General features: G+C 39.2%; 1 protein-coding gene, 3 long non-coding RNA genes and 2 pseudogenes across 5 annotated transcripts; 4 read left to right on the top strand and 2 right to left on the bottom strand.

Annotated features, from left to right (window-relative positions):
* The first annotated feature begins 2,724 nt into the window (after nucleotides 1-2,724).
* On the top strand, nucleotides 2,725-3,293 carry LOC123470572. The gene is made up of 3 exons (XR_006644306.1): nucleotides 2,725-2,869; nucleotides 2,953-3,111; nucleotides 3,176-3,293. It is a non-coding gene; the product is annotated as an uncharacterized LOC123470572 (long non-coding RNA).
* Nucleotides 3,294-15,084: 11,791 nt separating this feature from the next.
* On the bottom strand, nucleotides 15,085-17,748 carry LOC123470636. Its single transcript, XM_045171179.1, has 6 exons — nucleotides 17,346-17,748; nucleotides 16,842-17,285; nucleotides 16,723-16,776; nucleotides 16,044-16,139; nucleotides 15,907-15,965; nucleotides 15,085-15,508 (listed from the first exon to the last, which is right to left on the bottom strand). Exons 1-6 carry the CDS (start codon nucleotides 17,527-17,529, stop codon nucleotides 15,221-15,223), a joined length of 1,125 nt encoding a protein of 374 aa, XP_045027114.1. The 5' UTR covers nucleotides 17,530-17,748; the 3' UTR covers nucleotides 15,085-15,220.
* An 18,418-nt stretch (nucleotides 17,749-36,166) lies between these two features.
* Nucleotides 36,167-37,358, top strand: LOC123470451. The gene is made up of 5 exons (XR_006644093.1): nucleotides 36,167-36,434; nucleotides 36,515-36,665; nucleotides 36,742-36,909; nucleotides 36,976-37,134; nucleotides 37,192-37,358. It is a non-coding gene; the product is annotated as an uncharacterized LOC123470451 (long non-coding RNA).
* A 5,039-nt stretch (nucleotides 37,359-42,397) lies between these two features.
* LOC116919573 lies at nucleotides 42,398-45,040 on the top strand. Of its 2 annotated transcripts, XR_006643983.1 has the most exons (6): nucleotides 42,398-43,455; nucleotides 43,513-43,659; nucleotides 43,738-44,079; nucleotides 44,142-44,291; nucleotides 44,380-44,552; nucleotides 44,625-45,040. It is a non-coding gene; the product is annotated as an uncharacterized LOC116919573 (long non-coding RNA). The 2 variants fall into 2 exon arrangements; XR_006643982.1 differs by having other exon boundaries at nucleotides 44,142-44,552.
* A 187-nt stretch (nucleotides 45,041-45,227) lies between these two features.
* Nucleotides 45,228-46,440, top strand: LOC116918504 (annotated as a pseudogene).
* Nucleotides 46,441-49,628: 3,188 nt separating this feature from the next.
* On the bottom strand, nucleotides 49,629-52,051 carry LOC123470637 (annotated as a pseudogene).
* Nucleotides 52,052-69,231: the final 17,180 nt, after the last annotated feature.

A 69,231-nucleotide genomic window follows, 5' to 3' on the forward strand; every position in this document is an offset into this window, starting at 1 on the left:
AAAGTTCCAACACTGCACACGAAATGAGGAACAGGCTGATCCTCCAATATGCCGAAACATCTGCTGCTAACGCCTCACTACTGTTAGGAAAATTCCACCAATGCAAAATGGACCCCGATTACTCAATTTTGGCCCACATGAACAGACTGAGAATGATGGCGGACGAACTCAAAAGTGTTGGGACCGCAATAGACGACCTTACAATAATGGTGAGAATTATACAAACACTACCACCAAGCTAACGATATTTCATTTTAGCCTGGGAAAGTGTTCCACGGTCCGAACAAACACTTGCCAGCCTCACTGCCAAACTGATTACGGAAGAACTCAGAGGTAAAACCTATGGAGTCGATCCTGCATACACTGCTTTCTTCGCATCACATCCTTCAAGGGTTCAACATTAATCAGAAGCCAATGCAGCCCAGTCCAAGGAAGTTGACAACAACCACCCTGGTAGCACACTCCCATCCATCGGTCATCCTATGGACGTCGAGATATCCTATTTAGTTCCGTCCCGTCTATGACGTAGAAAAGACTTCCTTTGGATGACCCTTTTACGATGGCTTTAGGCTATCTTCTTTTGGATGTCCTCTGGATGTACGGATTCGATCCGCTGCTACATACATTTTGAGATCCCAAATCTGACCTTTATCGTCCATCCTATGGATAGACAAAATTTACGTCTGTTAGACGTCCCTATAAATGTATCCATTGGATGAACAATGACGACGAGAACTTATGAAATTTAACCTCTGCTTTTGGCTTTAAATAATCACGCAGTACATAATAATTGACGTCTTCAACAGACGACGTTGCAAAGTCATGTATTATTTTCGAGTAGGCTATATGATTTAATGATTATGTAATTTAAATTTTGGAATCAAAGCTGTAATATAAAAAATATTTGATTAATTTCATTGTTTAATTATCGTATTTCTCGTATAATATTTGAGATAATTACATAAATTGGGGATATGTTTGAATTTTAAAATTAATCTGGCAACATGAAAATGACAATCGATCTTTGGGGCAGATTCAACGTCAACGCCATTTTACAGTCGTCATTGACCACGTCGTTGGATTTTAGTTTTATTGGTCTCCGATTCTTTATTTGATTTCCTTATTTATTAGGCAAAATGGCTTCTAATACTATTGTAAGTAATTATAATAATGTTTATCTTAATTTTTGTGTACTATTCATATTCTTCTCCCTTTATCAGAATAATGGGAAATTTACATTGTCAATTTAATTACCCAAGAGGGTCAATATGTTGCCATCATACCAGACTTTTGGTTCTTCGATGACTCTTGCTACTACCCTAATACGGGTGGAGATATTGCTGCGTCCAAACGTAAGCAACCAGAACGTTCTTGGACTCATTACAAGTCTAGTTACAGAGGAGAATTTGGTAAAGTAATGTTTATTTTCATGTGAAGTCAGATTTGTTAACAAATCTTTTTTCAGAATCCTTCAAAGAAGCTAGGAGACGTTTACCAAGAGCAATAGAGTTTTTTTACCTGAATACTGCCTCTGAGGCTGATGACAATATGAATGGAAGGGGTAAAAGGAACTCACACGTCAAGTCTACTCACAGCTGAAGATTCAGCGAGTGAAGAAGATAACATCAGTGACACCGAGAACAACACTGTAACTCTTCCACCTGTCCCTAGAAATTTTGCTGCGAGCTTCACTAAGTCATGTAAGAAACTTTTTCTCTATTGAGCTACAACATTGTTACATTATTTTTTCTTATTTCTAGTGTTACAGTCTAACATCAACTTGCAAGATTCACAAAGCCAATTTGCTACCAGTGGCTTTCTCACATCTACACAATATCCAGACGAGCAAGAAAGTCAAGTTATTAATTCATTGAATGGATCTCCAACCCAAGGCCAAATGGAAGCTGATGACAGCAATACCTTAAATCTGTCAAGCTACAATAACACTGCCGCTGCTCCTCCCTCTGTACCTGATAGATCAATCATACCATTGCTTCCGGTAAACAGTAATGTTGCTGATGCTGCCCGTGTACTCGCTACGTCATATACGCAATTGCTTCCGGATAACCGAAATGCCTTACCAACGGGCGTGTTGTCTCATTCACCATCATTGTCACCTGCTCATCGTACATCTCCACTAGCACATGTTAACCGGCGATTACCTACAAATATGGAGCATCTATCACTTCCATTGAGACAATCTCAGCAGATTCAATTGCCATCTCAGCCACAGTCTAATGATTCAAACGACAAGGAGGCAACGTTCAAACATAGAGTATTGCGTTTCCTGTGTCAAAACTTGGAAAAAACGGCTCAGTTGGAAGCAAAAATGGATATGCTGATTGCCAAATCCAATAATAATTTATCGCAATCAGTTATGGAAAATGATCAGTCTACTTTAGTGGATATGTCTGAATTGCCATTAAAGACCCGCGATGACCTTGTTGCCTATAAAAAACTTTCGGAGACAAATGCTGATCAATATTTTAAATTGGTAAAAAAACTTCTACATATTTATTTACTTTTCTTTAGTTATCTTAAGATTTTTAGATTGGTCTATGCAATTTTATTCTTATTTCAAAATTAATTCAACATTACTTAATAGTGTTTACCTATACGACTTGCGTTGTATATTTGTATTTAAATTTTTTTGTGGTAAATATGACACAAATTTATGTTTTTGTTTAAACTTAAGGTAAGGATGGTTAAACAAATTGGTGGCGAAACCCTTGCTGATGCTGTAAAACGTGCCTGGGAGAGGTTCCTTTCACTTGAAGTTCGAGCCGTCGTAAACTGGAGTGGAAAAAAAGAAAGGACAAACCCCAAAAGCATAAGTTACAGGGAATGAAAGTTACTGAAGCAATTTTTAGTATGTATTTAAACAAGTTATGTTTGCTTTTAGAACTCGTTATTAACTTATTGATTTTACAAGGAATTGGAAATTTTACCCAGGAATTCGCCATGCGAAAGAGTTTGCTCAAGTTACAGACAATGCACTTATGAAGGAGACCCGTAATGCTGTGAAGCATGCTGCAGAAACTGTACGGAATAAGACGGGAATTGTCCCACAGGAGCCTGGTTCTGACAGCAATGATGAGTAACGCGACCCAAGTAAGTTTTTGTTCACTTCTATTTATGGTTAATTAATAATTATTTAAATTTTTTCTTTTCAAAGGGTCATTGGTGTATAAGAGAATCAGCTTGTACACCTTTCCAAATTAACTGTCCATCAAAACAATCAACCAAGAAAAGTTCAAGTACCTGGCCTTGCTCAAGTTGCATTTAATGCCTCCTTCCGGGTGTCTTTTTTGTTCTCGAGTAATTATCTTAAATAATTTGTATCTAAAATTTTACTGTTTATTTAATTTACTTTTATTTTACTTTGATTTATTCAGTCTCGGATTCCATATCCAAGAGGAATATGATGTTCAACGTCTATGTCGTATTGAATTGCGCAACAACGTTGATACCGAAGAAACTGAAGGATTAGAAGAGGTAGTCGAGTTTTTCATCAAAGAGGAGGCGACATTCATCGAGAAGTAGTTGCCAATACTATCAACGATCAACACAAAATCTTCTTACGTCATACATCTGCAATTTAAGGAAACGCTTCTTGAGTTTAAGTCCATGCGCGTATTCTACCGATTTATTGTGGATTTGTTGCGTATAATTGAAATACAAACATTTAATCGAGGGTATATGGTTTCGTGAATTTTATTTGAAGGGCTACGCAAGTACAAATTATGTCCAATTGCGACGGGATAGGGATCAAAACAAGAAGTCCAGACGACGTCTATTTGGTGATGGCTATTGGTTGTCGATGTTTGGATGTCCTATGGACAATTTTTCATGACGTCCAAAGGATGTCCCAATTCCGACGTCGTACGGCGCGACATTAGGATGTCCAGCGCCCATCCTATAGCAGTCGGCTCGGACGTCCGAGTCGGACGAGTCGGATGGGTGACGGACATCCTATGGATATCAGTGTGCTACCAGGGCACCTTTTCAATCATTCTGATGGCCAACAACACAATCGCCGTGGTCAACCAAGTCACAGAAGAGAACGAGCAAATCATCACCATGGCAACTTCAATTTCAACCCCAGTGACAACGGGCAAAGATGGTAACAGAGGCTGCTGAATCTGTGGTAGAACAAACCATAAGTCCTACAACTGCTACTACAGGAAAGACAGCGATAGAAAAGAAGCCAGAAGCAACCAATATGACAAACGTCGAGAACATGATGAGACAAACGACAACAATTCTTTTGTGGCTTTGTCTTCACTATGCTTCATACCACGAAAATCCTCCGACTGGTATGCAGACTCCGGGGCGACACACCACATGTCCGACCAACGATCCAACTTCAGTTCATTCAAAGAAATCAACTCTCGTACCTGGAAGGTTAATGGCATCGGCGGCACAGAACTATTTGTCTTAGGAATTGTTACTGTTTCTATAGTCTCTCATCTACATGGCAAGACAAAACTTGGAGAATTTAAAGACGTGCTCTATGTTCCGAAACTCGGGATAAACCTCATCTCAATTAGAGCCACGACAGATTCCGGAATTGATGCCAACTTTAGCAAAGATACGTCTTTTTGAAAAACAATCAGGAAATCATGCATGGCCAAGGGATCGGAAAGTCACTCTACCATCTAAAAGGGATTGTCAAAAACTCAAACCCTGAATCAACTTCAACCTGTATTGCCACATCCGTGAAGTCGCCATTTCAAACCTGACACCAATGACTTGCCCATGTCAACAGGAAAGCCTTTTTAAAGATTATAAAACTCAATGCCGTAACTGGTCTTGACCTGGACTTCAACAATGCAGTGCACTCCATCTGTGAAGGATGCATATTTGGTAAGATGACTAGATCTCCATTTTACTCTAGCTCAACCAAATCCGATAGTGTCGGCTACATAATTCACTCGGACATTGGAACTGTGCCCATCCCATCTCCCTCGGGTGAACACTACTACTCAATCTCCAAAGACAACTATAGTAACTAGACATAACTTACACTCATGAAAAAGAAATCTGTTGCAGCAAAACACCTCATCAATCAATTTCCTTCGAACTACTTCCGGTAACACGGTGAGAATTGTCAGACCTGATGGAAATAAAGAGTACGATACCATCTTCAATAATGATTTCTTTGCCGCAAACGGAATCACTCATAAGATCTCTAAATCTCACACCCCTCAGCAAAATGGTGTCGCTGAAAGAATGAATAGAACGGCCATGGAATCCGCTCGCAGCAGTCTACACATGAGAAGCAGCAAACTCGCCAACCTCTTCAAGAAAGGCGACCGCTCAATCCTTGAACTCTGGGGTGAATTAAAAAAACGCCACCTACGTACTGAACTGCACTCTGTCGTGCATCCCATCATATAATTCAGCCACAAAAACACCTCACGAGCTACTATTGAATGAAAAACCTAATATCAGCCATCTACGAATAATTGGGTGCAGAGCCTATGTACACGTCCCAGATGCCAATCATAGAAAATGGAGGAATTGGAGGAATTCATGGAGCCCAAAGGAATTCCCTGCTGGCTTGTGGACTGTGGCGACTACACCAAAGGATGGAAAATGTAAGACCCAGCAACGCGTAAATTCATTGTCAGCCGTCACGTGACGTTCGACGAGAACCTACTGATCAGCGACTTTAATATGATTCTCTGATTGAAAATCAGACTTGGCAACTGTTTCTCCCTCCTCCAGGCTGCTCTTTAATCAACTGCAAATGGATAGGTAAAGTGAAACCTGCCTACGACACTGTTCCTGAACGCTACAAAGGACGTCTAGTAGCTATCGGCACAAAACAAAGATTCGGTATAGACTACGATGGAGTTTTCTCCCCAGTGCCACATCAAGAAGCTGTGAATGCCGCATTCTGTGAGATAGCATCCCGGGATCTAGAAGTAATTCAGTTTGACATCAAGACTGCGTTCCTTTACGCCACTCTAGACAAACTCATCTTCATGAGACAGACCGAAGGTTTCGTCATCGATGGCAAATAAAATCATGTCTGTACTCGTTAAATCACTTTACGGGCTCAAACAAGCACCCAGACTGTGGTACAACAAATTCGACAGTGTTCTCTGCAAATTTGGCCAGGAAAACTGCGCAGCTGACAGATGCATATACATCCGCCATACCCATGAGAAATTCACCATAGTCATCGCTTATGTCGATGACAGCTTCGCAGCAAACAACAACAAGACCGTACTACAAGAAATTGGAACCCATCTAGGAAAAAACTTCAAGATTAACTCAGTTCCCCTGACTCGCTACATTGGTCTAAACATCCTTCAAGATCACACTACCAACAAAAATTTCTTGTCTTAATCTCATAGAGAAAATATCCCAACGGTTCGGGATGTCTAACCTTTTTTTCAAAAACTGTTCCAGCAGATCCAACAATCCATCGCACTGCAAATTCACAAGCAAAGAGCGAGGGAGAGAAGACTGCTTCCCCCTACCTTTTTAAAGAAGCTGTCGGTGCTCTTTTGTATCTCGCACTGATGACCCGCCAAGATATTTCGTACGCTGTTGGGCAAGTGTAAAGATACTGTCAAAAACCCGAACCAACACCACTGGAACGCAGTAACACAGATCTTCGCCTACCTCAAGGGGACTATTGACTACGGCAGTTGGCTATGCGGCAACTGGAATAGACTAACTGGTTACACGGATACTGACTTCGCAAGTGACAGAAACGACTACCGTTCCACCTCCGGCGGGATTTTCTTCTTCAATGGAGGACCTGTATCCTGGTTCAGCAAAAAACAGCCCAGCACCGCACTATCAACAACGGAATCAAAATAAATTGCCGTGTGTGAAGCAACCAACATGATTGTGTGGCTCAGCTGCCTCCTAGAGATTTTTTAAAATTTAACAACAAAAGATACCTCTATACTGTGATAACCAAGGCGTAGTGCGACTAGCCTACAATGCTGAATTCCATCAACGAACCGAGCACGTCCTGGTGAAATACCATTACATCAGACAAAAAATCTCTGAAAGGAAAACCAATCCAATGTACAGTACCCACCAAACGATTAGGTACACACCCGTTTTTTAGTGCATTCTTATGGCGCTATGGGTCTCAGGAAAACTTAAATAACTTTTTACTGGGAAGGACTCATTTTTTCAGAAGAGAAAGTGCTCTAAAAGTTATCTTAACATGAAAAAATTGTAGGAGTTACACTCAGGGTGCTAAAGTATCGTTCACATGATTAGGTACACTACTTTTCTCCCACAAACGCCATGTTAATACTGGCGTTTCCAAAAATATTTATAAAATACTTCAAAACATCCTTAAATTAATTTTTTTATGCCGAACGACGTGTTTCCCTTTACTCTATTAGAATATAGTGCATGTTTTTGAATTATTTTAACTAAAAAAATTCTTCCTATACCCCAAAGTTGTTACACTCAAATGTTTTACAGAGAAAATTAAGATTTGTACTCGCGCCACCAGGGGCACTGGGATCAATTTCTAGTGCTCAGATTTTTTTCTTTAAACACAGCTAGATTTTTCGTGTAAAAAAGCATATACTATCCAGGGAAGGTTGATAACCGTGATTGATCACGCGGGAGTAGAAAATCCCGAAGAGGGATTTTTGCGTACTTTCAAGCCAGAAGATCTTTGAACCCAATAATGATGTCCCACAACGCATTCACGCTAAGTCACGCAGACTCCCGCCCACTCCCGAAGACCCAAAACTGTGAGAAAAGACCGTCTTACCCATTTCGCTTCGTTGCCGCGTGCATAACATCCGTGTAAAACAGTAATGGTTAAGGATGAGAGCAGCGCGGGAAAGAAGATTCCGCTTCTTAAGCGTTGGGGAAGGTCCTTCCGTCAATCATTTTCATCATTCAAGACGGGCCAAGGACCAAACCAAACAGCAGCAAACCAAAAATACATCGACGAACAATTAGAGAAGTTTGTAGACAGCTGTAAGGATAGCCAAGGGTCAGGAGAAGGATATTTCACGCCACAGGAAGTACGAGAACACGCAAACGAAGACGAGTGGGCACACCTGGGGACCCGACCAAAAAAACACATACCCCCAACCAACAGCCCCCCTAGTAAATTTCGATATTTTTAAAAACACAGACCAAAGAGAAGCACAATTCGCCCAGTAAAACAAAGTACTGCGGAACCACGCACAGTCCTTATTTAAAGAATACAGTGACACAGAGGAGGAGAGAAGAGAGCTGTTACGCCAAGCAAGAACTCTCCTACACGAAGCAGACCCCTCCCTCACGCCTAGTAACCAGAAAAACACCTCCTCCTACAGCCAAAATTGGCACTCCCACATCCACGATATTCTGGAAGACGAGCTTATCTTCGAGCTCCAGTATCATCTGGAAGCTAACGGCAGAACCCGCCTAAGTGACGAGCACACCAGGGTCTCGTTGCTATCCCTTCTAGCACTATACCCCTCCCTCGATACTCCAGCCAGTAGTGATGTGACGTTATTCGTTTTTTTAACGTTTACGTTATCCGTTAAATTAACGTAGCTGTGAATTTTTTACGTTAAATTAATACGTTAATAAACGCGTTGTTTGAAAAGCAAGTTAACGTAAATTCTACGCTATTTTTTCGTTACGTTATAAACAAAAAGTTCTTGATTAGTACATTTATTGTTTTTTTTAACAATAAAGCACCATTTTGAAACAATGGCAAACATAAATATAATAATACCGTCTTGATTTTGACTATACATAGTATAGTATACGTTTTCACGACTTATATGAAAAAAGAAACAACAGTGGAACACTCGTGACTGCCTTACTTCTTGGTAAATGATATTAAAGGAGAAGTAGGTGTAGGTAAATAAAAATGAAAAGAGAGAAAGCTAAAAAACCCTTGGTCTCAAGATATCTTTGTTACATGTGAAAAATAATTTTGAAACCAAAGCATCTTGAGTGGTTCTGTTCTTGCGCCCTAGAGAATGACATCCGGCAGCTGAAAATTCGCGTTCTGCTGACGCAAAAGAAGCTGGAATAGCGAAAAGATTGAATGCCAGCTTTGACAAATTTGGAAAACGAGCAACATTATCTTTCCAATAAAGGATCGCATCTTTCATGGGGGTACCTAAATCACTTGACTGCTGATCCTTGTCCAACTCATTGGTAGCGCGTTTTAAATAATCCAGTAGTTCAGATTCAATAATCGCAAGTAGATGATGTGTATAAGTTTCATCGACGTCAGACGTTCTTGAGAGTGAAGATGAATAACGGCTCAACGAACGGGGAGTTTTAGTGGATAGTCTTTGTGCCAAATTCTTAGATAGATAACGAAAAGAAGACATATTTACATTTTTCCGGGTATCATCTTCTGGTGGTGATTCCGCTTCAATCCGAGCGTCACGATCTAGAATTCAGTCGTCTGGAATTGAATTATACTCTAGCCCCATTTGTTGTGCAACTTTAACGGCATTCCTCATAAGTAAATCATGCACAGATGGATCGCGAAGAAGAAAAATTCTGTAGTTGATGTCGAAAGAAGTCGCCAACAAATAGATGCTGTCAAAGTCGGGGTGATTCTTGTCAGTGATGAAATCAAGTCTTTTTCTTTAAATCATCAAGCATCGCCATTGACACCACATTCAATCAAGTGACTTTAGCACTTTCTTCAAGATGTAGTTTTAGTTCCTCAATGCAAGGAACAACTGATGAAAACGTAACATACTTATCACCGCTCACCAGTTGCGTGTACGAGGCGAATGGTTCTAGGAGATCAACAATCTGCTTTAGTAAAGTCCAGTCGGTATGTGAAAGCGCATTCCATCCCAATTCTTCACACACATCGTTAATGGGCTTTCGTAGAGTGTACATAATATCCATCACTAGATAATTTGATGACAAACGAGTACTCACGTCACTTAGTAGTTTTTTTCCAAACAGGTTGATAAGAAGAGGCGTGGCAATGGAAGATGTGTTAATTTTCGATGCAAATTTTCTTGCTTTAGCTATAACTTTAACAAAAGCTGGAATGTTTCGCCTTGACGCTGCGGTTTCATCAGAGTTCGAACTTGTGTCACTTGGAGCCGTGATTTTGATTTTATCAAAAACAGACATAACTAACTGTAGACGGTGGGATAGAAATGAATAGAAACCCTTCAAGCCTCCTAAGCTTGAATTGTTCTTCATCTTCATTTTGACGTCTGACGCAACATTGAATTTGAATGAGACTCTCATTAATTTGAGTTTCAAAAACATCATATTCGACTTCTTCGTTCTCGATTTGAATCGTTGTGTTTTCGGTTTCACTGTTGGGATCTGGATCAGTCGAAAATACACCCTCGAATAGAACCATTGCCCAAGCAGAGCAGAACCAACCCACGGCAACCACAGACATCCTACAAGGAACCACAAACCCGTACCCGCCTTCAACACTACAGGGAGTCACCCAATTACCAGTCCCACAGTGGGGCTATAACACACCCCCACCAACCCGTTTGCCCCATCTGGACAACCCTCCCAAAGCATTGCCCACCCAGGTTTCGTAGCTTCGACACCAGTCAACCCGCCATCCAGTGGGCAGCAAAATCCTCATTGGCTAAACACACAACTCTGTGTTCTCAACAAGGACTTCATGCAATGGAATCAAGTGTCTTACGGCCGCAAACCCATCGAAGTGGATGCAGCCACGTGCCGAAGGATGAGAGACTCACGACAATGTCGAGGAAAGGCGAAGGATATAACAGGTCCCAACTCGTTCGCCCTGGAAGGCCACCCATTCATGGAAACCAGTTGGCTTCGGACGGCGACAGAAAAGATGACCAACTGTCGCCTCGAAGAAGTGACCTTACAGAGCGAATGCCCGAACTCTACCATCACCTCTCCACTTGACGACATCCCTGGAGCGATAAACGGCTCTTTCAAACACAACCTCGTTACCCTCATCTGGGACGATTCCTGGAAGGAAGCGAAGCCGTGTGAGTTAAGGGTTATCGAAAAGGGAATGGGCGTCAAGTACTCGACCGAAAACGACACTACCTTCCGTATTCGGGACCCAATTAAGCAGCTGGATTTTATATAATCAATGATAAACAGTTCCGTCTGCGGCGGAGGAAACCTCACTACCTACCATCCGGTCCTAGGGATGGACAGAGTCGTCGTCGCGGTACGAGAAGTCGCCAAGGGAACCGATCTCGTCGAGATAAGGCCCCATAACGCGGGCGCCGTGACCAAGATGACACTGTCCGAACTGACAAGGGCGGAGATCACCAGTCATACACAATACATCAGAGACTTTGCAATGGACATTTCAAACCACCTAGCCCGGGTAATTCGTACACCCCACCAACCCTTCAATACCAAGCCCTCCTAATCCTTACCGGACTCTATTCCTAGGCTCCAACCCTCCCTCCTCCCATCCACGGATGATCGGGAAGACCAGAAAGGTGGACAAGCGGCATGGATCCCCGACCCGGACGAAGAAGACATCCTCTACTGCACAGACTACTCGTCTACCATGGAGGAATTCGGATACGTAGCGGCCTTCCCAGATGACGAAGAGGACCTCTTGAACTGCGCAGACAACCCCGACGACGACGAGGTTATGTACGACGCAGACGCCTAAGGTGACATCGATGACGTCTCCCTACTCTCGGTAGACGACCCCTGGGAAGAAGACTCCTTTTCCTCAGGCACCTCCACCCTCCCCCTAGATCCGGTTGCACTACTCGAAGACAGGCCCTAACCATACTGTATGTCACTGGCCAGTGACGTCCAGGAGAGGAGCATAGACATTGCAGCGCTAAACGACAGCATCGCGAGGCTTCGTGTCGAAAAATGCAATGTCAGCTTCGTCAGCAGTCATTACTCCCTGGACTCCGACGAAGAGGACCTGGCAGCAGAGCGGTATGTCTAACGCATCTCACAAAAGGAGCCGGAGTACGAATTGGAGATCAGTGAGCCGGATGTGTCCAGGAATCATTCGTGGACCAGCAAAGACGAGCCCTGGCCGAGGACATCCACCCCTGGTGACGGAGGAAGAACCACCGAGGAATATCTGACCCCCTTACGACCCAACCGCCCGACGCAATGCTGATTGCGTGACGGGCAATTATTGCATTATCATGTCAAGGGTTATACGTTTGAGGGAGAGTATTGACTATAAAGTATGCTTGGCAAACCTATACCCTCCAGGCAAAGTGTACGAGACACTGATTAGGGCCGAGAGCCTCGAGTCCTTCGGCGTTTTTGAGGGACAAGGAGACAGAGCCTGGATTCTTGTCTGTGCTGTTCGACTGTAAAAAGGTATTATCTAGGACTTAACAATTAGCATATCTATGTGAACTTCTAGTCTAAGAGAGCTGTGAATAATGTGTTGTACCTGATGAACATTACCAATACAGTAATGTTATGCATACATTATTGAAGCTTAATAAATAATTCGGAATTATAATTTCTACTTTGCATGAAAGGTAGAAATTAAGACTTATGTAGCAGCAATGTCCACAGCAAACTATCAAGTCTTCATTGAATTTGAATTCGTAATCAGGATTATCAATATTGGTACAGTAGTACTATTCCAGTGAATGCATGTATAATGTAAAAGAACATCGCTGTTAAATAATTACATATATTTAATAATCTAGGAAGAAAAGGTAAGCTATGGATCAATTTAACAACAGGAATACAAACATTTATTTTTTTTCAAAACAGTAATTGAAACTTTAGATTTCTTAACTTAAGGCCAAACAAAAAACATTCAGTAAAGTAAATTTATTAATAAGGCAGGGGTTTTAACCCAGTGGTAGACTGTTCGCTTTGCATGCGATAATCGGGCTTGCAACGAAAATCTCGGCCATCTTCTTGAAAAATGCGTGTTATTTCGCAAAATATTACCATTCCAGCGAGCTGCTCTGTGTGGACAAAATAATCACTGCTTCAAATGCTTATGTTCCGGACAGTACGGGCGCTCCTGCAGGAACACCTACATCACGTGTAATGCCTGTCCCGGCAAGCACCCCACTCTTATTCATGGAGCAAAGCGTGTTTTCCCTGGCACGCCTCAGCTGAAAGGTAAGGAGACTGTTCAAATATTTCTAGTGCACGCACCGAAAACGTCGTTGAAACCCGTACTACTCGTCATCGCCCCAATAGTCGTGCGCAACGCAAGCGAAACAATCTTGACGTTTGGTGTTCTTGACCCTGGTAGCGAAGCCACCTTAATAAAATCAAGTCTTGAAAAACGACTTTGCCTTAAGGGAGTTAACCAGAGAATTCGAATCTTTCATCCCATAACACCATTTTACTCAACTCCAGCATTTTCAGTTTCGTCATTTAATTCACCAATGGAGCTAGAGTGTTCCAAGTAAACGATGCATTCACTGTCCGGGACATTCAACTGTCACCGAGTAAAATTAACTGGTATACGGCAAAATTTGAGTGGCCTCATTTTTCCGATCTAGACTTACATTCCGTCGATTCATCTAAAGTAGAGCTACATATCGGGATGGACATTGTGGACGCGCACGAAGTTTTAGATACTAAAATATCCTGCCACGACAATAACGAACCACGCGCTAATTTGACAGTATTCGGATGGGCAGTAGTAGGCAAAATCCCACCCTATCTTATACATGGACCAAACGAAGTATAAGCCTTAGCGGAATATCTCCCGAATTTACATGGCTGACACCATGCAAAAATTCTACAGCACAGAGGCGTTTGGTGTAGAAATACAAGGGACGAAACCCATCTCCACAGGAGACACGTTGGCAATCGACATTCTCAAATCATCAATCGCAAACATTCGTTGTGGATGGCAGGTCGATCTTCTATTCAAGTTGTCAAGTCCAAAAAGGCCAAACAACAGCACGCAAGCAGAGTTGCACTTTTTCACTGTCGAGCGTCGCCTAATGTCCAAGGAAAACAAGGTCAACGCAATTCGCTACCGTGAAATCATTGAAAGTCACCTCGAGAACGGTTACGCCATCGAAGTCCCGTACAACCAATTAAACCTACCAATCGGAAAGGTCTGGTACCTTCCACGCCATTTCGTCACCAATCCCAATAAACCGAACAAGATACGCGTGGATTTTTATTGCTCTGCAAAATTCAACAACGTTTGTCTGAACGACTTCTTTTTACGTGGTCCAGTGCATTTATCGAACTTAACCGGTGTGTTGCTACGATCACGCCAATAATTATTCACCGTATCCGCAGATATGGAGGGTATGTCCCACACAGCACCGGGCTGTCTTAAAGACATCCAAAGGATGTCAAGTAGTCCTTTATGGGGACGTCCAGAAGATGTCTTTAAGCAATCTTTAAGACTTCTTACTTTTGTCCTAATTGACCGGGACTAAGAGGTCTTAAAGACATCTTTTGGCTCAGCTTAGAGACATCCTGAAGATATCCTAAAGGATATCTCAGGTAAATCTTTTATGATATGTAAAGGAAATTTCAAAGGATATTTTTCTGATATTTAAAAAATCCTTTTTGACTTCCTAAAGCTATCCTTTTGAGATGTCTAAAGCTATATCATTTAGACATCTGTAACATATCCTTAAGATATCCTTTGATATCTTTCGGATTGCTTAAACATATGCTTTTTGTATCTGAATGAATTCATTGCGATATCCATATAATGTATCTTTCCGGCTTGTTACAGATATCCCAATATCATGTTGCGGATTTCTTAAAGATATACTTTTTGCGTCTGAAAGATTTTCTTCAGATATCCCCATGATATCTTTAGTATTTATTTGCGACATCAACGTGATTTCATAAAAATATCTGTATGTCATCTTAAAGCCTTCTTAAAGATATCCCCGTGATATCCCTTCCAAAGATTTTAAGCTGTCCTAACATGAACTGTATGATTCTTTTAATACATCTTCATGACATCAAAAAGATTTTCAAAAGATATCCCCAAGATATCCTTCGGAATACTTTAATCCAGTCTTATAACGTCCTGTCGAACCTCCGAAAGAATGCTTATGGACGCCTTGAAGAAGTCTTACAGATTCCCCACGAGACTTTTATACGACCCAGCCAAGCTTTTTATTTTGACACATAAAAGACAATAAAAAGTATTAATTTTGGCATGTTTATTAAACCAGCGAGACCAAAAATACAAATATTAAAGTTAGCCATGGTCATGGTCAAGAGGGTATCCCTTTCCCGAGAGGAAAAATAGCCATAATGAGGGAACCATGGGTCTTTGATCATGAGTTAGCTATTATCGCTTAGTTTTTAGTCGGTCGACAGCTTTCCTTATGAAAATTTGGGTAATATTTTCAATTTTTGGAATTGTTGTTCTCTCGAATTCGCCGTGTTTCACAGCTTCAATTACCGCTAGTAATAATCTTGAGCCTTTTACGGCCAGTCCTTTTTCTTTCCCGCTGTTGGGTTTCGGCGTGCCGCTCCACGTGTAAAGCTTCATTAAGTCATCAGACATGACTTCTCTCCATATTCGTCTCACTGTGTCATCCAAGTTTCTTTCGAAAAAGCTTCTTAGCATGTACACCTATGAGCAAAAAAAATTTTTGATTATTAGCCACGATATGACATGTAGTAAGGTACACACGATCGCCGTATGCTTCTCTGCATGGTCATAGACCCCTGGTTCCTTCACTATGGCTATTTTTCAATCTCGGAAAAGGGATACCCTCTTGTGGGGTTTACTATGGAAAAAATTAGTGTTGTGGGTCGGGGCAAAGTCGGGGCAAAAGAGAGATTTTCCACCCGGTGGGACTGCCCTCTAGCGATAAAGGATTTTTGACCCGATCACCCCGACCTAAAACCCACGTTTTTTTTGCATAGTAAACCCCGTAAGAGGGTATCTCTTTTCCGAGAGGAAAAATAGCCATATTGAAGGAACAAGGGGTGTATTACCATATTCTCTGCAGGAAGAATTTCTCTTACTAGGTTTTTTCTGACGTCCTCCTTCAATAGTTCTTCTTCAAAATATTTAAAATCTTCTACAGATTGTAGAGGAAGTGCGACATGTTTCTGAAAGGCCGGTAGTTCAAAGTCTTCGGTGTTGTTATTAACTTCGGCCAAAGACTTCCGACGAAGCAAAAGCTTCCGCAGTTCTTTTTGCTCACTTTTTACTTCGGCAACTTCTCTAGCCATAACACGTAAGTATCGGTTCTGATCTAGAAGATATTAAGTTCATTAAGATAATTCTTTTTTTGATAAAGGTAGGTAAACTAGTAGTAAACTGTTATTTATCTTTCGCTAGAAAAGGCATTTTTGTATGACAGATCCGTTACTTTTTGTGTTATAGTTTGTCGTACTGAAACCATGAAAACGTTTGTGAAGACTTTGCCCTTTAATAATTTACACATAAATTACCTGATTTGTTGAAAAAGATTTCCACCTATTCTCTGTAGTCTGAACTGGAAAGTTCATACTATACCGAATAGGTTGACATTAAAAAAATCAGCTAATTTTCGTATAAATCATTAGATGGCAAAGTCTTCAGAAATTTAATTACGCATGGTTTCAGCTACGGCAAGACTATAACACATAGGCGACGGATCTCTTCATGAACACCACAATGCCTTCTCTGTTGAAGCAGAAAATATGGAAATATGCACTTTTATTTTGAATGTTTGACAACTATAAATAACCAGAAAATACAAGTCCAATGCTACATAGGACAACTTCTAATACTTAAAAAAGCTTGCCAATATAGTCCGGCCCAATTTCACTATTACTTATTATGTTGAGTCTTACTTTTTAGCATTCTGATGACATATTTTTCGAAAGACGTACGTCGCTCAGGCGAAACTAAAAAAAAAATGTTAGCAATGCAAAACGAATTATTATTTTTCTTATATTTTTTTATTTGCTACCCCTTGGCGGTGTTCTGGTCCTAGGCTGGTACATCTCTTGTGACGTACGAGGGAAAATTATTGCTTGACAGGGGGAATGAGCGACTTTTGGGCGTGTAACGGGACCGTCGTTGAATGTTTTGGTAATTGCAATGTCCTCCAGCATACTGTCATCAGATTCACCAGCAAACGAAACATTTGCTATCAAACCCTTGGTTAATACAGGACAACTTAGCTCGAGAGTTTCGACCACGTCCTGTTCAATATCATCTTCATTTGGAGAAACAAAGTGCAAAGCCGGCAGCGATGACTGTATACTTGGTCGTTGAGCAATAGCATCCTTTTGACGCTGAATCCTTTTGGATCCTTCCGATCTTAGATTTTTCCCACAACTGCTAATAAATGCTTCAGCGGATTCTGAGGTATCCATTTCTTCTTTTCTTTTTAAGGCTTTTTGATAAGAATCTATTGTAAAATGACATTTATAAATTAGTTGAGCCTTATATTAAGTAGAAATACAATTACCGTGAGTTGATACAATAGTACAAGCATGGCGCCTCCATGCCGTTTTGAGAACTGTGCACTCTTCAGCGGCACGGCGAATATTTTTTAGAGGCAAAGCACACTCTCCATTACGAAACCATGAGCCTGGAACTACTTCATTTGCTCTAGTGGAGTCGCGGAATTTCACAACTAAATACGTAGTCATTATCACTTGATGTATAGGATTCACAAAAACTAAGATGTTGGTTCACCGAACTTAAATTTCACCTTATTCCAAGAGAAGTCAACGGACAGTGGGACAGCTGAGAGCGAAGGGATTTTTTTTTCAACCAGCGTGGTTCGGTATTGCCATATTGTTTGCGATTCGTCTTTTTTTTTTTCGTACTTTTTTTTACTAAAAAAGTCCACCAAAAGTAGGAAGAAATATTTACGTATTTTACAATCTACCAATTCGGTGATTACGATTACAAAATGTTATAAAATATTATAAAGCAATTTTCCCTTGAATTTTCTTTTTCTCTGCTTTCCTTAAAAACTTCCTAAAAAGCAACAATTCAACTGTTTGATGGAATCGAACCATGGATCTTTGTTATCGTGGACTAATATTTACCCGCTGTGCCACTCTAGTATCAATTTATCGATGTGAAAGCCTATATTTAAGCAGCGACACATGGTTTTGGTACTTTTTATTCTAACTTTATCAGATGATTGTACCAATAATATAATTTTTACATAAAGTAGGCAAATGCTACCCAATTTTTTTTCCAAAATTAGTCTTTAATTTGCCTTTAAGCGGCAATCATTTTAAACATTACTGTGACAATGTCGTTTGCAGTCGTCTGCTTTGTTGTTTATCGGTGACTGCTTTATTATTCCTATTAGTGTTAAATAGCCCGTTAGTCAAAAATTCCTTTTTTTCCAGTTTGATCATTTTGGTTTCAAATTTTGGGTACCGGTAATGACGGACAGAAGACATAGAAGAGAATATCAGAACCGTTCGTCATACTTAAATTTCATGTATGGTATTGAAACCACGGACGAATCGTCAGATTCAGTTAACGAAATAGACGTGATTTCCAACCATTCAGTTGATGAATCCGGTATCTTAGCTGTAACTCAAATCCCTAGTTCCCAATCATTACAGGTATATACATACATATTAGCCCAAGCATACCATTTGCACCTAATTGCATAACTTATATAATTGCTGCCTGAAAATGGTGTAATTGTAAAAGGGGATGATATAGGGCCATGATCAAGTAAAAAGTTATTGAATTTTGTTTTGGAACAACTTTTTTTTAAAGTTTTTTAGATTGTTTGTATTAAAATATAATCAAATCCCCCAATTTCTCTATTTTAGTTTGAAACCCTATTGTAGTCTGAACTGTAAACAAACTACAGATCGCAACAGCTGATCGGGTTGGTTGTTTACATTCCAGTGTTCAACTACTGCAACTAGTTACAGACGACGAATAATAAACGCAGCTGATCGGGATGCTGGGTCAATCCATGCGAAATCGACCAAAGCGTGTGGCGACCAAGTCGCCGATTTTTTTCAAACTTTTACCAGTTATAGGTCTATATGTGAAGTTTAATATGTGTAAAGGATTTTATTTTTTCATGAAATGCAACAAAAGTTATGGAATATTTAATTTTTAATGTTTTTATTTTTCCGCGTTTTGCGCGTTTTCTGTTTTTCAGTTAAATTTCTTCAATTATCGTTATATATTCTTAAAAATTAGTTGAAAGTGAAATTGTAATGTAAGAAACAAAGTTCACTTTTTAAAACTAAAAATTTAATTACAATTAAGTTTTTTTTTAAGATTTAAGTGTAAAATGGGCCCTTAAGTGTCATTCAGATTGCTAGAAACCTCCCTGGAATTAAAGAGATCCGATTATACGGTATGAAATTTGATATCGTCAACTATATTACTTGAAAGAATCGCCGAGGTTTTTTTTAAATTGATCATGCTGTGTCCATTCAAAGATTAGCCATTTTTAGGATTGTTTCGTCTTTTCTCGGCCATTTTTCCTCACCCCTTCTATCACTTTCCCCCTTTTATGCTAGAGTGACGCGTCGTCAAATACCGCCAAGGGCATAAAAGAGGGAAAGTGATATCATGATCAATTTAAAAAAAACCTCGGCGATTCTTTCAAGTAATATAGTTGACGATATCAACTTTCATACCGCATAATCGGATCTCTTTAATTCCAGGGAGGTTTCTAGCAATCTGAATGACACTTAAGGGCCCATTTTACACTTAAATCTTAAAAAAAAACTTAATTGTAATTAAATTTTTAGTTTTAAAAAGTGAACTTTGTTTCTTACACTACAATTTCACTTTCAACTAATTTTTAAGAATATATAACGATAATTGAGGAAATTAAACTGAAAAACAGAAAACGCGCAAAACGCGGAAAAATAAAAACATTAAAAATTAAATATTCCATAACTTTTGTTGTATTTCATAAAAAAAAAATCGTTTACACATATTAAACTTCACATATAGACCTATAACTGGTAAAAGTTTGAACAAAATCGGCGACTTGGTCGCCACACGCTTTGGTCGATTGTGCATGGATTGACCCAGCTGTAAATGTGATTTTTCCTTTTCAAACTGAAATAGGGAAATTTGGGGGATTTTGAAAATATTTTGATAGACACAACCTATACAACTTTACAAAACTGTTGTCCCAAAACGGAATTGAATCATTTTTTAGTTGACTGTGGGCCTATTTCATCCAATTTAACAATTCCAACATTTTCAGGCAGCAATTATAATGTAAATCAAATGAAGGGAAATTTATTCGGTATTAATTTGGTAAAGGAACCTCCAGTACCTATCACGGGGTTGCAGTTCTTTGATGGCCATTCTAGCGAAACACAAGAAAGTGAGACAGATGTTGAAATTCCTCCATCAACAACCCAAGAATCAAATAACGAACTGTCACAAAGTGATTTATCTGGCAAACATTCACTTTGGTCACAGCTAGCTGCATGGAAAATTGAAAACCACGTAGAATTCTCCGTGTGTGATCAACTGTTGAAAATTTTGAATCAATACCACCCTGAACTTCCACTGTCGACTCGGACTCTTGTGAAAACTCAGAGGAAGGCGGTGATGCTAAAACCAATTCTACCTGGTAAATATTACCACTTTGGTATCGAAAAAGGAATATTAAATACCCTCTCGTTACTGAATGTACGCAAATTACCTGTTGATCCCATACTTTTAAATGTCGGAGTTGATGGTGTCCATCTCGCCAATAGTTCCGGTAGTCAGTTTTGGCCAATCGTTGGCTATTTGCCATTTCTTAAAGATTCACCTCCTTTCCCCATTGGTGTGTTTCACGGTTTTTCCAAACCAACAAATTCAAATGATTTCTTATTGGATTTCATTACGGAAGCAGAGACCCTATACGAAATTGGTTTTTTTTTGGGCGAAAAACGCCATTCCGTTAAAATTAATTCATTCATTTGCGATGCGCCTGCAAGGGCAATGATTTTGTGCATCAAAGGGCATTCTTCCGAACGTTATGGTTGTGCCAGGTGCACAGGATTTGGTTCGTTCGTTGGGGATTTGCGCACAAATCATTCTTTTAGGGAGAAGCAGTGTGTTCCTCATCACCATTGCCAATCAATTCTTGAAAATCTCCATTATTTAGATATGGTTAAAGATGTCCCATTAGATCCAATGCACCTCCTTGATCTTGGGGTCATGAAAAAAATCATGGTTTTCATTTTTGGAACAGATCGAAAGAAAAGAAACATTCCAAACGTTACGTTACACCATCAAACTGTTGATCTCATCGATTCCTATATAATTCAACAATTAAGGAAGTTTATTTCCAGAACAGAATTCGCTCGACAGCCTCGTTCAACTAAAGAACTTTCTCGTTGGAAATCATCTGAATTTAGAACTTTTCTGCATTATCTTGGAGTAGTAGTTTTCAAGCGGTTTCTTTCTCCTCCATTTTACAGTCATTTTCTTTTGCTCCATGTTGCTGTAAAGTTGTTGTCGTATGAACCTTGGTCAATCACTGACAACGCGTTTGCTGACGCGTTACTGTCCCGTTTCATTGTCCAAGCCACAGCTCTTTATTCGGATTTGTTTATGTCTTACAACATTCATGCGCTCTTTCATTTGGCTTCCGACGTGTTAAGGTTTGGACCGCTGGATGATTTCAGCGCCTATCGTTTTGAAAATTATTACGGCCAAATGAAAAGATACCTTAAAAAAAATGGCCAACCCCTCCAACAGCTTGTCAATCGGCTATTAGAAGAAATGCAAAATCATACCGTTTTAACCCAAACCTTAGGAGCAACAAACCAAATCGAATTCTTTGGTAGTCACAGCAGTGAACCAATCGTGGCAAATTGTATTGGATCTCAATTTAAATCCATTAAACTTTCAGGAGTGGGGCTGTTAAAATGTGATCATGACGCCGATAATTGTGTGTTTCTTAAAGACATGTCTGTTGTTGTCATAGCGGATTTTGTAAAATGCACAAATTTCGTGGTAGCAGTTGGTAAGAAATATGAATGCCAACGCGATGTCTATTCTTATCCTTGTCAGTCATCCGTAATTGGAGAGTTTCTAGTGTCATCCCCCTCTGGCTTTCTATGTTGGAACATAAATGATATTTTGTATAAGGCAGTAAGATTGCCTACCTCTCCGACGTTGGATTCATTTGTAGTTTTCCCATTAAAAAGAAAATAAAGAAATCCACAAGACAACTTAAAGTAGTCTCTAAATGTACTAGTAAAATTGTTACAAATTTATCCTGTCTAGACGTCTTAAGGTATCTTTAGCCGGTATCATAGCCAATTCTCAAGATTGGTTTATTCGTGGACATCTTAAAGACATCTTTCTATAGTCCAGGAATGCTATGCAAAATAGTACCCTCGACCGGACCTCTTAAAGACATCTTTTTATAGTCCAGAAATGCCAATGAACAAAAGTATTCTCGACCGGACATCTAAAAAACATCTTTTTATCGTCCAGGAATGCTATGTCCAAAAGTATTCCAGACAAGACCTCTTTTACTGGTCTGGTATGTCCTTGTCATAAAGTAACCCCGAAAGGACGTCTTTAAGACATCCTTTTCTAGTCTTAAAGAAATCTTTTTTTAGTCTGAAATGGCCTTATCTAAAAGTATCCCTGACAGGACATCTTAAAGACATCTTTCCATAGCCTGAAACTGCCTTGTCCAAAAGAATCATCGACAGGACATCTTTAAGACATCTGTTTGTAGTCCGAAAAGGCCTTGTCCAAAAGTATTCTTGACAGGACTTCTTAAAGACATCTTTTTTTGGTCAGGCAGGCCCATGTCCTAAAGTATCCCCGGCAGGACATCTTAAAGACATCCTTTTCTAGTCTTTTTTTGTCTTGTCCCAATAGTAGGCCTGACCGGACATCTTAAAGACATCTTTTTTTGTCAGTCATGTCCCTGTCCCAAAGTATCCCCGACAAGACATCCAAAAGACATCTTTTTTTGGTCTGGCATGCCCTTGTCCTAAAGTATCCCCGGCAGGACGTCTTCAAGACATCCTTTTTTAGTCTTCTTTTGTCTTGTCCCAAAAGTAGGCCTGACGGGACATCTTAAAGACATCTTTTTTTTGTCAGGCATGTCCTTGTACCAAAATATCCCTAACAAGACATCCTAAGGACATCTTTTTTTAGTCCGGGATGTCTTTTGGACTACCGGATATCCTTCGGATGTCTTAAAGATTACCCGTTGCTATGTGGGGTACGATAGGGTCAGGGTAACCCCCAAAGATCAATCCACATTACGTTTTGTTTGGCGTACCCTAGGCAGTGACGACCCCCTTCGTTCATTACAAATGACCACGCAAGTTTTTGGGACCGTTTCCTCACCCACCTCCCCCTTTTGGGTTCTGCAACATGCCGTAAATAGCAATGCGCAATTCCCAGCCGTAACTGAAAAACTCGTCGATAATTTCTACGCCGACAACCTAAGTGACTCCTTCGAAACCGAAAACGAAGCAATCCTCTTTTCAGAGCAAACTGTCAAGTCCCTCGCAATCGGCGGATTCCGCCTATCAGCGTTTGCATCTTCATCACAGCGCCTTCTAACTTCGATTCCAGCCGCAGAACGATCGAACAAAACGCTCAATATAGATTTTGACAAATTACCCATCGAATACTTACTTGGCCTCGTGTGGGTTTGTGATATCGATGGCTACCAAATTCGGATAAGGCAAATATAAGTAGTCACATCAAAGCGTCAAATGCTATCGGCAATGTCCCTTTCTTTCGACCCGTTAGGTATTTTTCTCCCCGTTATAACCCAAGCAAAAATATAATTTCAGCTAACATGTCGAACAACTGAAAAGCGACCATTAAAGCGAACCTCAGACCCCAACTCAGAACCGTTAGGATGGGATGAAACGTTGCCATCTCAAATCTTGTTAAAATGGAATTCCTGGCTAAGGAACTACAAGCGCTTGAACAAATCTATATTCCTCGATGTTTCCGAACCTCAAATTTTACCCTTAAAGACAGTCAGTTCGAATTAAACATATGCTCTGATGCCTCGTCCAACGCGTTTGGAGCAATAGCATATCTACAAATCATCGCCAAAGAAAAATTCCGATTGAGTTTTGTTGTAGCCAAGAAAGAATTAAGGATGCCTATAAAGGGATACCATTTTTGGACAGACTCGAAGGTAGTTCTACGTTGGATACACTCCTCCCACTGCAACTATTCCAGCTTTGTTTCAAACCGCATTGGTGAAATCCTCCGGAATTCAGAGCCAGACCAGTGGAGGTTCATATACGGGTCACAAAATCCTGCAAATGACTGCACGAGAAAAATGCCCCACTCCAAACTAGACTCCTCGTCTCGGTGGTTATGCGTTTTTAAAGGAATCTTTATACGAAACAGTGTAAGTCGAGCTGCTACCACTCGGAACCAACGACATAGAATAATGCTCAAAAAGGACAATCGGCCATATAAGTGTGGAGTCCATCTCTTCCTTACCATCAACAGCCATATCGGAAATGATAAGCAATCACGATAATCTAAACTATGATGTATGATATATATGATGTTCTATGTCCCGTACGAAACGACAAGCTTGGGGTTTTGGCGTACCCAAACTGTTAGCATCACCAAAGCTTCCACCGCGCTAGCCTACCGATATCAAGCTTGCCGTATGTAACGGTATGCTTGAGTTAGGAAACCTAACAAAGCTCTTGCCTCTTCAAGCTGCACCCGCACTTGCTTGCAGTTGTCAAGCTTATCGTTTACAGGGTAACTCTTCAGCTAGTTTTTTAGGAAATCAATCATCTGTTAAAATATTACTTTCCTTAACGATCCGTAATAAGAAAACAAATAATTTATTTAAATAAGACAAGTTTTTTCAATTAAAAAAAAAAAACGAAGATAGCTCTTTGGTATTCCCATTAATTATAGCTTGTAAGTTATAACAATAAAAAGTTTAAAGTAAGATATTGATGCGGAATGTTTTATTGTGAAAATGAGATAAGTTTTGTATAGGATAGACTACTGCTGATTAGTAGTTTAACATTCTTATATATTGTAGATGCCAAATGGGTGATTGGAAGAAGCCGCGACTGCGACGCGGGAGACTTGGTTCGGATCCAGTTCCAGGAATTTGTTTTTTCAAGTTGACAGATACAAGCTCGCTTGGCGCTGGCTGACTTAGCTTGAATAACCCAAGTCTGATGCTAGATGAAAAATCTTACATTGGATCGGAGCAAATCTAGCTTGTCTCGTGGAAGCTAACACTATTATGGAAGCCTGTCGTACGAAGCTTGCGTCCAGCTTCTATCTAGCTAACCGTCACGTACGGGGTAGATGTTGTAACTCAGTGGTAGAGTGTTCGCATGGCATGAATTTAGCTGAATTTTTTTTGTACAATAATCATGCCCGTAAAATGATCGGGTTTTTTAAAGATAAAATAATGTTCTTGATCTATCTGATTTTTAATTTAAAAATTCTTTGTGGGTACTTTTAAATAGTTGACAATTTTTAAATATTGGACAACCCCAAGACAGCCCACTTTAGCTGTTCCTACCCTTGGCATAGCCTTAGAATATGGGGGTGGCAATGGTGGGAGGAATCATACGCTAAAAAAGAGTTGAATTTTGTCACAAAATTCCGATAGAACCTCTGAAGTATGCACATTATGTTCCTTGGTTGAGAACAAAACATTTTTCGACCTAAAAACTTATTTACTTCACCTCATTAGCATAGGATTCTCAAGCCAAGCAAGAAAACTAATGAAATTATGTAGTGTATCGTTGACTGTTGATAAAACAACATCACGGTTACTAAAAAAACATTCATGTGTGGAGGAAAGAGGGAAAATTAATTCGTTCATTCATTTAAAATTTTGGGGTCTACCAGGAAAGTGTGTAAAAAATTTAATCTTACATATAGCAACGTTCGGTACACCATCATTAACGAAACTAAATCTTATATGGACAGACCTGGACGTGGCCGTTATGAAATCTCTTCTTCTTCATCGGACAAGCGCTTCATTAAACTCATTTGTAAGAGGGATCGAACAAAAACTGTGTCTCTTATAACGAGGAGTTCAACTGTAGCAGGGGAGGAGGGGGGATTTATTCCGAAACAGCTATTCACCGTTGTCTACTGAATTGCGGTCTTAGAGGTCAGGTAGCGCCTTTATATAAGAAGCCTTTATTGCGAAAGCAAAATATTGTCAAACAGTTGACACTAAATTAAGAGCATGTAAATTGGACAAATGATCAGTGGTTTGAATTTTTTTCTGACGAAGGCAAATTTGGAATATTTGGTAACAAGTGCCGTTTATTCGTCCGGCGATTTGAAGGTGAAAGGTATAAAAAATATTGCTTACAGCCTACGGTAAAACCTGGTGGAGTTTAAGTTAAGGTGACATATTCACTGGGTTAAGGAATATTCGATTATAGGCAGCACCAAAACACACAGCATACATAGTATACAGCACTATCAGCAGTAATAGAAGTAACATCTAGTGTGAATCATTACACTGGACTGTCCCTCTAGTCGATCATAGACAGGATTTTGAGTCTTCTGACTTCCGGTCAGAGAGGCAAAGTCTATTGACACCGCACATTTTCCTCACTTAGCATCCCGCGTTAAGCAAAAAAGTACAGTATTCAGCAAAAAAGGTGAAAAAAGATTTATTTTGAAAATATTAATAGTTTGCCTTTTTAAGGAGAGTTAGGGTGGTTTTGGCGCAAAATCATCATAAGGGGGCTTGGGTAATGTCAGTCCAGACATCTTTTTTTTTGCCTTAGCTATTAAATGTCTTGAAAAAGTGTAGACTGTATTACCGGTAGACTCCCCCAGACCTGCCGCAATCGCGATTGAAGAATAATCGCGATTGAAATTTCTTATCATAGATGGATACTGTACATTGGCGCTATATTGTGATATGGAGAGTAATTTCCGTCAAAGGTGCAATTCCTCCGAAGAAAATTTAGAGTATCATGGACATGAAGGTAATTTAGTGTCATTCACACCCGTAAATATAACATTAATTAGATTTTTAATTAGGTTTATTACCAAATTTTGATTCGTCTTGGCTTTTCTGGTAGAAAGCGGCTTTTAGGAAGTATCTTTCAAGAAGACAATGACCCTCAACATGGATCTAAATTTAGTAGAGGATATTTAAATGAAAAAAACAAAACAGGATGGTGTGTCTCATTCAACCAAGTTATTGGTTCGAATTAACGGAGAGAGTCTTGTTTACTTTTTAGGTGAAATTTTCCTTATGGTGTAACTCGTTTAGAGCCTGGACCTCAATCCCACCGAGCTAATTTGGGATCATCTTGACACCAAACTACGTAAAATGTGTAACACCTCAAACAATGTTCTATGGCAAAATTCGCAAAGGGCTTGGTAAGAAATTTCAAATGAAAATTTTCGAAATATATTTTTACTTTGAGATCCCGCTGTGAAGCAGTGATCCAGGCAAGTGGTGGCCAAATGAGGTTATGATAAAGACATTTGTAATATCTGTGATCTCGGTTTTGTCCCATAGTCTCTTCCACTGATACTGTAAATTAAACAATAAAGAAACAGTAAAGAGAATAACAGTAGCATGTTGCCATAAACATTAGAAATAGTCGGTGAAAAGAGACAGAAACACAGGTAATGACAACTACATTTCCTCCAACAAGTTCAACACACGTTTATTTTTGGGCATTTTTAGTGGTATGAGACGTTTCAGAGTTTTTTTTTCAGAAAATTTTTCCTGCCTAACCCCTTAGTCGCTAGCTTTTTTTGATACTTCTATATTTATAAAAGATCCAACTTTTTAGCTATGATTCAGGTTCAGTTATTATGAACTCTATAATGTGAAAGAATGGTTTTTTAATAGTCTTGCTTTTCCTTAGGCATTTTTTTTCTTTGAAATATTTTCTGTAATAAAACCCGCGACGGGATGTTGGTGTACTGTGAGCATCAAAAAATTCCACAGTAGGCCTTTTACCTTAAACCACGATATAATAGGAAAGGTACACTCTCGCGCTATCCCAGTCTCTTGGAAGAAACGGCGGGTGTTCAGTAAAGGGTCCCAAGATTCCCCGCCAGGTTCGCTAGTATAGGAGGTCCCTCGCCTCTCGGGGGTATAGTAAAAATTGGGGTTTTTCGTTCGTTATCTATATAATTACCAATCAATGTGTCCAGAAATTGATTTCATTTAAGCTTAATTTAATTCCCTATCCTTAAATACCTAATTCATCTAGATTAGGCAATTATTTATATGTTAAATTTGTGATTGAAATTCACAATTTTTTGAAATTTGCGCCTTTCGCAACATTGCCTATTTCATTATATTAAACACGTTTGTCTTCTCTCTAGTGCAGCAACTTTTACACCTTTTTTTAAAATTGATATATTTAATAAATATTGACGAATTCTGTTTATAATGAATTCTGCACTAGAGAGAAGACAAACGTTTTCAGTGATTTAAGTTTAAGAATTCGGGTTCTTCTGCTAGCCGGGTCGATCACAAAAAAGGACTCTTAAACAAAAATTAACTACAAATAAATTAGACTTAAAAGGAGATGGAGGGAAAGATTTGGTTATCACCAAATGAATAGCGAATCCACTGTTAGGTACAACAGTGAGGTAAAACATAGTTATAGAGAAGAAAACAATATTTTTAAAGTGAAATGGTTGGTTTTCTCATAAGACGCTGTAGACAACGTACCACAGATTGGACACAAATTTGATTTTCGCATTTGCGGAGAATGCGCAACGTAGGATGTCCAACTGCTCCATTCTTATTTGCCTCTTACTCCTTTATTTTTAACTGTCTGTCCAAGGTTTTGTCTTGCCGACATTCTTGTCACTGAATCAGAGGATATGCCAAGTTATTAGTTTATGCCATTACGTATTTTAAGAATGTTCAATAACTTAAACACTTGGGGTTACCGTGGGTATTATACAAGTTCTTCAGAACGCACAGTAATAAGAAATCATCCGATTTGTAGAGAACTAGAGATATACGTTAAAGAAATTTGTGGTTTAATGAAAACACACACGAGACAAACAGACGACGAAAAATGCAATTGAAAGTTTTGAAACTAGAAAAAGCTATTGCAAAACGTTTTGCAGGTGCAATAACGCTGTCAAAATGAAGTTATTTTCGATTCATACACTGTTGCCAATTTACAAACTTCAAATCTTAGAAAAAAAAGTATTTTGTATTTGTATTTGTATTTTATTCACTTTCAGCGTAAACGACCAATACAAATACAAATACTTTAAATAAGAAACAGCCCAAATACAAATACCGAATAAAATACGTATTTTAAGTATTTTATTTTAAAATAATTTTATTTTAATACCCAAATACGATATACTGATCGGTACTTAATTCAATCTATTATATAAAATGAAAAAAACTATTAAGATAAGTAAAAATATTGTATTTGTAAAACTTAACAAACAGTAAACAATAAATGTAAATAATATAAATACACAAAGAAACAAACAAATCGAAGCGCAAACCCCCACGGAACACCACGCTGTGTGTATTAGGAAAATGTGGGAGTGGAAAGCAGAAATACATGGAAGGGTTTAAGGGTTGAGAGAGCCAATCAGAGGGCCGGGATAGTCCCACTGGGATGTAGCGGTTACGGTCTTGACCCTTCGAGACCGTCTCGCGAAGATCAAGTTGGGGAAAAACGAATATTTTAGGGCGGAGATTTTTCGCCTGTTGCGAGCGCCATCTGCCTCTAAATTAGTCTCTGCGTCGAACAAACAACAGCACACCTGCAAGACACGCTCTTGTCGGGTAGAAAACATGTTCCCAGCAAAGAGCTACCCCATATGTGAGAGGGAAAAAACAAAATAGCCATAGTGGCCTATCGCAAAAACCCTAGATTCCCAATAAAGACGATATCCCTAGAAAGTACCTAGCACCCTAGATGGCAATTTCCAACTTTCAATTACCCTAGAAAAGGGTAATTACTCTAGAAGTGGAAGCGCTGTTAGTATTCGAGAATAAAACGTCATTTTTATTCGTTATTCATTATTCGTATTCGTTTGTACTGCTTCTTCGTATTATTTTACAAAACGAAGATAGTTTTCTCTTATTCGACAGAACACGCTACACACCCGGTCAGGATTGTCAATAGCAGACCGTCCCACTTGCGCATTCTGCGGGTCTCCCGCGGGTCTCCCGCTTGACAGTCGAGTATTCTACCACATTCGTTACATTCACACGTTAAGATTTTTTTGGCTGACAAATATTACAGTGAAATACTTTTAGCTTCCATCATTTTGAAATGAATTTTTGAATAACATTTAGCATTTTAAAAAATCCAAACTTTGCGCTCTTTGACCAAAATACCAGAATAGAACATAATTGTTATGAGTTTTGATCATATGACTCCCGCATTATAGACTGATTTTCTTCTTCTTAACCAATCACTACGTATTGAAAAAAGCAATTATAGACTATTATCGGATGTGGTATACGTAATTCTTACAAAGTTGTTTCTTTAAGACAAACTCTTGGCTTTTTATGAAAATTTTGAAAAAAAAACTATAACGAGAAAATAGGTCTTACGATTTCATTAACATTTTTTTACATCAGTTTGTTCGATAATTTGTATGAGCGATTCGTATTGTAACAGTCCATGGAAAGTCCATGGAAGTTTTAAATTATTTTAAAATTGTACTAAGCTGATAATTATATAAGACAGCTGTTGGGCATCCTCAGCAGCAAACATTCCACAAGTATTTCACCATATTTTGATTCAGTAACAAAATATAGTTGACACGATTGTGAAAGGGATGGCAGAATGGTCAGAGACTCCAACTACGACTACTACAACTACGAGTCCTGACTTGGCTATGTTCATTCTGTTTATAATGTCTTATTTATAGCCAAAAGAAGTCCTGTCGGATGTTCTTAGAATGTCCAACAGCATCTTCCCGGCAGGTCTTGTAATATTCAGTCGATACCCAAGGTCCATCTAGTTCGAATATCAGGCAATTCCACGGATGTCGGTAGGATATCACCCTTATCCGTGTTGGATAAACTGTGGATGTCCGTGGGACTGACCTGATGATGTCCGACGTTTCCCAAGATTGGGATGGCAGTCCTCCGTCATATCGATCACTTTCAGCATGTCTTCAAGTACAGATTTGTTTTCTTCTTATCACCTTTCCGTTCATTTCGACTAAAATATTCAGTTCCTGTCATTGACTGATTCGCCCATGCAACGCCCATTAATTATATCGAATATGTCGTTAAGGAGATTTTCCTTACATTTTAATCAAAATTTTAAGAAATTAATGGGATATTGAAATGTAAAAAATTCCACATTGTATTCCTTTGAATCGATGCGATTTTGTTTCCTCGAGGAATTTGAAAGCCACGACGATTTGTTCTGAATAAAGCTATATGGCAATGCTCATAGACATCCTCTGCGAGGATTAGGGCAAAATGTAAGGAAGTTTTAGTCTGGGTACTAATTTTAATCTAAGCAACCTTTAATGGTCATACATTCTATGATAGAACATATGGCAGATATTTTCTCTTGCAAACTAGAAAATATAATAGAAAACTATTTATATATACATTATATTTTCTTTTAAAGTAATTGAAGCACGTTTAGAATCTGGGATATTTTGTGATTAAAGGAGATGTTTTCTGATTGAAATTTGATAAGGTGTTAGACATCTATGAATGCGTAAATCTTAAGGTTTTCATTCAGGGGATGAACAAAATAGTTGCTGGATCCTTTTTCCCACTAGTATTTTTCTTTTTACGAACTGCTACATTGTAGGAATATCCATCACCAACGACACACTTTACCAATGCAAGAAAGTTATGAAGCATTATAATGGACTTTAAGATGATTTCGGTGAGGATCTTGTGGTTGGCCGCGTCCTTTAAATTTGAACTACGCAATGGGTTGCACCCAAAAATCTATAAAAAGACAATATAACAGGACAAGGACGTGATCACCAATTCCTTTTTGTGCAGTCTTGTATCACAGATTAGGTTGTTTAAAAAAATTAGCACTTTGGCTATATTTTACAATGGGAGTAGGTTCAACCCTAGGCCACAATCCGAAGAGCTATTCAGCCGGCCAAGTGTACAAGGAGCGTAAAGTGGAAGAATCTTGTTCTCTTGCAGGCGATGATAAGCTTTTAGGCTTCTTCTCCTCAGTAGGAGGCATTCAATTAGAAACGTTCGATCCTACCTCATTCAACACTTGAATTGGTTCTTTCCTGGTTTAGCAGCAACGTTTTTTTTGTAACTTATTACTACTAGCCACTTTTTGACTATATAAAAAGAAACAAAATTATAAACCTTATTGTTATGTTTATACAAAATCATGTATTGTGTAAAACCCCTACTTACTTCATCTTTAAGTAAATAGCTTTTACTCGATTAAGGGAAGCTGCGGACTTCGTTCGATGGTATATTCCCATAAAATGTTAACATGATTCAAACAAGTCGATGAATGTCTCAAACGATTGGAGGCATACATACAGGCCGTAGCCGTATAGCCAGCGTCAAGCACAACAAAGACACAAATAAGACAAGTTTAAACGGGGAACGAGCAAGCCAATAGCAGGTCGAATAAACGACCTGACACTTGACTCGCGAAGGGGTGAATCAACACTAGACTGGGTGAACAGCGCAGCGTTGACTAGCGAAGAACTACAATTGATGGGGTTTTATACGACAAACAAAGTCAACGCGATCACCAACGCAAGGTGAGCGTAATGAAAGGATGGAAAGGAAAATGACTTGTTTCTAGGAATGAGAGGGAGGATATTTTTCCAAGAAAGAGTGAGCTGATGCATTCCTTACAATTGTCAGATACATTTTTTATAATCTAGTACAAGATACTATAAAAAAGAAAATATAATACAGAAATGTCTAAAAAATTCAGGATTTTATCTCGGAATGCAAGCTATAAACTGAAAAACGATTCAACGACCTGTATCTGCCACTTTTTCACTGCGATTTTATTGCCATAGGATACAGACATTATTTACTTCCATATTATACAATAAACATAAACTCTACCTGAAACTTTCTTCGATTTTGGAAAAATGAGTGCCCCTATATAGAAAAACAAAGTTATTTATTAAATTGAAGAAACACTAAATGAAATCATGGATGGAAAATCCTACACTACCGCCAGTGTAACGTCACCTTCAGGAATTTTCCAAAAGAAAAAAACCTCGAAAGCAGAAAGCAAAATTCAACGCAGCTAGCATTTTCTTCTATAAAATGGTTGCATACCCGTACGCAACAGTGAGCTAGGTAGAACCTTGTCGCAAGTGTAACGAAGGCCTACAAATACATTGACTTATTATGCTCACATTTTACTCTCTTATATTTACTCCCTTTTTACATTTATTATATTCGCATTATTATTCTTTTTTTAAACTCTTGTATACTGTATTTCTTTTTTATTCTTTTCGTAAAATCATGCAAGTTGCATCGCAGCTGTTAGTGCGACGCTTTGGAATTTACCTATTTGAACACCTGCATCTGACGCAAGCACGCGACGCATATCGCGTGATTAAAGAAACAACTATTTGATTGGTTGCACACACGTCATCATCAATCTCTTGCACTCACGTGCATTGCTGCACGTGCTGCGCATCCGTGTGCCATCAGCATCTCGGTCACTGAAGAAATGCAAGGTTTCGTGGTGAACCAACAAATCGAAAGGGTAGAGTCGATTCAAATCTGCAAGACATACAGTACTGATTTGATGAGCTATGAATTGTGAATTTCTCTTGTATCTTACAGTAGAAATTGTCTTTGGGTTTTTGTACCATATCGCTGTGAGCGCTATCGCTGAGTTCCCTTTTATTTGACTGACTGTTCATTCCCTTCTTCCCCAATATTCCGACGAACTGTGCCTATTCATTTCTTCCGTCGAGTACTCGACGCTGTTGTATCACGACGCTTTGTATCGTTGTATCACTCGCGCTATGACGGTAAGCCTATCTTTATATCATTCCCATCATGTCTTTGCTCTTGTGTTTATTTCTTGTTTTGCTATTTGTGTACTCTCGTGTAGTTCTTATGGCCTTAGTTCAATAATACACCTTAATCATTGTGCGTATATTGCCTCGCCTCATGATTTCCGTTCCTTAAATACAATTTACTTTATTTCTGGTAATACCATCCACCCTCACATGGGGATGTTTTACACAAGCTACGAACTCTAAGCTCCGAAAATAGTGTAAGCTTCCACGAGACAAGGTAGATTTTCTCCGATACAATGTAAGGGATGTTTACCGAAGTGCTAGCTTGGTCATTGCTAAATAGCTTTAGCTATATTTGCGTGAACAGTCCGTTTTCTTACAAGTAATAAGCCTTGTTTTAGTTTAAAATCAATAAACTCGTCAAGCTTTACATGATCGTTTTCTACAACAAAGCCGTAGCTTGTATTAATCTAGCCTATAATTAACTAAAAAAAAATATTTTGATTTTATTTCAAGTTAAGATTTGTATGGACACAAAGAATTGTATTGATGTCACTCAAGATAGCAAAATGGCTTTAAACACTCAATCAATGACAGCAAATTAAGGCAGTACGGGAAAATTCACACAAGTGTGATTAACGAGTGTGAAATTTTTTCGTTCAAAAATCTATAACAAACGTTTAACATGGCATCAGAGAAATTAAAACACGTGATGATCAATAGAAGGGAATTTAATTGAGCCCAAAATGGCAGGAAACGTAAAATCGTAAAATTTACGCATAAAAACCCTTAGACTGCGTCACTGTTTTCTGCATGCTGATCGCCATCGTTGTAAGTAATTAAGTAGTAATACCGTCAAATTTGTTTTCTTCAACGTTTTGATAATTTCCTTTTAAATCTTTTTTTTTTTGGTTTTTGAGTGACTATCCACAAGCTATGCGGTAATGGCAGCCTTAACTTGTTCCTCGGAAGAATGAAATCTATAAAAATGAAAAATTAATTTTGTTGAAAGAAAGAGCTATATATTAGAATAAGAACGATAACAAATAAAAAATTCTTACTAGCCATAGCATCTGTGATAGATATCGGGAACGGTTTCTTCGGCTTACTATTGGGGATTGACCGGCACGAACGCCCACTAAGAGAATATTAAGGCTGCTCTTTGGGAAGGATAAAATAGTCGGAAGCCGGAGATATAGGACCGGTCGAAATAGGCCCCGACGAAATAGGCCCAGCAAATAGGACCGGACGAAATAGGACCCTACGAAATAGGACCAGTTTAAAAATATTTTTAAAGCGGTCCTATTTCTCCGTCAAAGTGGGCCTATTTCTCCCTTTTATTTCTAAGTTCCATAAGGTACTCTGCATTAATTTCAAAAAAATTTGGCCTATTCTCCATGAGAGAGAAGGCGGAATGATCTACGATACTTCCGCCACCGTTTATATTCATTGCCGTAGCTCAAACCACGATGAGTGAAATTCACACATTGCCGTTTCGTTTTTCACATGTTAGGTAGCTGATTCCCGTCTTTATTTTTTGATGAACATATTCACCTTGATCTTAACTGTAAAATTCATTTGTTACAAACGTCGTTTTCGCTTATTAACTATCGCTAATTTTAAAAAATGAACAAATTTCCGTGTTTTCTTTGCCATTTATTTGTTCCTTAGCTCGATCCCCCCTTCAGCGACTCAGCCTTGAACGCGTCTCTCCCCTTCAGTGGCTCAGCCTTGAACGCGTCTCCCCCCTCTACCGATGCCAATGCCCATTGCTTGGGTGAAGTAGGAAATGAACATATTTTATGAAATAACTCTTACGGATTTATTTCAAACATTTTCATAAACAATTTTATGTTTTTTAAAGCAATAAACGAAAATTACTTTTAAGTTTTGAGTTTAACGGGGCTGACGCGACGCGCTGCTCAAGCCGGCCAGAAGGGTGGTCGAGCGGGGGAGGCTGCACGCACTCATGGGAGAGGGGTGAGTGAAGGGGGGTTTCCCTGGGCCCTACCATACGCTCCTATGTTTTCCCGTCTTCATATTGGCAACCGGTGGTGTAGTGGTCATCAACTCAGGGTGTGATTCCCAAGCGCCGGTGTTTGAATCTCGGCCAAGTCGGAATAGAATTTTATTTACAAAATATTTTTGAAAAATTTATAGCTCAACAGCATAAAGCGGTGTGGAACTACCCTGGCGAAATGGATCGTTTTTTTTTAATTGATCAAATATATATATGCAGCACGAAAAGGAAATTTATATTATAGTTTAATACCAAATGTGGTTTTGAAGATTTCCATCTATCGGTGATAGTGGCGTCACTAGCGTGGTTCAATAGCGTCATGAAGATGGCGTCATCTGCTCATCGTCAACTTCAGCGTTTATTTTACAAATAAGAAATATAAATCTTATAAAAAAATAAAAATAGCTTCAACATGTGTACATTTTATTATTAATCATTTTAAAATTTTAATTGCAATTTTCGTTACATTTGATCTGTAAGAATTCGATTTTGAATCATTTTCATTTCAAATTGATTCACACACATAGCAGACGTCAACACATCAAGCGTCATCAATAGCGTGGTCTATGGTGCAATGCTATCACTGGAGAAAGGCGTTTACCTTCAATTCGGGTATTTTAGAGAATTCTATCATGTTATTTTCAATCTTTAGTTTTGGTAGTACAATTGTAATTATCAACTTGTGTGAATAGGTAGCGTTATGATTGGCCTACCCTGATGGCGTCATGATCGGCGTGCCCCGTTGGCGTCATAATCAGCGTGCTTTAATTTACCCGATTTATGCACAACCATCACTTGATGGATTGAATATCATCTGCAAACAGTCGCAATTGATGTCTCAAAGTATGTAAATTGACTTTCCTGGTGTGACATGTGTTTCTCTACTAAATGTTTTGTTTAATGTTGCTCGCTATTGCAGTACGTCTTGCTGCATACTTCTACTGCATACCAACCCACTGCTTGTGGTTGCTCACACTCTGACGTTTGCAATGGTTTCCACCCAAAGTTTATTTGACTTTGGAAGGCTTCGGTTTCCAGTGGCTACTTTCCATGGTGTCTGCGTGGAGTTACATTGCTGGTTAACATGGTAAACCTATTGTAGCTTATCATTCTCGAGTTTCTTAATCACTTATTATCACTTAACTTTCATTAGGTGTTAACTTATCCAAATTTGTTGAGACAGTGGATGAATCATCAGCACCATCATCACCATGTTTGTGGTTGAATCATCAGTTAAGCTGGGATAGTTGAAGAGAAGTTTTAAAGAAAGACGGAAACAATTGACAAGGCAAAAGATAGTCATGCTATTCAGGTAACCACAAGAACAATTTACTCAGCGTTTATGCCAGGTTAAATCTCTTTTCCATAGGTGTTCGATCAACTGTCCATATTATTTACTTCTTGTACGGTCCACTGTTAAAAAGGTTCCTATTTTTGGGGGGTTTGTATTCCCTACAATTTAGTAACCACCCCTAAATTTTCGTATAGCTACGAAAATATAGGGTAACACGCTAAAAATAAGAGGTTTAAAGCACAGTGTTTTCGTACGCGTAATTTTACTACCAATTTTGGGCTTTTTAAGCGCTGAAATTTTCACTTTAAGAAAAACATCCACCACAAAGAATGGTGGAATTTTCTTGGATGTTTACTTAGACCAGAATATGAGATAAAGTCTGCTTTGTGAGACCACTGCGGACTGTGTAGGTTTGGACTTGCAAAGTATTTGTCCTTGCTGTGAACTAGGGTAAAAGAGCGAATTGGGACACCGGCCCGGTTCCTGCTAATTTGGGACAAAGGATACAATTTTTTTCATTTCACGAATAAAATTCCGATGGAGGATCTACTGAAATATCTAATAGGCGAATTATAAACTAAAATGAGGGTTATGCAATTCGTCCAAAGGACAAATTATAAATCATAATATAACCCGAGAAAACGGTAATTGAAATCTGTACGTTTTGCTTACGGGCGAAAAACCTGGGAGTGTACTATCTGTTATCAGATACTTAGAGGGCAACAGATATATCTAAGGTAATATTAAGCAAACCCTTTTACTAATAATATCAAAAGAAAGAGAATTAAAAGTTCTACCAATTAAGTGTAAATTGGTTCCATAATATACTATTTTTATTTCAATATGTGGAAAAAGAAAAAAACCCCTATTCCTGCTAATTTGGGACAGCCGACGCTAATTTGGGACACCGATTTAAAAAAAACGCAAAAAAATTTTTTGCGATATATTTATATCAATCGACGCAGAATTAAAAAAGAAATCGATTGATATCTAATGTTTTCATGTTTTTTGCATCCTTTTGATCGAAATAATGAAAAAATATTTTTGGGACTTTGATTCAAATCTGGCTTCATCCTCGAAACTTCAAAAAATTTAAAGCTATCTCTTTTTACATTTTTTTCTTGTAACTTGAAAGCTAATAAACTTGACATAATTTTAAAGACAATTTAGTAATTTTTTTCATCTTATGAGCTACGTAAACGACATTTATTTTTTAACATATTGTCCCTTATTGGGACACATATTTATTTGTAGATTTTTCTGAAATCTCCGTCCTTTTTCATATTTTCCATGTCACCTTAACTCGGCGTAATAGGAATTTACTTATAAGTCTTAATGTTTAAGTAAAAGTATTTATTAAAAATGCTTTTTTTATCCCGTCTTTGCCCCATATGATTGCGTGTTAAGCAAACGCGCTAATTTAGGACACACTTTTCGGAGTGCATTGGATGGCAAAATTTGTTTTTGTAGGGCTACCAGGTAAGCACTGTGGATGAGTGCTTGGCTCTTGAGACGAAAGGGTTCTGGTTCAAGCCTTAGAATTGGTTTAATAACATAAATGTTTCATTAATTGTTTTCTTTGTTGTGCAACAGTCCGTCTTCTAAAGTCCGATAATATCCCGTACAACAAAATTTTTGACTGCATTTTGGGGTTTCATTGAAAAATGGTCTAAATATACACAACCCCATAACAAAAGACTAGTAGCTCAGAGGTAAAGCACTGGCCTCTTATTCGTAAGAATCGTGGTTCGAACCTGGAAGCCGATACCATGAATTAATTTTTTCGACAAATTCCTCAACCTTGTAGAGGCAACTAGAAAGAATATATTACTCCCAATATTTTTTAATATTGCGTTAGTTTTAGGTGTGTTAAACGATTGAATATTATCTCAAAAAATGTGATGTAAGCCATATTTTAGTAAAAAATGAAAAATAAGAAAGCCCCAATATGTTTAGTACCATCGTACTTTAGATTGCAACTCCGTCGTCTTGCGACTAAGCCACCATTCACAAAACCTGCTGCAAAAATGCAACGTATCATGTAATATGTAGTCTGCTGTCCCAAATTAGCGTCACGAGGGCAAATGTAAAAAACATGAGAATTCCATTCGCAGGTTAGACGGGTATTATCCCACAATTTAAGTGAAACATTTATCAGTTCTGTTAAAGATTCTGGAACGAATATATAAATCTAAAAAAAATTTAAAAAAATCGTGTTGGTTTAAGTGTTATTTGACGATTAAAAAATACTTATATTATTTAAAAAAATATATAGAAAATATAATTCGTAACTGGCATCTAAAAAGTATAGAACCATCGACCATCATATTAGCAGTCAAACGTCTTACGACTATGCCACGGTTGACGAAAAATAATAATAAACTATAACATGTATACATGTCATTTAGTATGTGGTCTACTGTCTCAAATTAGCGTAATGGGAGCTTATGTAAAAAACATAGGAATTACAACCACAAGTTAAATAATTTTTTTCACATGATTTTAGTAAAAAAATCAATTATATTGTAAAGGAAACTGAAACGAATCTATTTATCCCAAACACTTGCTGTTATTGTGTCAGTTTAAGGAGTCTTTAATGATTAAAAAATTTCTCTAAAAATGTGATAAAAATCTAGAATAAAAAAAAAAGCCCTCAGAGATTGTACCTAAACAGTTTTGAACCATCAACCAACGAGTTGCAATCCAACGCCTAACGACTGCGCCACAACTAATGTATTTTAAAAAATATGTCTTAAAACAATAAAGAGTCATTTAGTGTACAGTTTGCTGTCCCAAATTAGCGTCATGGGAGCTTATGTAAAAAACATTGCAATTGCAAACACAAATTAAATAATTTTTCTCGTATGGTTTTAGTAAAAAAATTAATAATATTGTAGAGGAAACTGAAACGAATCTATTTATCACAAACACTTGCTGTTATTGTGTAAGTTTAGGGAGTATTTGATGATTAAAAATATCTCTAAATATGTGGGGGAAAAAAATCTAGAGTCAAGAAAAACACCCAAGAGATACTCCGTAAGAAGTTTAGAACCTTCTTCCACCCAATTTGCAACCCAATGCTTTACGACTACGCCACAGTGGCGGATAAATAATCAACGTAACTTAAAATAATATCGAGCCATTTAGTGTACAGTTTGCTGTCCCAAATTAGCGTCATGGGAGCTTAGGTAAAAAAACATTGCAATTGCAAACACAAATTAAATAATTTTTCTCGCATGATTTTAGTAAAAAAATCAATTATATTATAGAGGAAACTTAGGCGAATCTATTTATCACAAACACTTGCTGTTATTGTGTCATTTTAGGAAGTATTTGATGATTAAAAAATATCTCTTAAAATGTGGGGAAAAAATCTAGAATCAAGAAAAATACTTAAGAGATAGTCCGTAAGAAGTTTTGAACCTTTAAACACTGAGTTTGCAAACCAATGCCTTACGACTACGCCACAGATGCTGATAAATAATATACGTAACCTAAAACAATATCGAGCCATTTAGTCTACAGTTTGGTGTCCCAAATTGGCGTCATGGGAGCTTATGTAAAAAACATTACAATTGCAAACACAAGTTAAGTAATTTTTCTCGCATGATTTTATTTTAAAAATGAATAATATTGTAGAGGAAACTGAAACGAATCTTTTCATCAAAAACACTAGCTGTTATTGTATCAGTTTAGGGAGCCTTTGATGATTAAAAAATGTCTCTAAATATGTAGGGGAAAAAATCTAGAATGAAGAAAAATACTTAAGAGATAGTCCGTATGAAGTTTTGAACCTTTAACCTCAGAGTTTGCAAGCCAACGCCTTACGACTACACCACAGTTGCTGTTAAATGCAAAACGTAACTTAAAATAATATCGAGCCATTTAGTGTACAGTTTGCTGTCCCAAATTAGCGTCATGGGAGCTTATGTAAAAAACATTACAATTGCAAACACAAGTTAAATAATTTTTCTCGCATGATTTTAGTAAAAAAATCAATTATATTGTAGAGGAAACTAAAACGAATCTATTTATCACAAACTCTTGCTGTTATTGTGTTAGTTTATGGAGTCCTTGATGATAAAAAAATATCTCGTAATTTGTGAAAAAAAAAATCTAGAATCAACAAAAAGACCTAAGCGATAGTCCGTAAGCAGTTTTGAACCTCCTACCAATAAGTTTGCAAGCGAACGCCTTACGACTACCCCACAGATACTGATATTTAGCAAACGTAACTTAAAATAATAACGAGCCATTTAGTGTACAGTTTGCTGTCCCAAATTAGCGTCATGGAAGTTTATGTAAAAAAATTATGAGAACTGCAATTGCAGATTAGATGAATATTGTTACCTGGCTTTGGTTATGAATTCTTCCGATTCATAAAGGGATTTTAAGCAAACCCGGCGATGTCAATATTACTTGGAACAATTTTAGTTTTAAATGATTTTGGTGAAGTAACAATGTGTGGCAAAAAAAATTAGAAATCCTTATGGTTAATAAAAAGTTAATTGAAATACTTATATTCTATCACTATTCAGATTTGAACCAATGACTGTAGAATTCACAGACTAATGCTCTACCACTGTGTCCCTGCCATACGAACACTATCTATGTACAACTTAGCCATATTTACGTAGTCTGCTGTCCAGATTTAGTGTCATGGGTGCTTATGGAAAAAAGAGATCGAGATCAATCATCAATTAGATTAATATTGTTGACCTGCAGTAGTAACACACTTTACAGCCTTGTAAAGATACACTTTAGGAACATGGTTACTTTGATACTGGCTAGGACATAGTAAATTTTAGGTGATTTTTTTCGGTTCATAACTTGGGACATTACGGCATACTTGCGGCAATTTCTATGCTATTTTCTCGAAAATTCCAGGCACGTTTATTTTTTTTGATTTTTACCATGATATGACTGCCTATTGGCTACTTAAAGAGAACAGTATGATGTAAATTTATAAAAATAAATATTTTGTGGTTGACATGAGTTTCGATTGCAAGTACACAGGCCTGTACAGACGAAGTCTCGTTTTGACAGCTCTTTGTTTTGGTTTTTTAAATTATAAATTTCGCAATATTTTCCTATTGCACCCCGTTTGGTGTCTTAAGCAAATCGATTCAGAATGAAAAACTGAATCGAATGAATGAATTAGTTTTCAAAAATATGATTGTCCCAAATTAGAAAAAGTGTCCCACGAATTAGGGTTTTTGCCCCAAATTAGCAGATCGGCTTTACACGCATTCTCCATAAGGAAGACTGTTTGCCCAAACGCTGTCCCAATTCGCTCTTTTACCCTATATTTAAGTGACTCAACAACTGTTTGGCAAATCTTGTGGAATACTTTCATTCTACTATTGGACAACAGTAATATTTCAAATCCTCAAACGGAATGGTGGAAATATAAACTGTATTAGCAAAAATTAGATGCCATGATCAACGATTTCGATCTTGACAATTTGCGATCCACTGCCTTACTATAAAGATGGCCTTTACAACAACAGTCACTAATCTGACTAAATCCTCTTTACTTAGCTGGCGCTGATGACCACTTATGCCAGGTGACTCTGCTAATGCCTTTGTACAAGGGAATATATGCCACTGGTGGCCTTTGACTTTGACTGGACGTTGTAGGCTGTTGATGGCTGCTAAAATGGCATCTAACAGGGGTTTTAATAGATCTTTTAAGAAATGTGTTGTTATTGTTGCGGGCCCGCTATCTCGGCCTAACCGCTAGAAGGCCTAGGCCGCTTCAGCTTGATTATTGTATCGCCAGATGGGGCGACCCCCTTTTTTCCCTCACTTCTTTTTTTGCACACACTCTCGGTTGAAGGTAAACGGCGAGAGTGTGTAGCAGTTGTTCGTGGGCTGTTATTCAAGAGGGAGCTCTTACGGTTGACTGTCTGGCTACCCCTCGCGTTAAATATACTGTTTATTAGTTCCTCAAATTAGTGTACGTCTTAATTCATTAGTTCAGTTTATTGTTAAACCGTAACATTATAGACATCTTTGATGGAGCAGCTAACATGCCGTACCAAGTTTTTATCAACGAGTGCTGTGCTACAGGAAAAACCGACATTGATTGGATATTTGAAGCCATGGTAGTAAAGAAGCCATCACTAGGCCCGATTTTGAGAGCACGTGGGTTTTACTTCACGATAAAAAGTGAATTTAAGCAAGGGAAATGGATTACTCTGGGAGTAAAAGAGACGGTTGTAGAAGGCAAAGAGTTACGTTTGAAGATTCTTAACAATATCGAAATAATAAAAATGGACCAGTCCACAGAGCTAACTTTGAAAGCTAAACTTGAATTCATCTCGAGTACTTTTAACGGTATATAGTTTTATTTACTTGTAACCTTAAAATAAAAAACTAATTCAATTTATTTAGGTACACATAGTGCTGATTTTACCTGTTCTAATTCACAACTTATCCTTTCAAAATACTCACAAGGTTCTCGATCCAGACAATCTTAAGAGTCTTTTACGTTAAAGTCTCATGGCTCTCCTTTGTTACAATCTCAACAGAATTTATTTGGTTTGCTTATAGTTTATTGTGTATTTTACAATATTATCGAATGTACATAACCAATAGATATTTTTTTTTCATTTGAAGATGTGTAACAGGAGTTTGATGCAGCAAGTACCGAAGATGTTTTTACGCAAGTTTGTTTTTCCTGTAACTTAAAGAAAAAATCAACACAATGTTCATTTAAACACTGCAAAATTTAAACTGTCTACACATTTTGGCTTCTTAATTGACGCCAAGTTAAAAGATCCTTTAATGAATGAAACTATTTCTTAAAAGGAATATAGTTCTATCAGTACAACATTTCAAAGCGCAATTGAACCTTTTACGCTGCATCCTAACCCAGATAGCATTCGTTTTGTTGTGGGACAACTTTTTTTCAAGTTTTCTGTTCTCGTAATTGACCAAGAAAATGAAACGACAAATATGGTAAATGCTTTACTTATCAATGTTTGGTGAAATGTGAAGTAATAATTATTATCACATTTCAGAGAATTATGTTAGAAAAAGAGAATTTTTGAAAACAAGATGCTTATCAACAACCAACAATTTTTTTGTAAAGGTGGACGGCCAAAAACAGATGTTGCTGACGAAGGTCCCGATGTAAAAAAACCGTATAAACGCAGATGATCAACGTATAAGTATTTTTTTGCTTTCAAATATATAACATTGTGTGTAATAATGCTTTTTGATTTTTCATAATTGCTATTGATGTGGATTCATACAAAGATAATACGAAAAAACATCTAGAACTTCATCGAAAAATGGGTTATAGCGAAAGCAATACTTTATTATTGAAATTGACGTTTGAAGGTCGAAGAAAAGTTATATTGGATGGAAAGTACACGGACATTTACGACATCATGAAGAGACATTGCCCAGTGTTAAACCAAGCAAACTATGTGAGTATGAAGTAGGTCATATTTAATTAACACAAATCTAACAGATCAGCCTACATTTCTTTGTGTTTCTAGCTTCGAATTGAATTTGAGATGTACGTGGGAAAAGAGGTTCGTGATTTCATGGCAAAGTGGTCCGAATATGTTCCACTTATTCTGAAAGTGGCCAAGAAAAGTGCACCCAACAACAAAAAAATGAGGAACCTGGTGGATTTTTACAGGCGTACGTCAGACATTTACGAGTGTTTTGGTATATAATTTGGTTTTCGTACTTGGCACAACGCCTTGAGAATTCAAAATTATTGTAATGTTTACATACAAAATATTTTGCCACCCTTGAGTTGCTGCCTCTTTTGCTTGGTGTCCACCCGTTTCAGTCCTTTTTTTCGGCACTTAAATTTTTTCGTATTCGGCACTGATTTTGTCCGTTTCAGCACTGTGTTTGTATTTTTCGGAACCACTCCCAGATTTAGTACAAGACGTAACTTTTTTTCTTCGTGTGTGTTTCCATTTCGGCCTTATGTTTCTTCATTTCGGCACCACCGCAACATTCGTAATCCATCAGGTGTCGTCGTGTAAATTATCTTTTGTTTCTCTAACTTTTTGCAGTTTGTTCTTGTACGTCGTCTTCGGGTGTCACACATGAAAAATTTCTAATTTTGCTCAAGTGAATTAGCAATGGAAAGACCCACCAAAGTAAGAAAGCAGCCAAGTCGACTTGCCGATTCTTAGCTTCGCGAGGATTCAGGGAAGTTAGTACGTGGGGGAATTGGAGGTAGAGGACGTGGAGGACGTGGTCGACAAGTAGGAGTGGTTGATATTGAGGTAATTGGTGATTCTGGGAATATGATGAAAGTGCATGGTTGGCGTGTTGCTTTTCGTTGGCAATCGACCCATCCAGCCAATTGCATTGCCAACTACAGATGAAATAGGTAATTTTTAAATAGTTGTTGTATTGGTGTTATGGTTTGTTTACGAGTGTTAGATTTGAATAAATTGACACCAGAAGAAGACTCTCTAGCTATTGAAGGCGCTCATCGGAATTCTTACAGGGGATCCATCCCTGTAATCGTTGAAGAAGTAAATCTCCTTTCTACACCAGATGATGACGATAAGGAACAGGGTATTGGGCTTGATGAACTTGTTTTTGCTGATAGGGAAGTGAGAGATGGAGGAAGTAAAAAAAGTAAGGTGGGTGAAAGGAGTGAAGAAAATAGGGCGGAAAGTAAAGAAAATGAGGAGGAGAGTAAAGTAGAGGTGAAGAAGAAAATGAAGAAGAGAGTGAAGAAAATAGGGCGGAGAGTGAAGTGTCCATTGGACCCAGTTTTTTTTTTCGACACATAAAATCATTAGGTTAAATTACTGAATAATAAAATAACAATTAATAAATAACAAGTGTAACTAAACTATATTTTCATTATGTGATAGGTTTGACAAGAGCATACCGTAACCGTACAGACACGCTGATGCGGGTGATTTGCAAGTCAGTTTTTAAATTATAAATATTAAAAAAAGCAATTTTAATCTTTTTCAGGTTCAAACCACCAACTACGTTGACGGTTGGCACACACACCTCGCTTTTTACGCTGGCCTTCGGATTAGTTCCAGAGGTTTCAACCTCTATATTCTACTCGACGTTTTCTATGAGGAAGCTATACAGGTTGATTTGTACACCGAAATGCTGCAACAGGGTCAAATATTACGAAGACAAAGAAACACTTTTCGAGAATTAAATGAAAAACTGTTTGAATTGTGGGATGATTATAACTACCAGCACATCACTAGCTCAGCACTTTTGGAAAAATGTGCCAATATTTATACAAATTTTAATGCAGTTAAATACGCAATAACGGTGAATGATGTTCGCGTCACTAAAATAGAGACCGAATAGCGCTGCTGTATTGCTTAAGGTAATCATACAGTTAATTTTTGAGGCACCCTCTAGCGGGTAGTTACATAGAAATTTTTTTTTAAAGTGGCGTCGTTGAACATCAGATCGAGTAATAGCCCACTGGATGTAATAGGTAAAGCCGGAAGCTTCCCTATCTTACCCATTCAAGCGTTTTGACGCACTCCCCACCTCCTTTTTTCCAACTTGAAATGGACTTAAGCGCATTTTACTGGTGTCGAAGAACAACATTTTTCAAAATATGAACATGCCTTTTTAAAAACACTTATAACAATTGCGTTTTACGTACATTTGCAATTTTTGTCTTCGTTGTTGTATTTATTTTTTTAATCATTTTTAACTGGTCGCAACTCCGCCCAAATGTAATTGACACTAGACAAACATGGGTAGGGTTACAAATGTACACAGAGACAATAGAGCGACAGCTCTGGAATAAAAGACACGAATAGAGACAGGGGAAACTGGGCCTATTTACCACGCACTGGGTGGGCTCCTTTCCAGCGAGCTCCGCCTGGTTTTTTTGTAGTGTACCCAAAATGGTTGCACCTTCAAGGCCGTCAACCGACGGGCCGCCGGTACAGTCTCAACCAAGATGGAGAGTGGAGGATGCAAAAATCTGGGTCTAGCTGAGGAGTGAAGTATAGACAAAGTTGAAGACGTTGAGCAATGAAGCAGTGACTTACTCCTTCTTGCCAGGAGGCAAGAAGGAGGAGCAAAGACTCAACAGCTAAGGTGAAACAGCTCACGGGTTGCTAGGACGGCCTGAGAAGTCTTAGGGTACAGAATGCCACTCGAGAGTACACCAAACGAAAACGAAAACAAGCCTATGATGAACAAAAGGAGAATAGACACCACCCTAGCCAGCACGAGGTAAGGAGTGCTAGCTTGCTAAGAGGAGCCCCAGCGGAGACGCCTGGTTGGTGGATAAAAGCGCACATGGCTTCCCACACGCCACGATTTTCCGGGATTTAGGGGAGTAATGGAGGCCAAATGACATCAAAGACACTACAGACGGCTTGAAACAGAGTTCGTTCTTGCGAAAACTGAGGGCAGAAGAATAAGAAATACTCCGTGGATTCGAGAGAAGCACCGCATCCACAGCCGGGGGAGTCCTTGAAGCCAAAGCGACTTTGATGAGAGTTGAATAGAGAGTGCCCTGAGAGGATTTGTACAACCTGCCTGGAAAGGTGCTGACTCGAAATAAATGCTGCCATTTGAACCTTTGGGAAGAAAGCCCTAGTGGATGCACCAGCCTGACCACTAGCCCACTCTCCGTTCCAAATTGACGCAACGGATTGGTGGATTTCCAATTTCACGGCCGCTTTCGATGGACGCAGAAGCTCTGAGGAAGTACAGTTTGGGACACCAAGTTGAGCAATTGAGTTGGCCAGATAGATCCAGGGGCTACTTGAAGAAGAAAGGCATGAGAACAATACAGTTTTCTCTGCGATTTGCAACAGCGAGTCACGATTTAGCTGCTGTAAGCTGGATAGTTTAGTCGATGGCAGCAAAAATGAGAAGCTGGAGGTAGACGGCGAGAAGAGTTAGATACGGGAGTACTCTCGACCTAGCTGAGACGCAATTCGCAACGCTTTTTGGGTGCAAAACTGGATGGCTGTAGGCTCATACACATAGGCATCCAGAGACCCATTAACAATCTCTCTTACGCCACAGTAGTCCATTACCAAGACACAGAAATGCATAGAGTTCTCTATTCACCGATGCCCAGTGAGTAAACCCAGCTGCTGAGGCGCAGATGGAAGAATAGGCATAGACGCACCGCCGTCATCGAGGATAGCATCCAAGAAACTCGCCCAGGGCGGGCATTTAGACGCTGAAAAGTGGTTAAAGGTATCGACTTTGCGTTGGGACTTGATGTTGGGAAGGAATTTGGAGAGACATTTAACAGAGGCCGCCGAGAACCCGTCTGAGAAGGTTCAATATCTCACCGCAGTAAGTTCTGCCACTCTTAGGTCGATTAGGAGAGTTGTGTTCAAGAGAAGGAGAGCCTCAGTAGACATCGTTTTAAATGCACCAATGGCAGACACGAGAAAAATGTGTTGACAGGATCTAGCTTTCTTGCAACCAGCTTTGGTGTTCAGCAGCGGGGCCCAGAGAGAGCAGTCATAGAGCAAGATAGGCTCAATGACAGATAGGTAAAGGAATTGTATACCTTTCCTGTCTAGACCCCAGGAGGCCCGTAAACAATTCATTACACCATAAAATGCTTTCCTTGCTGCCGCGGCTTTAGCGTTAAAGTGAGAAGCCCATTTGAGCTGACCATCGATTGTGAGCCCAAGAAAAACGGAGACAGGACACCACCTTGAGGACATCCTAGATTTACAATGTGAGACTTGATCACCTCATTGTGAGACGGGACAGGAAACAAGAGACCAGTCTTACCAGATATAGTGGACAACCACGTTTGAGCAGAGATGATGGTGGGGTGCCGCGCCACGTCAAAGGCACTTTTGATGTCAAGGAAAGCGGAGGCTGTGGTTTGTTTGTTAAGATGCGTTTTTTCAATGAACGAGACTAAAGTGTGGCCGGCTGTCTCTGTGGACTTCCCCGCCGTGAACCCATGTTGATTGGAGCTAACCCACTTGAGTTGACAGGCGTGCCAATGGAGTCGACATAGAATGACTTTCTCCAGGATTTTAGCCAGATTGTTTACGAGGCTGATGTGCCAAAAACTTCCGAGACAGTCGTAGTTTGATTGGTTCGGTTTACCAATGAAAACAACTTTGGAGGTTTTTCAGCAATTGGGAAAATATTGTAGACTAAAACAAGCATTTAAGATACAAAGCAGGTGGAGCTTGAGAGCAGGAAAGCACTCTTTGATAATTGCCATGGAAACACCATCCTGTCCAGTGGCGGCTTTTGGGTTCAGAGATTTAACCACAAACGATAGTTCCCAAAGTGTTACCGGAGGAATTGGAGAGACAGACGGCACCAGCAATTTTTCAGTTATAAATTCAGTTACCAAGGTATGAACAGGTAGAGAAGGTGTTTCGCTTGGGAAAAAATTAATTGAACATTTTTCTAGAACAGCACTCGGATTGACGGTGGCAGAGCGATACAGTTTGATTTGCCAGCGAGAAGTTTAAGGGTCGAGAACAGATCTGAGCCAGATGGTTTAAACGCGCAAAATTGCTGCCAAAGAACGACTCTTAGCACGGCGCAATTCCCTTTGATAGTTTGCTTTACAACGAGAGTATCTGTCACGAGATTCATGCGTTTTCAATACCGAGTATAGTTTAAATGCCTGTCTGGTTTTGTAACGCAGCGTACACAGCTCCTTGTTCCACCACGGCATGAGCTTCTTTGGAGTTGGATCATCCTTTTTCTTGGCTTTGCGGGCTCCGGAGAAAAGGGGGGAAAAAAGACCCGAAATGGACGAATCAACCTCCGGCTTTGAGCAGGCAAGGGTAGGAAGCGGCATGTGAGACAAACCCATCGAAACAAGGGACCGAAGATGAGGAACGTCTAATTTTGTAATGTGAGGTAGTTTGGGTGAGCCTTCAGTAGCCGGACGGAGCAAGGTTGGGTGGACCTCATAATCTCAAAGTAAATAAACGGGTGGTCGGATAGAGACGGGATAGTAGGAAAAAAACAACGAGGGGTTACTATGTCGTCTGTGCCGAGTGTTATGTCCAGAAAAGAGGTGCCGCTCGGTAAAAAGTCAAGTTCATTGCGGTTGCGATTTAGGACATTTAGTTTGTACACTAGAAGGATCTTCTCGAGGTCCATCCCTTTCCTGTCTGTAGTGACACTGTTCCACAGACTGCTTTTTGCGTTTGAGTCAACTCCGATCACAGTTAGGGGGGTAAGTAAGGAGCGGAAAACCGAGCGAAAAACGGTGGACGAATCATGACATGAGGGTCGAACGTACATGGAGATAAAGCGGAATGTCTTACCACAAGAATGAAGGTCTACGGCAGCCACAGGGTTTAGGGAACTGCGGGAAATGGCACGACAAGAGACAGCAAGTGATACACGAACCAATATTACGGCACCGCACGCATGATCGCAATCAAGGGAGTGAAACGCCACATAACCTTGCGGAATGTCAATGAGGGTCGAGGAATCGAAGTTGCGTGCTTAGGGTTCCTGGATTAGAATTATGTCCAGGTTGTTTTCTAAAACAACCTCTGCTAGAGACGCAGAAGCTGCCTTGGCATGTCGTAAATTCACCTGCATACATTTGAAGTTAGAGGCGGGGGCAGAGGAGACGGTCTGGGTACTAACGTTGTTGGGGCTACCAAACATCAGTTACGCTCTAGTCTGATCCGGTACCTAGCTACTGCTTTCATTTGCACATTGCAAAATCTATCGCCGGCCTCATGGGACCCCGAGCAATTGGCGCACTTTTTCGCGGTACCCATACAGTCTCTGGTGCGGTGGGACTCAGCGCATTTACCACAGCGCAGGGAGATGGAGTGACAAGAAGCCTGAGAGTTGCCGTAGCCTTGGCAATTAAAACAACGCCGGACCTCTCCGTCCAGCAACACTTCCACCAGACGGGCGGTTGTGTTAAAAAAATCATCTTCACCTGCCAACAGAGCAAGATCTCTGGTCTCACGGTTGTTAAAGAAGATTTTTACTTTGCCTTTGTTCGAGCCAGGTTTTTTTAAATTTGGGTGACGGAGTCGATTTTGCCTTTGAAGGCAGCGTTCCTTAAGATCAGCTCATTTTTTTGACCAGGAAGCAGATCGACGTCAACAAACAAAGCAACTGCAGGGTACAGTTTAGGCGACCGAGTGCTAGAAGAAAACATACTGTTGTGTTCTGAGTTTTGTTTGAACTCCAGGATGGTTTTTGCACGGTCAAAGTCAGCAGGGTACTTCAGCCGGACAAAAACGGTACTGTCTTTTTGCCACACTGATGACGGCACGGGTCCGCCAGCGTGAGAGTCAAGAAGTTGCTCCATCTTTTCCAGGGAGACACGATCTGCTGGGGCACAGCCTTTTCCAAAGTTTGCAACCAAGACTGGGGCATGCTGTACTCTAGCTGCCTGGGCATAGGACGGCCTTGTTGGGAGTCCCGGAGTAGAAGGAGCTTGACTATTCAAAGAAATTTGTTGAGAATTGAATTGGGCGATAGCGGAATTGGCAAAGGTAATTTTGGCGTTCAACAGCTCCGATTCTAACTTGGTAATGCGTTCATGTTGGAGTCGAACAAAATCAAGAGCGGCGCCAAGTTTCGTACTGATGGCATCCTTGCTGAGAGAGTCAAGGTGGGAAAGCTCCTTGTCTTCTGTGATGCTGGTAAGATCTTCATATCGCAGTTTCTTAGGTTCTGAGAGATCCTGACGTCCTCTATGCTGTTGTCAGCTGACAACGGGCGTTTAGACTGAAGTCTTACATTCGGGGTGGAGAATATTTCCTGTTCACCAATATCGGGAAATGATCCCTGGATAAGGCAACTGGCGATTTGGGAGGACTGTTTGCAGTTATCCTTCTGCAAATCACGCTTTGCTACAGAACTTAGAGCCTTTCTTTCCGGTGAACGTGGCCTGGCAAAAGAGGCAGGTTTGTTTACCCTGAGTTGCCGAGCCAGCCGCGTAGGTGTCACCACCGTCGCTTTGGCTCATGTTGGCGACTGACGCACGAAAGCACTAGAGACGAAGTTAATTTAGACCACAGAAAATAAGCTTTGGTTACACTGAGATCACGGGTTCTCAAGTAACAAACTGCGACCATGGACGCGTGAAATGTACGAAAAATACTCAAGATATAAGAATTGTAATGGGGACTGAAAAATAAACGTCAATTGGCCAAAGCAGACGACGTCTACGTCTTCTTTGTTGTATAAATACAAAATGGTATGTATTTTTTTTTGTTTCCATTTATTGAATTTTTATATTGTATAGATACCGATTGGCAAGAAGCAAAATTGCGCTTTCGGTTTATTAGTACTTATAACCTGAGGGTTTCATTATTTTATAAGGGACTCTTTCACGTCCAATCGATTAAAAGTAAGAAAAGCTTCTGTCGATAAGTGTATATGACAATCAACGTGTCGAAAAAATGGTCGTGAAGTGCATCGTAGAAACATGCGGGAATTGTAGAGGGAAGTAGGCAAAGGAAATGAGGATTATTTTACATGAATTGCCTTCAGATATAGTTTTGCGAGATCTTTGGGTAAAAGCCGTCCACGAAAGGAAAATCGATTTCAAATCGAAGCCTTAAAATAAAAAACACATGGCCTTTTCATAGATTGACGTTTTGCAAAAATTAATTAATTAGAGTAAAAATTCAAGTTAAAATTAATTAGTTAATTAATTAATTAACAAAAGATATAATTAAGACTTCAGAATTTTTGTTTTACTTACATCCTTGCTGTTCCCTTAAACAGGAGACTTCCACGGACAAATATTCCCAACCAGGAACTTTCAATTTCAACACTTTCAACAGCAACTCTAACGTCCAAACGCTACCAGAACGACAAGTCGACAACTAACTGTTTTGCTGACGATTTCTTAACAAAGTTCAAAGAATCTTTGGTGGTTGTGCTAGTGTCCCTTCGAGATTAAGCTCCGCCCATCGCCGGAGGGATGAGTCAATTTTGCAGTTCGGGAGCTCAGGCTTTAACTATTACATCCAGTGGGCTATGATCGAGTCTAGCGCTAGACTACCCCTGAACAAGGAAGAACAATATCCATCGACCAGTAGGTAATTCTGATGTGGCCAACTCTTGACAACCAACAAGAGTTACATGGCTTCGGTTTTATACTAGGCAGAGTACGCGGACTATATACAAGAAGGGGGTGGGAGGTCACGACTTTTACATCGAAACCCAATTTCAGTATATACAGACCAACGTGCATTGTTCCTGACTTCTTACTCACTTTCCCCGAGATCCAAACAGTGTCCTTAATTCGACCGCATATATTGATCCCAACGAATTTTCTTGTAAAAATAATGTTCGTTTGTTTCAAGTCATACACATACAGTCCAGTTACAGAACCGCCTAGCTATTGAGCCAACTTGGTTATAGAACCGATTTTTATTTGCTGAATTTCGACGCCCGCCCTAGGTGGAAATCTAAATAGATCTACGTTTCTGTGGCGGGAATATACGTGCACTTTAAGAATGTAAACAAATAATACTTGCTATAACTTAATTTCGAATTTATAATTCATATTATTACAAAAAATTTTAACGATTCTGAAATGCACACAATAACTACAGTCTCTCAATTTCGGTTTTCTATTTCAATGTATATTAAAGAAAAAATCCAGTAAAATGGCTTTTTTCAAAACCTTATATGACTATTTGTCTTGTTTGATCATTCCTCAATTACAGTCAACAAACTGTGCCCTGGCGGCACCGTTTTTCCCTGTGATATACCAGGGATATCCACTCATCTAGACCCAATCCGTATCCCTTGGAATATCCCTTCGATGTACCAGGGATATAAATAATAGGTTTTCGCAAGGATATACTTATTTGAATATCCCTGAAATATACCTGGTCTATGTTAATTAGGTCGCAAATGAGTCTTAGTGGGATATTCGTGGTATATTCCTGGTACATTGAGCTAGGAAACTAGAAATTACTGTTTGAATATCTGTTTCTGTTTTACATGTTTTTAATTTCCTCATTGACTAAATTAATAGATTAGACTTCTTATACTGAAATTTGCGTGTTTTTTAACTCACAGCTGTTTACATGAATTTATGATGCTCCGTATGTTTGTGCTAATAAAGGGGAAACAACAAATGAATTCTATTGGCCATCATCAGATGTAATGAATGATGGAACAATGAAACCTTTGCAACGAATCGCAGATATTTGCCAAACATTAAGACTTCCTAGCTGACTCACAACATTCGACACAATTTTACATAATGATATTGTAATGCGGAGAGTTACTTGAAGACCCGGGTAGTGACTAAGACACGTTTATTCAGCGTAAACGTACACAACACTACAACAGACATAAGTAGACTGGGGACAGCAAGGAAAACGTACGAGTATTTATGCCTTTGGATGACAGCAGCTATCGTGGGAAATCTCTACCGACAAGACTGCCGGACATCTCGCATGAGATTGCGTGAAATCTCCGATAACAGATCGCTGGACATGGCAACCGAGTCCATAGTCTCAATAACCGCGACATCTCCCTCTCTAGATAACGAGGCGTCCAGACCGTTATTACTTTCCTCTAAATCTCCTTTTTAAGACTTTTCTTTCTTATGATAGTTTGAATCACTATTGCTTTTCACTAAAACTCTACATCCCAAAAACTCAAAAACCCATGGGAAACATTTGACCCCTCTACACTCTACAAAGACAACACCTTGTCAAAAATCAACTGAGAGAAGAAAAAAAACAGTACATGAGTTCATGAAATAACATAAGTTGGGGGATTTTTCCACTTTCAGTAAGTCAACCGCTCCCGCCATCGAAGAATTTTCATGAGTGTCGCTCGTCTCCACTAATTGGGTCTCCAGCTTGGCCAAGTCCTCCCCTCTGCTTCTCCTTCTCTGTCTCCGGCTGTTTTCACGCCGTTTTTTTTTTCTCTACATTAACTCCTCCAATATTCTCTCGATTTTTACCAACCTCAATTCTACCATTGCATCTTGCTGCGATGGGTCATACGTGGGTCTTTTCTCCCTTCCCATAACTCCCAGAGCCCACTCGTCTTGGTTCCCTCGATCGGTCATCTCCTGGAAGCACTTTACTTCCTGGAGGAACTCATCGCAGCTGGTGGGCTTTAAGCTCCAAAATTTTTCTAGTACACTAGGTCTCAACCCCTGCCAGAGATACGCTAGCTTCGTGGCCTCAGCCATACGCGCGTTTACCCTCCTGCACAGATCAAGCACGTCGTAGTAGTACTCCAGGGTCGATTCCTCGATTCCCTGCTTCCTCGCACGCAATTTGGCCTCGTTATGTTGTACATAGTTAACGGGAGTAAACTGTGTCCACAATGTTGATTTAACTCCTCTGACCACCGGGGGCCCTTGTACGTCCGACCACGCATTGGGAAGATTGCCCGCTGCCTCCATGCACGCATACCACTTTCCCGCAGCCCCCTCTAATGACAGCTCAATGTGATCCTGTAACTCGTTTTCGCCTTATCGGTTGTATCTACCCACCTTTTCGTAGCGATGGATCCAACTCACTACGTCTTCCCCATCCCGACCGGTGAATATGGGTGGGGTCTGGAATTTGATTTGGGCCGCCATCCCTACGGGATTGAGAGGGGCGACTGCCGCGGCCACAACAGAATTTCTCGCTAACCTGCCGCGTAACAATCGAGCGCTTGCAACCGAAGATCTCCGTCGAAAAGCCTCATAATCCCACTCTAATCCCTCTTCACTGTCCTCAGAATAAGAGCTGTCCTCACCGTCCGCCCACGCTAGAGTTTCCTCCTCGCTAATACTAACTTGATGTTGCCCCAAATTACTTTCCCTCGTTATTACCCGTGTACGGTCTTCCCACCCGGATAATCCTCCTGGCTCACCTACACAGTCGTCCACTCGACTCCCGTTTCTTGGAACAAGGTTACTCGGGTTGGTGGTTTTGACGATACCACCTACAATTGCTTGATCAACCATTGGTGCAAATCCCCAAAACTCGTCGCGAGGGAGTTGTATTCCCCTGTCTCTACCAGCACCCCCACTCATCTACCACCTTCTGACTATTTGTCTAAAACCAGATCCTCAGATTGCTTAAAACGGCAACTTACTACCTCCCGACGAATGACTCTTCGTCGAAATCCGATCTTCCAATCGCCCACAACGGTAATCTACCGCCTCCCGACAAACGACTCTTCGTCTAATTCCGATCTCCCGATCGCCCACAACGGTAACCTAATGGCTCCCGACGAACGACTCTTCGTCTAAATCCGATCTCCCGATCGCATACAACGGTAACCTACCGTATCCTAAGCCTTATTAGTCACTACTAGGTCTCATCTTTCCCCCTATAATCTCTTATGGTGTCCCTATGTTGTCACACACTAATCGCCTATCACACGGCTGGTGCTGTGGCTTCGTACCCCAACAGTTTAACGAGCGTAGGCCAGTTGGGTCGACGACTCTCGGAAGCCCCTAACAGCCCCCGCCTCCGCACAACCTGAGCAAAAAAGTGACAACGCAAAGACTTACCACCAGTTCTGCACCTCCACCATGTAACGCGGCGAGTTACTTGAAGACCCGGGTAGTGACTAAGACACGTTTATTCAGCGTAAACGTACACACAACACTACAACAGACATAAGTAGACTGGGGCTACAGCAAGGGAAACGTACGAGTAATTATGCCTTTAGATAACAGCAGCTATCGTGGGAAATCTCTAGTGACAAGACTGCCGGACATCTTAGATGGGATTGCGAGAAATCTCCGATAAAAGATCGCCGGACATGACAACCAAGTCCATAGTCTCAATAACCGCGACAATATTTTCCACGGGTCAGAGAAACAAATATCTTTCTATTTACCCCGAGATCTGTGAAATGCATCGGATCTTCGGGAACATGAGACACTAGATCAAGATTAAGTTCTTCAAGTAAAGGATCTCCTTCATGGTGATGTTCTGATTGTGACTTGTTCCTAAAGGATTGATCAGTTCTCGAAAGCGCGTCAAGTTGCGGATATGTTACACGTCCTGATCTTGCATATTTACCATAGAATTATAGAATGAACCTTTTGTTCACACTTTGGACATCCAAAATAGGCATTGTGGGACTTGACTTTCGTAATAAATTATCGAGCTGTCAAATCGCAGATGAAAGCTGCAACTGACTTTTATTTTTTATTCTTGGAAGACAACTCCATCAGATTCCAATAGGATGGCTTCCGTGATAGATCCCAACTACAAATGGGCTTGAAGCTCTGAATCAACGAATAACGACTAAAATTGGTCAAAATTGGCTGTTACTACTTTTGACAAGCGGAATACCATCAATGTTGACGAACAGTTCAATGTTCTCCGGAACAATTTAAAAATTTAAACGATAAAGAGAACGTAAAATGCCTACTCTTAAGCCGAAGTGAAAATAACTGTCTAGATGGACTTCTTTTGTAGTTACATTGCGTACAGTTGTTAAAAGGGCTCGATAATCGTTGGGTAAAAAAGCCAATTTATTGCAGGTTTTCAATATAACGAGCAACTTGTTGATGTGTGTTCGTGAGATTCCACATTCAATGACAATTTTGTCAAATCATGTTTCAATTCTTTTTTTTTCTTTTCTTCATAGTTGTCAACTTCCCTTTCAATCCAATCATAATCAGACTGGTCATGAACACCTCATGACCATTAGATGCGTCTTTATCGCTAGCACTAGGCACATCATACGAATCACTGTCACTTACTGCCACTTGGTCTGAAATGTTATCGCTGTCATCAGCATCGACCGTTGATTGAAGGTCTACGTCACTAGAATCAGCGCCATTATTCGTGCGATGGCCGTTTAAATTGTTTTCTGCTCCATGGAGCTGATGGGGTTCTTTAATTCAATCAACTGCATCTTCCTGAAGTAAAAAAAAAATAATAATATATATATACATTATATGTTATTAATATTGGTATACTTAACACGCGTATTTGCATTTCAGCTTATTAATAAAGACTTCAATCAAGTGTTACGCATTCACTGGAATTCTCACACAAGCCAACTTAGCTGCGGTACAACTTACAAGAATTGCATGCTGATGATTCGCTGCATCTACATGTGGTGGACCCATACAAGCAGCTGCGTTTTGATTTCTTTGGGTATCCTGTAAACAAAATGCCTTTTTTTACGTAAAACTTTATAACTAACCATCTAGTAATATTACCATTGCATTCGCAGTACGAGGCAGTGGACGAAATTGTCTCAGTTGTTGCCTCTCACCAAAAAAATCTTGAGTTGCCCTTTGTTTGAGCATCATATATTACAATGTATGTGGATAAGGTAAGGTATTGGTCTGGCGACCTAATTTATATATTATATGTGTATGATTTCTGTTCCTATCGATTATTCGTGTAGAGGGCAGCACTCACGTTCACAGCGCAATAGGGTTGCGGTTTAGCCCATCTAAGCTAACGTCGTAGCCTACTTTAACCTTATGGCGTCTGAATGTCTGTGTGTGTGCTGCCCGACAGGTAATCTGATGTTATAATTTGGACGGTTTATCATATACTCATATAATTGCTGTCTGTATGTCTGTGTGTGTGCTGCCCGACAGTTATGCAAGGGATTATGCCAAGAATTCTCGCAATACAAAGATTATAAGAAAAGAAGAGGAAAAACAATCCCTTTCTTAAGAGTTAGCGTGAGAAAAGGTATGCAAAGTAAACGAGAGCACAAACCTTGAAAAAAAAGAAAAATATAATATATAAGCTGATAACATAAGAGTGCTTATAGATAAAATGATAAACAAGATAATTTATTACCTTATTTGCCTCTATTGAAAAGTTGCTGCTTTGTGTCTTGTTGTATTAGTTTTTATCCTTGAAAAAACGTTAAAAATAAGTAATCCGTTAAAACAATTATATTTGCACAAAAAATTATCAGGGCCACGTTGAAAATATACCACAGCAGACTTCATTTTCATCTAAACGAACTAAATCGAAATGAGTAAGGTCTAAATTGAGTCTCATAATTGCCGTTTACCTACGTTTCGGCTACTTATAATAAAACTTCAAAAAAATTATTAAGTAAATTTCAAAATTAAAATAAAAGGTTTTTTTCGATTGGGAAATCTAATTACACAAATTAGATATATAAATTTTGAATTGTTTAAGGGTATTATAATGGCAACCCAATGTGCACTGCAAAATCAGCAGACGAAAAATTCCTTTCTCCTTCAGCCTTCACAATTTTCGACCATATATATAAGCCACGCGACTTGAAGTTTCACCACGAATACTTTTTTGGTTTGGGAAATCAGACGGTAATTTTCGAAGTGCGTTTATCGTTAAGTTTTGATGTTTCTCTGCAGAAGTTGCTACTAAAAATATAGTTTCGTGTCTTTTAACGATAGAAAATTTATCCGACGATGAAGGTCAATAACAAACAAGAGAAATCGGAAATTCTTAAGATACTGAAGATGCAGCAACGACAAATTAATGCCATCGCCAAGGGAAGCGTTGATGACGTTGCTGAATCCAGTGCTGTTATGTAAGAGATGCTTCCACTCGATTCAATTAAGAAATATTTTGATTTTCAAGAAAACCTCAATCAAAAGGAATTCAATTAGATTTGTTAATTAAAAATCATTGCTTGAATACCATACACAGACTTACAGACTCGTGTCGTTTTTGTTTTATCCCTTATTTAGATGAATTTTATAAAAGGAATAGGAGGGGCAAACCTTATGGTATAGTGAGAGCAGCGTTAGTCATGGTCCTAAGTGACAAGGCTGCTCGCGAGTTAAAATAGGAAGGCGGAATTAAGCAAAATCGTCCTGAAAAGTACAGATTTGGTGATTCACCTCTGCAAATTGCAATTTTTAGTAAATCTACAATTTTCATTTCATATTTTTCATTGAAATCACTCTAGTCAATACAATTTGAAATTCAGAAGCCATCAAATCCATTCCAGCCGTTCAGTTTTCGACCACATTTGAAATAAATGCTATTGTGACGAAGTGGCTGAGCAAAGCTCTGGAGAGAGTAACAAATGCGGAAAAGAAACAAGAACGTATACGTCGACGTTAAATGCTTGCTTCCGTGCTTAAATGCTAGTCTGTTTTACTCAATTTGTTTTTATATTTAAGAAGATGGACAAAGGAGTTTGTTCTTCCAATGTTGATTTGTTAAATCTTGTCAATTTATTCTTTGAAATAAAGCCCTATGGGTGCCTTCGGGATTTAAGGTTAGTTTAAGTTGTTATAGTTGTTAAATTAAAGCGAGAAACAACGATGTTTTCATTTTGACGTAAGAAATAGTAACATCTAGTTTTTAAATTTTGAATTAGAAAAAAGTACAAAGGTGCCATCTGTTTTCCAAATGTTGGAGAACCCCAAACAGTACAAAATGGCCGATTGTTGACTTTGTTATATACCATATGCTTCCTGGATGTCAATAGAATATCCTTTGGACAATAAACGAGAATGTTTCCTGGACATTCTCGTTTGAATATCCCTGGTGGGGACATATGCGTATTCCAGGGATATCCTTTGCATAAAAATCGAGATATACTTTTTTTTATATTCTAGGGATATGAGACGGATATACCTGTGCCGCCTGGGTGTTGAAAAAAGAACTTAGGAATGATTCTCATAGAATAGGGAACGTTAGTGGAAATGAGAAGTTGAATACTGCCTTTGGTCGCACTCATAGCATTATATTTCATGGCCAGCATTGCATTGGGTATAGAACTTTAATTCAATGTCGCATTTACTGCACATGATTTTGACAAATGCCTGAGAATTGACAAAAACCTTGAGAACCCTTTTTGACCTCCTAAAGAACCCTTTAAGGAGTAGCCTCAATCAATCCCTTATTCTGACATTCTCTTCTACCAGGTCTTTCGTGTTCTTTCATGTCCATGGCTAATGTTTATGGGTAATGTAGATAATTTAACTGCTGCATTCAATGATTCCATCGCATGCACTTCACTTTCTAGCACCTTTCTCTTTTCTTTATTTATATTATCCTCTCCTTGCACCCGACAAGACTTCATCAACAACTTCTTTATTTTTCTCTTCAACGCCGAGACTTTTTTAGCAAGTTCTTCATTTGTCTCAGCATGTTGAATCTTAATTTATTCGTCACTTTTGTGCCTTAAAACTTTCTGTTCTTTTGGAATTTGTAATTCCCGTCCCAGCAACAAGTTGTTTTAATCATTTCAACTTCGCAAATTCATTCTCTTACTTCCGACAAGCATTGTACTTCAAAAAATAATAAGCACTCCACATTTTATTTCTTACTACCTCCCCTATTTTTAATTTTAAGAGCTGACAAACTCTCAGCAAACTCAAATTTGAAACGATACATATTGATCAAATGAAGCTTTTCGACTAAATGATAAGTGTCACTTGGCTCTATATGAAAAAGTCCTTGTGAAGCTTTGCAAAAAAAGATCATCTAGTTGTGCGCGATCATGTTGAATTCGACGGTCATTTCAGGACACAGAAAAGTGAGACATTGTGCCCGGCTTGACGCGCGTACCGATTCGGTATTGCTACAATATTTGCTTCACCTTGGCACCCATTATAATATAGCGTTTCACGCTACCTCCAATGTTGGAACGGCATTGCTTTGCTACTATAATAAGCTACTGGTTGGATAATGAGACTCTTTTAAAACTTAAATAACTTTATTTGAACGTGAAAGCGATCAAGCAACATGATATAGCAACCAACCAGATTAAATAATTAAAATCAGTTTTCATCGATGCTGCTTTCTGCTAGTTCTGAATGTGTCTATTTGTAGGCCACTACTGCGAATTTTTTTATCGCGGTATTTCAAAGACTTTTCTCACGGCCACCATCGTCTTCGGATGTTCTAGTTAGCAGCAGTCCAATAATGACCAATATAGCTTATTTGGAAGTCTTTTTTAAACCGGGCCGCTTGCGAACAGCATCTGGAAACGAGTTACTTGCAGCTTAGAGAAGAACCACTATATCGTGATTAAAGTATTATTGAAAGCTAACCTTTGACCACCTGAAACATTTTAGTTTTTTTTATGAATTTGCCATTTTGCTCCTTTTGGGAATTAAACTTCAGCTTAAGTATTCTGTTCATGAGAGACTGAGAGACCCCATGATAAGGGAAACAGTATTGGCCAATGTGTCTCCTCCCAAGAGTGAAAGCGACATTACCTGGAAATAATAATATGTAAAGAAAGAAAAAGGTTCAAATAAAAACATAAAACATGTTATGGGGCATTACCACTTGATCTTTTGTGGCCAGTTAGATTTTCAAACAGCTCTTCTACTTTTTTTCATTCCCGCTATGTCGTCAATCGAAAGGTTGGTTTTAGTTACTAGTCCAGTGTTATTCCTAATGCAAATTTTCTCCATCGCCCTCATACATATATTAAAGTTTTCCTGGTTTTTGAGGACAGCCTTCAAGGCTTCAGCAATTCCCAATACAACTTTGAGTAGTTGTAAATCTACTATTGCACCTTCTTTCTAAGAAATGCCGTATAGCGAATGGAGCCGAGGGCCGGACAGTAAAATGTATACTCATTTTTTATACACAATATATAACAAAAATGGTATGAACTGTATAGTTTTAGCGCCTCACAACGGAAAAATTCAAGGTTGAGCATTATTTGAACAATAGGAAAAAAAATTAGATAATGAGAACAATTAGTTTGCAAACCTTTTCAATGTAATTTATGAAAAGAAAAGAAATACCAAGACAAGGCCAAAATAGGATCAGAAAACAAAACATTTTAGTCGAACAAAAAGCCTGTTGTTTTTATCAATCCCATCTAATGGGTGAAAATCGAGGAGGTCATTAACTCGTTGTAAAGAAGGGTATGAGGGTTCAATAACGAAAGAAATGGAATGGTTATCGAAAGTTTCGTGTCAATTACAGTGCTGCCCTCACGGGCAGGATTGTAGGTGGCATGGGCCTTCTTTTTTGTGTTTAAGTTTGAAGTGGCCCTTGCCCCTTTTGTTTGGTTCAGTGTATTTTGGAATAGTCGTAGACGAGGACATCTCGTCTACCTCCCCCGTAATCAAGTATCTATCAAGTACACCCAATTTTCTCTTCCAAGCCCTCTCACCGTTTTGTCAAATTGTTCCCCTTTTTTTTTCAACCGAGAATAAAGCCGTTCGTTTTTTTCCCTTAAGTCATATTTTCATCTTCATTATTTCACCTTCCATCCCTGATCTCTGTTATCACGTTCCATTGCACGTGAACGTGAGAAACAAATGGTGCCGAAACCCAGGAATTAACGAGCACGTGCACTTCTCTTGTCATCCCTAGTTAAACGTGTTAAGATTCAGTAAAATTGTCGGGTATTCCCTGTTGCAAGACTTTGGCATACGTTTACGCCAGCCTGAAGGCAGAGCCCGGTCTACCACGCGTTGCGTATCTCACTGTATCGTCGCTGTATCTACGTGACTCATCAACATCCGTTTACGTGTGACTACTCCCTTGTCTTTGAACGTTTCTACGTCATGAGTGAAGCCGTAGCAAAAGCCGAGAGTATTGAATCGGGCGGCAATATCTCTATAGAAGACGAAATTCAGCCAGAAGCAGTGAAAAATGAAGGCTCCCTCCTCCCAGACAACGATCTCAAGCAGAAACGTGGGAGAAGAAAGGCGGCCCACACGAAGTTAACGAATCAGCTCAGAAAATCAGTGGCAGATCACAAGATGGGAGCCATCAGACTCAAGAAGTTGCAAGTTGCAGCATGTCGAAACGAATTAATTCGTATCTACGAAGACGTCAAAGATTTTCATCACAAGTATATGAATCTGCCCTATATTACGGATCCAGAACGTCAAGCATGTGAAAAATGGGAGGTTGAATTTGACACCGACCACGTAGAAATCCTCAACTTCGCCATTAGGTATGCCACGTCGTCTCGTCACTCAGTCAGTTCTATTGGGACGTCGGCTTCAGACGTCACGATTAGCACAACGTTATCGCAGAAGAGGTCTACTCGGTCAGCGCCAACCGATCTTCCCAGACAAACCAGCCAGCTAGATCTGCACATTCAGAAGCAAATGCTGGAGATGGAAGTCATGTTGGAACAGTCAAAGTTCCAGATGGAAGCCAACACAACGTCAGTCACGTACACGTTGAGTAAGGCTTTAAAGGGTTTGGGTGAGCAACTAGGCAAACTAATAGACAGCTCCCATGTCACGTCCACTGAAATCGCCGCCAACACTAAGTTGGTTAAAGACTCACGTAAGACGTTGAACGACATGGATCAGAAGTTTGAAACGGTTAAGACTTAAACGCTCAGATCAAGGGCCTTCGAACGGAAATTGGCGTGAGCAAGGTGCACCTGAGAATGATTCAGGAGCAAGTCATCGATCAAGGAGCACGCATACCTAGCCGACCACAGACTCTAGCAGCTAGACAACACGTTTCTGCCCGGTCCACCTTGAAGTCACTCAAAGCTACGGTACTGCATCGCAGAACTCTGCTTGACGCCGACACCTCTTCACGAGAGCAGCATTCAAGACCTCTATCATGCATCTAGCCTGCGGCCCTTCCATTGGGGACGACACGTCTTCGGACACGTCCTCTGAGCACCAGCCTGCTAAAGGCAGCTCCAGCCATCCTCATGATGGCTGCTGTAGTCATCCACGTACCCCGAACTTCACGATCCAGCCGTTAGATGCTGATCAATCTATTTTCAAAAGTAATCATTTTCAATTTAATTAAGTGTATAAATGTAAAACGTCACTAGAGGCGCGCGCTGCCCTATGAACTGTGAATGACCTCAGCACCTCACTACGTCACTAGTCAAGTAGTCAGTACTACACGTCTACACTACAGTGTACGTGTACTAGGATGTAGCAAGCACTTGCATCATGTAGCAGACTTTTTTTTTACTGTTTTAGCTTTTATCGACAGCGACAATGAATGAAGATATTGATTTTATAGAGAAATATCCGCTAAGAGCTGAAACCGTTAATGCGGTTGAGCATCAAGATGAACGATCGCGTTCTTTAAGCTCTCGAAATGCATTTCCTCCTGTGAATGCAGCTTTAAAACGGAACAGCAGCTGCAGTTCCGTGCAGGCTACCAGTTCCTTACAGGCTACCAGTTCCGTTCAGGCTACCAGTTCCGTTCAGGCTACCAGTTCCGTGCAGGCTACCAGTTCCGTACAGGCTACCAGTTCCGTTCAGGCTACCAGTTCCGTGCAGGCTACCAGTTCCGTACAGGCTACCAGTTCCGTTCAGCCTGATCAGTCTGGTCAGTCGGATAAGGCAAACCATGTTCGTTACCAGCAATTCAACGAAACCCAGAATTGACTTGTTAAAACGTGGTTTTAAAGCTTTTTTTCTTATTAAATATTGTTTGCGCAATTTTAAATAACTAACTAAAAGCAGAAACAAACCATAATTGTTTGCTAAAAGCAAAATGTTTTTTTTTTTACCGCTAGGTGGCGTGATCCCAGAAAAAATAAAGCTGAATGGAGAAAAACGGAGAATCGGGCAACCTAGCTGGAAGAATTTAACATCACCCCGTGGCAACACTGCTTGTCAGAGGTTCCGTCTGGAAGATGAGAGGGGCTATACGAGACCCCGCAAAACAAAATGGCGGCGTCCATAGACCGCATGGAGAGTGAGAAAAATGGCGTCCTCCACACATGGCGTGGGGAATAGGGGCACAAAAATGGATGGCACTCGACGACTCGTTAAGCATTCAGTTAGTTAATGAGGGCTTTAAGAACTGTAGATTAGAGATAGCAACTGCGCCATGTTATGTCTGGGTGCGTGCCGTTAGGCCACGCCACTGTATTTCTCGAAGATGAGCCACACAAGATACGATGATCTGGTTTACACAAAGGTGCAAGAGAGACTGCCGTACTGCTCCCACAGTAAAGCCCCACAGCGCCACCACCGTCGAGCGGGGTAGACGGGGACAAAACAGTGCCTTGGTGGTCATAGAGTACAGTTTGTAACTACATTTCTTATACATAAAGGATTGATAGGTAACATAGTTCTGTGGTGTGAATAAAAAGCAGTGGGAAATGTTTATAAGAGTGTTGCACGTTATATACATGGCTTTACAGACAGATAGTTTAATGATTTGTTGAGTAAATGTTAAGCATTGATTTTATATTTTTGTGTTAATATAAGTAGGGGAGAGTGGGGCAAGTTTCAGGAGGGCAAGTTTGCAATTCCTAATTTAGAAGAATTGTGTGAAAGTGGTTTTATTGAAATAATTCATAGTCAAAGATGTTCATCGTGCGCACATTTGTGCAAAGTTTTATAAATTTATCCCAAATAGTTTAGGAAATAGAAAATAATGAAATTTTTTGCGTCAAATCCACAATAGTTGCGTGCTTGGTATTCATCAATTTTATCTTTTCTTGGTATGCATATAATTTTTAAAAAATGTTAGTTTTATAGAAAATTGTGTCCTCTATTGAACTGTAACAATGGATTTGTTTTAATCAATTATAAAGGAGTAATAAAAATTTGTATTTGAATAAACCCCGGGTTTGGGCAAGTTGATACATTGCAACATGGGGCATGTCGGCATAGGCATTATACATGCATATGTATAGTACATGGCCTGTCAAAATGTCAGGGAATTGTAAGTCGAATTTTTGCTAGATATAACTTATGGTGAACAGTGGTATGCATTAGAGGCCAAAATTTGGCACATTTTAGGTGTTTCACTTTATACGAAGTTCACCTGTAAAATGTTTGCCTGAATTATGTATATTATTTTTAATTTTTTGCATTTAAGGCTATTAATCTTTATGTAAGTTATCACAACTTATTTCTGAGTTTCCCACTCTAAAATAACTATAGGATTTTTGTTTATTGTAATGTTATTCTAGTTTGTTTACAACATCAACATTTCACTGAAATCCGTATTTGAAATACATGGGGCCAACTTACCCCACTACCACTGCCAACTTACCCCGTTAGTGGGGCATGTAGGCAAATTTGTTTTAGCTTTTTGAACGTTGATTTTGATATGAATTCTTCAACGTAGATCAAATTAAAAAATAGCTCGAGAAAGCTGGTTATCTGAGCTTTCTTTTACAATTTTTTGGGTGTCAAAATATTAAAAATTAAAGAAACCAGAGAAGAAATTTAAAAAATTGTACCAACTAGCCCCACCCTCCCCTACGAGCTGTGTAAAAATTATAGTTCCTCTATGTATGAAGTTTGTAACTTGATTTCTCGCAATAATTTGTAGTGATACATATTTTGTAGCCTAGTGATATGTTTAAGCATTCATCCCTCCAGGGTCTTTACACACCAGCTCAAAGGAGTCCTGGCTTGAAAGTTCCTACGCCGGAAAACTTTCAGTTATAGTCTACACCTTTGTCCATCATTTTTGTGATGGTTTTTGTCGATTTTAAGGATACAGAGAAATGGTTATTGGAAATTTCAAAATATTGCTGTAATATACCGATCGATCTGTCTTTACAGCTTAACCGGCTTTATTTGTTGTATTGATCAAAAGAGCATTAAATTTTAAACCCATGAGAAAATGTCATCAGTCACATGTTCCTTAAAATTAGACATACTTTCTCTATTATTTACAAACTAAATACTGCATGATTTTATAAATCTTCTTAAATAGTTTTGGCTTCTATAGGATGTTGCATTGGTTTATTTTCCCATTTTCGGCCTGCAGAAGTTGGTTTGGTTCTTTCCGTGTTGCATAGTACAAATTTCATGCAAAGCCAAAATTTTTGTAATGAGCTACCGTTAACTGAAACATTCCCCAATGCTTTTAGGTATTCTAAAATAATCTTGAACAAAAAAATCCCTTTGAATTGGGAGTTCAGCGAACGAAACTCGAAGTCAACGGTTTGAGGAAAACAAGAAATGTAGATTCTATATTTTTTTTAGATTACTGAATATCGGCATCGTTTCAGAAAAGCCAAAACTTACTTCTGCTGAGAATATTCCTTGTCACTTTGACAATGATTCGTGTCTTTGCGTAAATCATCAAATGCAGTTTTTCTTTTGCGTCTGTCCAAGAAAGTAATCTAATAGAGCCTGCATATAAAAGAATCTGTGTTTCATATGGCTTTTAAAAAATGAAATTCGTGGCTAACTTCAGAAAGAAAGATTTTTCATGAATTGCTTATTCTCTAGCTATTTTTTTATTTATTGTGTTATGTAGTCTAGTTCCTCTTCCTAAGCCAGGACGCAATCCTTGGCATTCTGAATATCTTTTCCTATCAGCTCCAACCGCATGTGTACTACATCGGTAAGCTCATTGCTTACGTTTTTATCCTGATTTTGCAGATGGTTGGGTAACATCAATCGTCAATAAAAAAATTCAAACATGAAACAACAGCAGCAAACAATTTTTCTCGTCAAAAGGAGCTCAATGTCCTAAAAGTAACAAGTGTCTTGAAGGATTACGAATGTTAAAAGCTAAGGTTTTAATATTGTGTGTAATGTAGTTATAGTGTGACGTCACAATCCATCAAGTTTTTCCAACTTTTCACACACACAGTTGAGATGTAGGGGAGAGTAGTATGTGTTAGCAAACTTTTTTTGCTTCAGCTTCCACTTTCTTGTTTTCAAACCTGTTTTTATCAATTGTATTAGTCTCCAAAAACATGCAAAAATTAAAGTATCATAGGAAATTTTTTTTAACTTCTGTGTACGTCCGCATAAGTGGAATAAAACATTTTTTTAACAAGCACAAAAGTACCAATATTATGCCTTTACAACGAGGAGAGCTGTTTTTTTTTCGGGATAAAATATTGCCAAAAGAAACACTCATGCGTCTTTTTACAACGATGATAATTGCGATTTTTTTTTATTTTTCCAATAAAAGAAACAGTAAATCAACGTTTTTATATACAAAAACCAAACCCAACAGATAAAATTAAAATAATTCAGATGTCGCTCATCAGAAAAATTGCTGCACGCATAATTTTCCGTTTCTATAGTAACGCATTTGTTATATGGACCCAAATCGGGCATTTGACACGTTTAACACACGTTTCTTGCCAAGCAGAACGAAATTTTTTTTTTAATTTTTATTTTTTTTACGGTTAAAAACTAATTCTTTATACATTTAGTTGGTTTGTTTTGGTCCATAAATAGTTCATCATACCATGCGATGCCTTATGTCAAAGCAGGTATATAGACTACTTTCTGCCAAGAATTATAGGCCTAGGTATATAGTTTTTCGGGCTTAAGATCGAACCGTT

This window comes from Daphnia magna, linkage group LG3 (assembly GCF_020631705.1).
Source record: "Daphnia magna isolate NIES linkage group LG3, ASM2063170v1.1, whole genome shotgun sequence".
Taxonomy (NCBI): domain Eukaryota; kingdom Metazoa; phylum Arthropoda; class Branchiopoda; order Diplostraca; family Daphniidae; genus Daphnia; species Daphnia magna.

Coding starts and splice junctions, on each gene's coding strand:
- LOC123470636 (XM_045171179.1), bottom strand. CDS start 17,529: ATGACTACGTATTTAGTTGTGAAATTCCGCGACTCCACTAGAGCAAAT. Junction 17,286..17,345: donor TACTATTGTATCAACTCACG/GTAATTGTATTT, acceptor ATTTTACAATAG/ATTCTTATCAAAAAGCCTTA. Junction 15,509..15,906: donor AGGACGTCAGAAAAAACCTA/GTAAGAGAAATT, acceptor TTTTGCTCATAG/GTGTACATGCTAAGAAGCTT.